Below are 71,361 nucleotides of genomic sequence, written 5' to 3'. Positions count from 1 at the left end.
AAAAATCTCTGGTTTAAGGTCTATGTGTTTTTGTATCATTTTCTCCAACCACGTGTGGATTTTAGTCCAGTATTGTTTTAGCTTCTATGCAAGTCCACCACATATGGTAATATGAGCCCGGTTTCTGATGACATTTCCAGCACTTTTCCAACTTGTTCTTGAACATTCTTGCTATTGTCATTGGGGTAGATGCCCCCTGTAAAACATCTTATACAAATTTTCCTTATATGCTGTTGACACTGTCATTTTATAATTTTGAGACCACAATTTCTGCCATTTCTCTAATTCAATCCCATGTCCAAATTGTTTCCCCAACCTATCATGGTTTCTTTGACTTGTTCTTCTTTTAACTTAACCTCTAGTAGATGTCCATATAATTTTTAAATTACTTTTTCATCAGTACCTGTCAAAATTCTATCTAATTGAGTCATTTTATCATAGAAACCCTCCATTTTACGATCTTTATCATATGCCTTATAGAATAACATAATAATAGAGTTGGAAGGGACCTTGGAGGTCTTCTAGTCCAATCCCCTACTCAAGCAGGAAACCCTATATACCATTTCAGACAAATGGCTGTCCAATCTGTTCTTAAAAACTTCCAGTATTGGAGCATTCACAATGTATGGAGGCAAGTTGTTCTACTGGTTAATTGTTCTCACTGTCAGGAAATTTCTCCTCATTTCTAAATTGCTTCTCTCCTTGATTAGTTTCCACCCATTGCTTCTTGTTCTACCCTCAGGTGCTTTGGAGAATAGCTTGACTCCCTCTTCTTTGCGGCAACCCCTGAGATATTCGAAGACTGCTATCATGTCTCCCCTTAATTCTTCTTTTAATTAAACTAGACATACCCAGTTCCTGCAACCGTTCCTCATATGTTTTAGCCCCTAATGTCCTGTTTGCTCTTCTCTCTGCACTTTTTCTAGTCTCAACATCTTTTTTATAGAGTGGTGATTTATACAATAGCAGAGTTGGAAGGGACCTTGGAGGTCTTCTAGTCCAACCCCCTGCCTAGGCAGAAACCCTGTACCATTTCAGACAAATGGCTATCCAACATCTTCTTAAAGACTTCCAGTGTTGGGGCATTCACAACTTCTGGAGGCAATTTTTGTTCCACTGATTAATTGTTCTGTCAGGAAATTTCTCCTCAGTTCTAAGTTGCTTCTCTCCTTGATTAGTTTCCACCCATTGCTTCTTGTTCTTCCCTCAGATGCCTTGGAGAATAGCTTGACTCCCTCTTCTTTGTAGGATATTCGAAGACTGCTATCATGTCTCCCCTGGTCCTTCTTTTCATTAAACTAGACATACCTAGTTCCTGCAACCGTTCTTCCTATGTTTTAGCCTCCAGTCCCCTAATCCTCTTTCTTGCTCTTCTCTGCACTCTTTCTCCACATCTTTTCTACATCGTGGTGACCAAAACTGGATGCCATATTCTAAGTGTGGCCTCACCAAGGCCTTATAAAGTGGTATTAACCCTTCACGTGATCTTGATTCTATCCCTCTGTTTATGGAGCCTAGAACTGTGTTGGCTTTTTTGGCAGCTGCTGCACACGGCTGGCTCCTATTTAAATGGTTGTCCACTAGGACTCCAAGATCCCTCTCACAGTTACTACTGTTGAGCAAGGTACCACTTATACTGTACCTGTGCATTTCGTTTTTCTTGCCTAAGTGTTACTGCTTTGAACAAGAGGGATTTAAAGCGATCAGTTTTGAACAATCCGGCAAAAGCAGGGGCATCTGGGGTGACCCCCTTGTCATCAGACAGGTCTGAGTCTCTGAGGGTGTCTTGATCCCCAAAAATAGAAGCCTGAGTAACAGAAGCAGGAGGATTTTGCTGGGTGTGCCTAGGTGATCTATGCCTGTGTCTGTGAGGTGGCCCAGAAGGTGGACGCTGCTGAAGCCCGGCAGCAATGCCTTGTTTTATGGCTTCTGAAATTATGGCTGCCATTTCTGTAGGGGAGGAAATTGAGGCCTGAGGCGCCGCTGTGCTCTGAGCCGGAGGAGACTGGCCTGTTCAAAGGTACGATCCCCATTGAGAGGGACATCAAAGAAATTTCCTCTGGCATCAAGTCCTATGGAGGAAGATGAGGAGGAGGAGGAGGAGGACAACTCCCCATCTGAATCATCTAAGGATGGAGAAGGCCCAATGGGTGGTAACTCAGGGGGGCAGGAGAGGCAGTGTGAGGCCCCCATGGGAGTGGGGGGAGAAGCCTGGATGTTCTGGTTTGCCTGTTTTTGGACCCGCTGAAATTCCTTTTCCAGAGCCTTTTGTCTTCATTCATCAGCTCTAGTAGAGGATTTAGAAGTTTTGGGAGCTTCAGGAGACTCTTTAGCCGTCCTTTTGCGGCTGCTCCTTACTCCCGATGGTCCTGCCCCCTCCAGCTCCTTGTCGGGAACAGCCCCCATCATGGAGGGTTCAGCCATGCCTGCCAGAAACCAGTCCCCGAACTGAGAAGTGGAACTGTCTCAATGTTACAGTCCGGAGGGTCCCTGCTGCAGCCTGGAGCGTCTTTTGGCCTCTCTGCAAGGATGAGTGCCCAAGATGGCAGTTACTATTTCTTCGCGTGCTTTTTCCAAGCTGCAAGATGGCGGCCTCTGTCTTCGCGTGCTTTTCTTCCTCCGGCCGAGTCCCAAAATGGCAGCCGTTTCTCCCGGGCTACAGGGCTGTACGCGAGGCTTCTGAGGCAGAAGTTCCTTCCAAAGGGCCAGAGGATAGCAGTAGCAATAGCAGTTAGACTTATATACCGCTTCATAGGGCTTTCAGCCCTCTCTAAGCGGTTTACAGAGTCAGCATATTGCCCCCAATAACAATCCGGGTCCTCATTTTACCCACCTCGGAAGGATGGAAGGCTGAGTCAACCCTGAGCCGGTGAGATTTGAACAGCCGAACTGCTGAACTGCAGTCAGCCTGCAGTGCTACATTTAACCACTGCGCCACCTCGGCGCCACCTCGGATGCAGAGCGCTTCGTTAAATCAGCCCCAGAGCCGCAGCTTGTGAGCTGTAGAGTCAGCGCCGCGCTGACTAAGGCCTAAATGCGTCCGGAGCGAGCTCGTGGTCGCAAGGCAGACCGGGAGACTGAGGTGAAGCCCGAAGGCAAATTTAAAACTCCCACTCAAACCAGAGAAGGAGAAAAAAAAGGAAAAAAAAATATTCCAATCATAAAAATTTAATTTTGAAAAATGCCAATATAGAGGGGGAAAAAGCAATTTAGAGTAAAATCAAGGAGGAGAGACCAATTCTCACAGCTAGTCCAGGTTGGACTGAGTCTAAACTGGGAGGAGTCTCCAGGGCTCGATGACATCACAAGTGTAGACTCAGCCCAATTGGTTACTGGACAGAGCAATGCAGTGTGGCTGCTATCTCCACGATCAAAGGAGAACAGAACAGAACAATACGTTACCATGATATGTCTAAAATAATCAAAGTGCTAAATCAAAGCCATCAAAGCAAGAAAGCCACATGAAGGGAGCTTCAAAATAAAATCAAAATGAAAGTAAAGTTGCAAGCAAAAATAAAAGATGAGGAAGGAATTTAACAGAAAGGATTCCTCAATAACTTTGAAACATTCTCCTGAACACCATTAAGAAGATCAGTTTGATTTCAGGAGATTCTTCCAAGCATCTGTGGTATCTCACCTCCTGGAGGTGTAGGACTCCTTCCTCTCTTTCTTTCTCTGTCTCTTACTCTCTCCACCCTACTCCTTTCTCTCCCTCTCTCCCTCTTCCTCCCTCTTACTTACTGCCTCTCTTTCTCTCTCTTTGACAATCTGCCAAGTTTCCAGTAGCTGTCAACTTACCAATTAGTCCAAGAAGGATGGACTTGAGATAAGATGAAATGAGATATAGAAGGAAGAGGGAATAGATAAGTAACTGAGTGTCAAGAGAAAAAAATGTCTTGAGTGGGTAGAAGAGGATTGATTGGGTCAGACCTAGAAGCAATAGAGCAATGGAAGATAATACATAGAAGATAAAAGGAGTGAAGCAAACTGCCCAGCTTAGCCAAAATTTAGGTTTATGTAAGGGTGGCACACAATAAGTTCCAGGAAGAGAGAACAACAGGTAGAAGAAGATTCAGACTCTTGGAAGATAATGTTTGTTGTTCTGGGTTGAACTATGGGAAGGGTTGATGGCCAAATATGGCTTTTTTAGGCTCGTGCCTCAGTGTGCATATTTTCCAATGAGACAAACGGAGACAGGAAGATCATTTTATTACAATTTATCAGAATATTCAGAAAAAAGGGATTCCTCATTCGAAGAGCGAACCCCGATCTTTAGCTTACATCCTTTTTTTATAGCTAACATAACAAAGAAATCTGAAAGATGTCTGTCGTCCCCTTCTCCTTTCACCTTCTTTCCCAACCTCAGGGTCTTCTCCAAGGAATCCTCTCTTCTCGTTTGATGGCCAAATTATTTGAGCTTCAGTATCTGTCCTTCCAAAGATCAAAAATCAGAGCTGATTTTCTTCAGGATTGACTGATATCATGTCCTTGGAGTCCAAGGGACTCCCAACACCACAATTTGAAAGCACAATTTCCCCCCCTATCTAAGCAGCTGTTTTTCCCACTTGCAATGGATGGCTGTGAAGGTTGAACTATAAGGAAGGCTGAGCGCCAAATAATGAAGGCCTTTGAACTCTGGTGCTGGAGAAGACGCCTGCGAGTCCCTTGGATTGCAAGGCCATCCAACCGGTCAGTCTTGGAGAAGATTAACCCTGACTACTCTTTAGAAGGCCAGATCCCAAAGGGGAAACTCAAATACTTTGGCCACCTAATGATTTGATTTGATTTTTGATTTTATTGAAAATTTATATGCCGCCCTTTTCCCTGAGGGGACTCAGGGCGGCTTACAACAATGAAGGGAAGGGAGTGCAAGACAAGACTTAAAAGAAAAGAATCGTGGTTTAAAGAAAAATTAGTCATAAAACACAACATTCACTCAACATTCGGGCGGGGTGAGAGTAATCCTATCCCCAGGCCTGACGGGATAGCCAGTTCTTAAGTGCTATGCGGAAGGCCTGGACTGTGGTGAGGGTACGGATCTCCACGGGGAGGTTGTTCCATAATGTCGGAGCGGCAACTGAGAAGGCTCTCCTCCGCGTAGTCGCCAGTCGGCACTGACTGGCGGATGGAATTCGGAGGAGGCCTACTCTGTGCGATCTGATGGGACGCAGGGAGGTGATTGGCAGGAGGCGGTCTCTCAAATAGTCAGATCCACTACCATGGAGCGCTTTATAGGTGGTAAGTAAGACCTTGAAGTGCACCCGACGATCAACAGGTAGCCAGCGCAGCTCACGGAGGATTGGTGTTATATGGGCGAACCGAGGTGCGCCCATGATCACTCGCGCGGCCGCGTTCTGGACTAGCTGAAGTCGCCGAATGCTCTTCAAGGGCAGCCCCATGTAGAGCACATTGCAGTATTCCAGCCTAGAGATCACAAGGGCTCGAGTGACTGTTGTGAGAGCCTCCCGGTTCAGGTAGGGCCGCAACTGGCGCACCAGGCGAACCTGGGCAAATGCCCCCCTGGTCACAGCCGACAAATGGTGGTCAAAACTCAGCTGTGGATCCAGGAGGACTCCCAAGTTGCGGACCCTGTCTGAGGGGAATAAATTTTGCCCCCCCAGCCTGATTGGTGGAACATTAACCAAATTTTTGGGAGGGAAACACAACAGCCACTCGGTCTTTTCCGGGTTGAGTACCAGTTTGTTAGCTCTCATCCAGTCTTTAACAGCCTCAAGGCCCCGGTTCATCACGTCCACCGCTTCATTGAGTTGGCACGGGGCGGACAGATACAACTGAGTATCGTCCGCATACTGGTGGTATTTTATCCCGTGCCTTCGAATGATCTCACCCAGCGGTTTCATGTATATGTTAAATAGCAGGGGGGACAGAACCGAACCCTGCGGCACCCCATAGGTTAGGGGCCTCGGGGACGATCTCTCCCTCCCCACCAACACCGACTGCGACCTGTCCGAGAGGTAGGAGGAGAACCACTGTAAAACAGTGCCGCCCACCCCCACCTCCCGCAGTCGTCGCAGAAGGATACCATGGTCGATGGTATCGAAAGCCGCTGAGAGGTCAAGGAGAACCAGGATGGACGCATAGCCTCCATCTCTGGCTCTCCAGAGATCATCGGTCAATGCGACCAAAGCGGTTTCAGTGCTGTAACCGGGCCTGAAGCCAGACTGGAAGGGGTCAAGGTAGTTAGCTTCCTCCAAGGTACGCTGAAGCTGTAAGGCCACCACCTTCTCAACAACCTTCCCCAGAAAGGGGAGGTTGGAGACTGGACGATAGTTGTTAAGAACTGCTGGATCCAAAGACGGTTTCTTCAGGAGGGGCCTCACCACCGCCGCCTTAAGCGCGGTGGGGAGGTGTCCCTCCCGAAGAGAGGCGGTAACAACCGCCTGGATCCAGCCTCGTGTCACCTCTCTGCTGTTGGCAGTCAGCCAAGAGGGACACGGGTCCAGTATACAGGTGGAGGAACTCACAGCTCGCATAGCCTTGTCCACATCCCCGGAGGCAACATCCTGAAACTCAACCCAGAGATGGTCTACCAAGTTATTCCCCTGTGTCCCGGCTGGATCTGCAGGGGTGGAGTCCAGTTCCGATCGAAACCGAGCAATTTTGTCCGCCAAGAACTGACTATATTCCTCAGCCTTACCCTGCAGGGGGTTCCCCGTCTCCCTCCTATTTAGGAGGGAGCGGGTTATCCTGAACAGGGCGGCTGGGCGAGACTCGGCGGACGCTACCAAGGAGGTAATATGTGATCTTTTGGCGGTTCTCAATGCCCAAATATACTCCTTGGTGCAAGCTGTCAACAGTGCTCGGTTCGATGCGGACCTATCGGATCTCCACCGGTGCTCTAGGCGTCTCCTCCGGCGCTTTATCTCGCGGAGCTCCTCGGTGAACCAAGGGGGTCTCCGCGAGCCGCTGACCCGGAGGGGCCGTAGTGGCGCAATTCGGTCTAGAGACTCCGATGCCGCCGAGTGCCAGGCCGCAGCAATAGTCTCCGCCGAACTGTGGGCGAGAGCATCTGGAATAACCCCAAGCTCCGTCTGGAACCTAACAGGGTCCATCAGTCGCCTGGGGCGGAACCACCTGGTCGGTTCCTCCTCCCTACGGTGGGGGTTTGGCCTCCGGAAGTCTAGCCTCAGCTAATGAGAAGGAAGAAGGACTCCCTGGAGAAGAGCCTCATGCTGGGAACGATGGAGGGCAGAAGAAGAAGGGGACGGCAGAGAAGGAGGTGGCTGGATGGAGTCATGGAAGCAGTCAGTGTGAGCTTAAGTGGATTCCAGAGGATGGTAGAGGACAGGAAGGCCTGGAGGAACTTTGTCCATGGGGGTCACGATAGGTCAGACATGACTTCGCAACTAACAAACACAACAAAGCATCTGCCATAGTGTAGAGTGGGGTCCACCTATTCTCCAAAGCACCTGAAGGCAGGACAAGCAACGGATAAAAACTAACCAAGGAGAGAAGCAACCTAGAATTAAGGATAAACCTCCTGACAGTGAGAACAATTACAGGCAGTCCTCGACTGACGGCCATGATTGAGCCCAAAATTTCTGTTTCTAAGCAAACTTGCTTAGAAACAGAAATTTTGCTTAGCAAACTTGTGAAGTGAGTTTTGGCATGTTTTATGACCTTCCTTGCCACAGTTGTTAAGCGATTCTCTGCAGTTGTTCTGTTAGCAACGCGGTTGTTAAGTAAAATCGGTTTTTCGATTAAATTTGCTTGTCGGAATGTTGCAAAAGGGGACCATGTGTCCCCGGGACACTGAAACCATCATAAACATGAGTCAGTTGTCAAGCACCTGAATTTTGACCACGTGACATGACCATGGGCTGCTGCAACGGTCGTAAGCGTGAAAAATTGTCATGTCACTTTTTTCAGTGCTGCTGTATCTTTGAATGGTCACTAAATGAACTGTTGGAAGTTGAGGACTACCTGTAATCAGTGGAACAACTTGCCTCCAGAAGCTGTGGGTGCTCCGTCACTCGATATTTTAAAGAAGAGATTGGACAATCATCTGTCTGAAATCATAAGGTCTCCTGCTTGAGCAGGGGGTTGGACTAGAAGACCTCCAGGGTCCCTTCCAACTCTGTTGTTTGGTACTCAGCCTTCTTTAGGGTCCAACTCTCACAGCCATACATTACTCCTGGCAAAGCTATCTTTAATTGAGTAATAAACTAGATGGTTTAAGGGCTTGCATGCTTCCAGCCATAATTATGCAGAACTAACGAACGTTCAAAACACCCTTAAACACTTTTAAGTACCGCTTAGTGGAAACCAGTTCGGTCTTGCTAATCCCAACAGAACTGGAACCAAATTTTCTGACCTTGGTCCAGCGAAAATGGTATGAAATCTTACAGCGCGGTGTGGATCCCAGAACGGTGTTTCTCAACCGTACTCATTTTTAGACGATAGGATCTTAATGCTGCTGAGGTTGAGAAACTTTGCCCTGGAGCTGGAATTCTCCGAATCCCCAGATTTGAATTTTGATGATCTGAGATGATTCGGGGAGAACTTGCCCGGTGAAGACCTCCAGGGTTCTTTTCCATTCTAGAATTTCTAGGACATCCTTTTTCTGCTTCTCCACTTGACGCTGAGATTTCAAGGACAGCAAAACACCTCGGCTAGAAGCAACTGAAGGAGTCTGGAATGCTGCTCACTACTTCAGTAACAGGAAAACCACAACGCTTGGATTACCTCACAGATGGAATTAGGCAGTCCCATGCTGAGCTGCCTTATGACTGGATGATTTATAAATGCCAGTTTCCCCGTGCACCAGATCAGATCTATCCTCGCACACCAGAGATGAAGCTCTGGGAGACAGTTGTTTGTGCTCTCCTCTCCACCTTCATTGCCCTCATCTTTGGTGGACTCTACAGAATCGGAGTGTTTCGCCGGAAGAGACCGAAGGAACCACCCTTGGACAAAGGTTTGATTCCATGGTTAGGTCATGGGTTGAGTTTTGGCAAAAAACCCGCCCTGCTTTTGGAACGGCTGAAGAAGAAACATGGAGACATCTTCACCATGTTGGTTGCAGGCCGATATATCCATGTTTTGATGGATCCTCACATGTATGGATTTATCTTCAAGAAATCGAGAAGCAAGCTGGATTTTGGGGTCTTCGCGGCCAACGTTGTCTCGAACGTGTTTAATTTCCACCCGACCACCACTCATCATAAGATTGGGGAAGATGGCAGCAAGAAGTATCTTCGAGGGAAGAATCTACTTGCGCTCAACCAAGCTTTGATGCAGAATCTGAAGGAAATCTTGCTTGAATCGGCTGAGGAGGAGAAGTGGCGTCAGGAGGGACTCTGGCACTTCAGCTACAAAAGCATCTTCCAAGCTGCCTTCCTGTGCTTGTTTGGTGCTATGCCGGAGTTAGAGGACAACAGCAACGACAAGGAAAGGAGGTGTAAGCCCTACGAGAAGCTATTTAAGGACTTCCAGCAATTTGACGAATTCTTTCCGCAAATGATCTTCAGCAGCATGGATTCCAAAACTAAGAAGGAGATCCAGAGGCTGAAGAACTACTTCTGGGATCTCCTGTCTGTCGAAAAGATAGACAAGAGGGAAGACGTTAGCATCTGGCTGGCAGATCAGGATCAACAACTGGCTGACTGTGGAATGAATGAGAAGATGAGGACTCAAGTACAGCTCCTTTTCCTATGGGCTTCTCAAGCTAACACGGGTCCAGTGACCTTCTGGCTGCTTGCCTATCTTTTGAAACACCCGGAAGCCATGAAGGCAATAAGGGCAGAGATAGATCAAGTCCTAAAGGAGACAGGCCAAGAAGATAACCCAGTGGACTTCTCGTTGCAGGCCTTCAAGACTCCCTTGCTGGACAGTGCGGTGGAAGAAGTTCTCCGCCTGAAAGCAGGCTCTTTCGTATTTAGGAGCGTGATGGAGGATTTCAACCTCCAGATGGACGACGGAAAAGAATACGCCCTTCGTAAAGGTGACCATCTTCTTCTCTTCCCTTTCATGGGTCTCCACATGGATCCGGAAATCTACCCTGAGCCTAAAACCTTCAAGTACGACCGCTTCATGAGCCCCGAGGGCAAGAAAAAAGAATTCTTCAAAAATGGCAAAAAGTTGAGAACTTGTGTCATGCCTTTCGGAGGTGGATCTTCGATGTGTCCCGGACGCTTTTTTGCAGTCAGCGAAATGAAAATATTGACCATCCTGATGCTCACCTTCTTCGACATGGAGCTGGTCAACCCAGAAGAGGAACTGCCTTCCTCGATTGAACACCGCATCGTGATTGCGACGGCGCACCCGACACGCGACATCGATTTCAAATTTCGGCGGCGACTCCAAAGTAGCAAACCCGGGGTGCAAACCTAGACTTTATAGCAGGCAGGGACAAAAATTAAGGTCGCCTCTACATTCGCCTTTCTATCCTGTGCAAGTAGCCTTGACAAACGACTGTAAGGGAGTCCGTCCGTTGCAGTCGTCTGTCATAGCAGTCACGAAATGCATCAATCATGTAAATGATCCGACTTTATGACCTTTTTGGCGATGGTGGTTGTGGGTTTGCTGTGGGCGTGGTTTTGCCGAAAACCAGAAATAAGTTATGGTTTTCGGTAAAAATGGTAAATGGGGTCAGAATGCTGAAAGGGCTCCTAAATGCGGTAGTATTGGCTGGCACCCAAAATTTGCCCACATGGCCAGGTAGGGGTCCCCACCATTGACACCTGGTTATAAATTCTCCTTTTGGGGGTTATATATGTTGCTAAGTGATCGGTTGTAAGTTGAAGACCACCTGTAGATGTGAACTTCCATAGAGAGTAATTTTAGAAGGTCGGTCAGAAGACAGGTAAGGATAGGAACCAAAGTAGATGCCTGAAGCTTAAAAGATCAGCTGAAGCGGGGGAAGAGGTTTCCTGGGAAAGAGGTCAAAAAAGTCAAGATGTCTGTCCCAAATATGCAAAAAAAAAAAGGTTTCAGGGTTTCAGCTGCATAACTGAGACCACTAACTTGAATTTTATACCCCTTCCTACAGACACCTCCAAACTAAAAGTATAGTTTCCCAACAACAAGGTGGCGCCTTTTATATGTCAGGTGAAAATGAATGCCAAAATGATATCAAAGGACACTTATATTTATAACCAAGTTCAGAAAACGAAAACTTAAAGCAAAGCTTGCAACTAACAAAAGTTTGCCCCCTGCTTTTTCCCATCTGCTTGCTTACCTAAAATGTCAGTTTTCGTGGCTTTCCTTCAATACAACTTTTCCTTGAAGCCTTGAATGAAAGAGAAAAGGAGAGGGAAAAACAATACCCTTTAATCTGAACACGTCCAATTCAAGAAAAATTGGGTTCTTGATGGGGCAATCCACTTGTTTAAAAAAAAAAAAAATAGAGGATTCCTCGTATGGAGGTTTTAGCTTTCTGGTCTGATCACTTCATGAATATCAAGGAACAGCCCAACTCTTATGAAAAAGCTCTTTTACTGCTTAATGTCATTTTAATAAGAGTGCAGCTAGAAAGGGAGTTCATTTGAGGCCCCTTAACTGCTAATAAACCAGGTTGTTTCTGTATCAGACGGCATGGGAAGCTGTCAGAATGTATACAAGTCTGCGGAGAGTTTAGGAAATCTTTCAGAGAAAATTTACGTAAGGTGATGTAGCCTTCAACAAGGGAGGTACTTCAAAACCCAGAAAGACAATTGCCAGCTGTGATCTTTGGTGGTGGTGGTGGTGGTGGTGGTGGTGATCTGGTTTAAGGTAGGATTTTTCCATTGGAATTTTTACAAGAAACTGTTTGTGGATCGCAATTTAGAGAACAGAAGTTTTGTAGCTCAGGGCTGAATGATGGGGTCCTTGGTGCTCTCTGAGCTTGACTGTTTTCTTACAGGTGTTTCATGACCCAATTAGGAAATATGAGTGCTAGAAGAATTTGTGGAGAGGAGGAGGAAGATAACGACTGTGGGGTCCTTGGTGTTCTCTGAGTTTGGTGGTTTTCTTGCAGACGTTTCATGATCCAACTATCCCAAAGGTGCTTTTTTCAAGAGGCACCTGGACTTTCTGGCTGTTCTTTGAAGACATTTCGCTTCTCATCCAGGACGTTTCTTCAGCTCTGACTAGGTAGCCAACTAGGTAACATCATCAGTACTAGAAGCTGCTAGAACCTCACTCCCCTTCTTGAACTGGTGATGTTACTTGGTTGGGTTATGAAACGTCTGCAAGAAAACCACCAAGCCCAGAGAGCACCAAGGGCCCCAACACCCTTATTTCGGTATCGCAACCAAGGGAAAACTGGGACAAACAGAGAAGAACGTTCAATACCACCTTGTGACCCTCATGGCACCAGCAATATTCAAACAGTGGCTTCAGGATTATAATTCAGGTTCTTAGTTCATTTTTATCTCTGTCTGTTTCTCTAAAAACTTGGTTGTCTAACTCAGGAATGTTCACCAAGGATTTTGTTGTTAGTTGTGAATCATGTCTGACCCATTGCAAGCCCATGGACAAAGTTCCTCCAGGCCTTCCTGTTCTCTACCATCCTCTGGAGCCCATTTAAGCTCATGCTGGCTGCTTCAGTGACTCCATCCAGCCACCTCCTTCTCTCCTGTCCCCTTCTTCTTTTGTCCTCTGTCGTTCCCAGCATGAGGCTCTTCTCCAGGGAGTCCTTCTTCCTTCTCATTAGGTGGCCAAAGTATTTGAGTTTCCTCTTCGGGATCTGGCCTTCTAAAGAGCAGCCAGTGTTGATCTCCTCTAGGACTGACCGGTTGGATGGCCTTGCAGTCCAAGGGACTCAATGCAGGAGTCTTCTTCTCCAGCACCAGAGTTCAAAGGCAATAGCAATAGCAGATTTTTATATACCGCTTCATAGGGCTTTCAGCCCTCTCTAAGCGGTTTACAGAGTCAGCATATTGCCCCCAACAACAATCTGGGTCCTCATTTTACCCACCTCGGAAGGATGGAAGGCTGAGTCAACCCTGAGCCTGGTGAGATTTGAACCGCTGAGCTGCTGATCTAGCAGTCAGCTGAAGTAGCCTACAGTGCTGCATTTAACCACTGCGCCACCACAGCTCTAAAGGCCTCCGTTCTTTGGCCCTCATCCTTCCTTATGGTTCAACCTTCACAGCCATCCATTGCAACTGGGAAAACAGCCCCTTAGAGAGCAAAATATATATATATGATACTTTCAAATTGTGGTGTTGGTGAAGACTCTTGGGAGTCCCTTGGATTCCAAGGATATCACATCAGTCAATCCTGTAGAAAATTAACCCTGATTTTGATTGTTGGAAGGACAGATAATAAAGCTCAAATACTTTGGCCACCAAATGAGAAGAGAGGATTCCTTGGAGAAGACCCTAAGGTTGGGAAAGAAGGTGAAAGGAGAAGGGGATGACAGAGGATGAGATCCAAGGGACTCGCAGGAGTCTTCTCCAGCACCAGAGTTCAAAGGCCTCCATTCTTTCCCCTATTTCTAGACCTTTCTTGCCATAGTTGTTATGTTAATTATTGCAGCTGAGTAAGTAACCCAATTATTAAATGAATCTGGCTTCCTACCATTGACTTTCCTTGTCAGAAGGTCACAAAAGGGCTCACACAACCTCAGGACACAGCAACGATCATAAATATGAAACATGAATTTTGATCACATGATCAAAAGGATTCTGCAAAGGTTGTAACTGTGGAAAAACTATCATAAATCATTTTTTCAGTGCAACTTAGTAACTTAGAATGTTCACTAAATGAACTGTTGTAAGTGAAGGACTACATGTATTTTCTACCCTCTTGTTAAGAGGGTCATATATCCTGTCAGCCCAAGCAAATATTATTTTAGTTTCAAAATGAATGCCATGCTCACCTATACATCACTATATATTTTAATAAATCAGAATAATATTCCTGTGTATTATATAAAAAAACCATAGCTGGAATGCATTTGGGTCAATATTAAAGGTTGTGAGGGGGAATGACATTGCCATAGACCACCCAATTAAGCAGAGGAAGTAGATGAACTTTTTGCTAGTCAGCTAACTAAGGTATGTAGGAAGCACACCACAATAGTAGTGGGGGATTTCAACTACCCTGACATCAACTGGGAAACAAACTCTGCACCAAGTGGAAGATCCAACAGGTTCCTAACAAACCTAGCAGACAACTTTGTTTCCCAAAAAGTAGAGAAGGGAACAAGGGGATCGGCCATATTGGACTTAATTCTCACTAACAGAGAGGAAATGATAGAAGGTGTTGAAGCCACAGAAACCCTGGGGGCAAGTGACCATTCAATATTAGAATTCAACATTATGCAAACACAAGTAGTAGAACAAAGTGAAACTAGAGTCTTGGACTTTAAGAGAGCTAATTTCAATAAACCTAGAGAGAGCTTGGGAAAAATTCCATGGATGAGAATCCTCAAGGGGAAAACAACTCAAGAAGCTTGGGAAATTTTGAAAAATGAGATTACAAAAGCCCAGTCTAGCACAATACCAATGAAGAAGAAAAATAACAGCTCCCAAAAGAAACCAGCATGGCTGCATAAAGAACTCTCTGACAAATTGAAAGACAAAAAAGATAAGTATAAAAAGTGGAAAGTGGGGACATAACTAAGGCAGAATATCAGCAAATAACCCGAGCATGTAAAGATGAAGTGAGGAAAGCTAAGGCTCACAATGAAGAAAGGCTTGCCACAAAAGTAAAAAATAACAAAAAAAAGCTAGGAAACAATTGGTCCATTGCCGGGAGAAAGTGGCAAGAAGGTGACAAGCAACAGGGAGAAAGCAGAACTATTTAACTCATGTTTTGCATCTGTCTTTACACAAAGGGATAAAACAGTCCAACCTATCAAAAACAGCACCAAAAATATCAGATTAGGAACACAAATGGAAATAGGGAAGAAAATGGTAAGTGAGCACCTGTCTACCCGGTATAGGGTTTCCTGCCTAGGCTGGGGGTTGGACTAAAAGACCTCCAAGGTCCTTCGAACTCTGCTATTGTATTGTATTGTATTGTATTATTGGATGATTGATGATCTGTAAATGCTTTTTCATTTCTGCAGACACTTTTTTATATTTTATGTGATTTTCCTTGTATCATTCAGAATTTACATTTGTATTATTCTTTTTCCTTCCTTCCTTCCTTCCTTCCTTCCTTCCTTCCTTCCTTCCTTCCTTCCTTCCTTCCTTCCTTTCTACCTTACACTGCTTTGGAAATGTCATCTCAGTTGATAAAAAGATTAGCCTTCGTCATATCATTCCCTTCAAACAGAAGACCTGAAATATAAACTTTTGGCATTTTGCATCTTGTTTTGCTCAAGCAAATCTAATGATGATAAAGCACACCGAAAATGTAATTATTATTTAATTGTCTTAAACATAACAACGAGGAATAGGTGATGTGATCTCAATTTCTGACAATTGAACCCAAGCTTCTGTTTACTAAGCAAACCAGTTAATTGAGTTTTTCTCCATTTACAACTTTTGTTGCCACTGTTGCTAAGCAAATCACTGCAGTTGTTAAGTGAATCATGTGGTCGTTAAGCAAACCTGGCTCCCCCCCCATTGTCTGAAACAGCTGGTGAGGATAGAAATGAGGATAGCAATAGCACTTAGCGCTTAAACTTATATACCACTTCACACTGCTTTACAGCCTTCTCTAAGAGGTTTACAGAGTCAGCATATGGTCTCCCTCCAACAATCTGGGTCCTCATTTTATTGACTTCGGAAAGTGGATGGAAGGCCGAGTCAACTTTGAGTGCAGTACTGCACTCTAACCACTGCACCACCTCGGCTTGTGTGTGTGGGGGGGGGGGGTTGGGGTTATATACATTCATTTATCATTTTACAGGGCTTGTAACACTCCAAATATTGTGAAACTTGTGTGTTAATATTGTACTGGTTAGGATGTTATCTACGGCATACCCTTTGTAACTCTTGTAAAATAAACTAGATTAAAAGAAACAGAGATACTTGTCATACTTACTGTACAAAGGTGATTTTGAATATCATTACAAAAAAAATGTTGAGATGTTGGGGAAAAAGTGCAGAAGAGCAGCAAAGAGGATTGGGGACAGGAGGCCAAAACATATGAAGAACGGTTGCAGGAACTGGGTATGTATAAATCTAATGAAAAGAAGGACTAGGGGAGACATGATAGCAGTCTTCCAATGTCTCAGGTGTTGCCACAAAGAAGATATGGGGGTCAAGCTATTCTCCAAAGCACCCAAAGGGGGGACAAGAAGCAATGGATGGAAACTAATTAGGGAGAGAAGAAACTCAGAACTAAAGATAAATATCCTGACAGTGGAGGCAATTAACCAGCAGAACAGTTTGCCTTCAGAACTTTGCTCCATCACTGGAGGTTTTTAAGAAGAGGTTGGACAACCATTTGTCTGAAATGGTCTCCTGCTTGAGCACCTCCAAGATCTCTTCCAGCTCTATTCTGATTTATTTATTGATTGATTGATTGATTCTTGCAAAGTTCCGGATTATAGGTCATTTTGCTCTTATATTATTCTGGCTCTTTAAGAGTTTAATTTTTCTAATTTCAGAGCATCTGTTTGATCTCTCTATATTCATGCACTGAGATCGTCTGTTATGACCCAGCTAGGTAACAGCATCAATGCTAGGAGAGAGTGAGGTTTGTGAAGGTTTGAGAGAGTGAGGTTTGGGGAGGAGGAGGAGGAGGATTATGGGGTCCTTGGTGCTCTCTGAGCTTGGTTGCCTTCTTGCAGATGTTTCATGACCCAGCTAGGTAATGGCATTAGTGCTAGGAAGAAGTGGGGGGTTGTAGAAAGGAAGACAAGGAGAGAAGTCAACACAAGTTTATTTTGATTTTCCCAAAGTTTCATTTAACAGAATAATGGAAGGGACCTTGGAGGTCTTCTAATCCAACCCCCTGCTCAAGCAGGAGGCCTTACACCGGGGATCCCCAACACCCGGGTTGTGGCTGACAACTGGGCCTTGAGCAATTCAGAACTGGACCGCGTAATGCACACATACACACACTCTGTTTGCACAACTGGGTGCAGGTGCCCGCTACTCGTGCAAAAGGAGCTGAACCATCCCTTCTTCCCTTACCCCGCCAGTTTCCCAAAGCTGGAAAGGTTGGAGACCCCCTGCTCTACACCATTTCGGAAAAATCTTTTCTCGAAATCCTCCAGGGATGGAGAATGGGATGCAAGCCCTCACTTGCACAACTTTTCTTATACACCACACATGCATAGACAAACATACCCGGCGTTCACCTAGTCCTGGTTCCTTGCATGGAGGCATCCTAGGAATAATTTAGCTATCAGAATAGAGGCAAGAAACAAGCAAGGCAAGCGTTGGTGAGAAACAGCCTGAGAGAACAAACTGACACAATTCTTGATTGTAGAGTGTGATGAAAGAAGCAAAACCCAGAGTTGCCAACAATTAAGGTGCAGAGAAGAAAGGTACCCTCCTGCATGGCAATAAATCTTCCTGTATGCATAGATGAAGGAAAACCCTGATTATATCAAAATCTAATCATGAGGCTGCCTTTCCACGAATTAATTAATTTAGAATACAGGCAGTCCTCAACTTACAATCAAAATCGAACCCAACATTTAAGTTGTTAAGTGAGATATTTGTTAAGTAAACTTTGCCCCATTTGAGGGCCTTCTTTCCACAGTTGTTAAGTGAATCTGGCTTCCCCATTGACTTTGCTATACAAGTAGTCCTTAACAAATGACCGTACTGGAATCTGCCCATTACGGTCGTGAACTGCGATGGATGTAAAACAGATGAGTCACGTGACTGACCTGATTCTACAGTTTTCAGGATAGTCATTAAGCAAACATGGCATTCGTCAAGCCAATCCACTGTTCAATATGGCATGTTTTTGCCCAAAATCAGACATTAAGTGTGTTTTCTACGAAACTATCATAAAATCCGGTCACGTGACCACAGATTGCTATTAAAGCTGTACATGCCAAGCCCCCAAATTCCCATCACATATTCACACATTCAAGGCTAAGCAGCAGGCCTGGTCATAAGTCGAGGACTCCCTATCCAAAACTTGAATTCCCGATTGTCTGGTCAGGACAATCTCTTAATGATCTCTTAAAAAGACATTGGACAACCATTTCTCTGAAGTGGTGTAGGGTTTCCTGCTTGACCAGGGGGTTGGACTAGAAGACCTCCAAGGTCCCTTCCAGCTCTGTTACAGATAGTCCTTGACTTTCAACCGTTCATTTAGTGACTGTTCGAAGCAATAACGGTACTGTAAAAAGTGGCTTATGACGGTTTTCTACATTATGACTGTTGCAACATCCCTTTGGTCATGTGATCAAAATTCAGCCGCTTGGCAACTGGCATGTCTTTATGATAGTTTCAGTGTCCCAGGGTCATGTGATCCCCTTTTGCGAACTTCTGACATGCAAAGCCAGATTCACTTAACAACCATGTGACTAACTTAACAATTGGAGTGATTCACTTAACAACTGTGGCAAGAAAGGGCATCCAACGGGACAAAACTCACTTAACAACAGTCTTGCTTAGCAACTGAAATTTTGGGATCCATTGGGGTTATAAATTGAGGAGTTACCTGTCTTCTGCAATTTATTCTGGTCCCAAACAGGAGCCCTAAACAACTCCTTTGATTTTGGGGTGCGACAGGGTAGGAGAGAGGGTTTAGGATCTCATGTCTGACCTTCTTTTCCACCTGGCACACGTCTTGTGACGGATGCTGGAATGATGTAACACGGAAGGCTGGTGAATAATAGTGCAACGTACTGCAGGATTCTGGATGTTGACGTCACTAAATGGAGGGAGGTGCAATAGCAATGGATGTGCCAGGTGCCCATTTGGTGAGAAGTGCTAGGACTGACATTCCTGGCTTATGACTGGCTCTGCCCATGATTTGGGATGATGATGATGATGATGATGATGATGATGATGATGATGATGATGATGATGATGATGATGATGATATGCCACGAATGATTCACCGCAGCGTGTGAAATGGTCCTCCGAGCATCTGAAGGACGTGTCCATTCTCACAACACGTAGCCATCCACGAGGCGTCGTGTGTCATGTTGAAGGCAAACGGGGGCTTTATCTTGTTTTCAGATCTTTAATTCACACTGGTAATGAAGCCGAAGTTTAAGCGTGGCTTAGCTGCCTTGTTTACATCCTTGATCATCTGTGCAGAAATTCTGGTTGGTATCCTCGGGGTTTGCTGTCCTTCACCAAGGAATATCAGAGTGTGAGAACACCCAGAGTCAGCTTGATGGGACTAAAAGATGCTGAATCTTGAAATGTGTTTATCCCACAATCTTTCTGGGGCAGCATCCACCCACAGGCTTCCTTCCTTCTTCTACTGCTGTGTTAGGCCTACCAAGAATGATTGACTTGCTCTGGCCTGCCATGAGGAGAGATTTACACTTTATCTACACTTCCCAGGAAGGGAAGGGAAGGAGGGAGGAATAAAGGAGAGCAAGGGGTAGGGAAGGTGGAAAGGTAAGAGAGGAAGGGGGAGGGAGGAAAAGGGGGGGAGGGAGGAAAAGGGAGGGAGGGAATAATGGAGGGATTAGGAGGGGAGGAATGGGAAGGATAGGAAGGGAGAAGAGGGGGAGAAAAAGGGAAGAAAAGGAGGGAGGAATAAAGGAAGGAAGGGGAAGGGAGGGTGGGAAGGGAAGGAGAAGGAGGGAGTGAGGGAAGGAAGAGGAAAGGAGGAAGGGGGGGATGAATGGGAAAGGAAGTGGAGGAAGGAATAATGGAGGAATGGGAGGGGAGGAATGAGAAGGAAAGGAAGGGAGAAGAGGGGGGAAAGGAAGGGAGGGAGAAATGAATAAAGGTGGGAAGAGGGGGAGGAAGGAAAGGAGTCAGTCATTGGTTTTACACATTGTTTAATACTCCTTCCTTGCCAAAGAAAAGGGGAAAACTGATAATATCTTGTTAGTTCTGCTCACTCCATTTACTAAGGCTGATACTGATTCCATGTTGTTATCTATTCTTGTGCACACACACGTACACGCACAATACAATACTATCCAATGAATCTTCCTCTTAAAAAACCCACTAAACAGCTGAAGTCCAGGGACTCTTGCTAGAGCTTGTTAGAGAGGGAGAAGGTATATAAATTTAATAAATAAATGTAAATAAATCAGTCTAGAGAAGAGTAAAGCATGTGCTAATGCGGAAACAGCCTGCACAGCTAGATTTAAAACAAGGTCCGAAAGAATTAGGTTGTCCTGGCATGACTCAAGAGCCAAACCCAACAGCAGCTTAAAAACAGTATATTGTTTGAGAATTGCTCCAAGTATGGTGCTAATTATTTATATATTATTTATTGATTTATAAAATTTATAGGCTGCTCATCATACCTGAAGATGGGCAGCCTATAATGCTCTTTTCCCTGGTCTGTTGCAGGTCATACCCAAACCAGATTAAGTTTTTCCTTCTTCAAAAGTTACTATTGACCTCCAGAAATAACCAGTGTATGATGTAAAAAGAAATGTTGATGTTCCCTTGAATCCTTACGAGTCCAGAGCTCCCTGTACAGGTAGTCCCCAACAGTTCCCTTAGTGACCATTTAAAGTTACAATGGCACCTAAAATGACTTATGACCGTTTTTCACACTTACGACTGTTGCAGCCGTCCCTTTGGTCTCATGATCAAAATTCAGACGCTTGGCAACTGGCTCGTATTTATGACGGTTGCAAAGTCACGTGATTCCTTTTTAACGACCGTCTGACAAGCAAAGTCAATTGGGAAGCCCAGATTCATTTAACAACTGTGTGACTGATTTAACAACTGCAGTGATTCACTTAACAACCGTGGCTAGAAAAGTCATACAATGGGGTAAAACTCATGAATGTCTTGTTTAAAAACAGAAAATTTGGGCTCAATTGCAGTCATAAGTCGAGGACTACTCTACTATCAAATATCACTGGGCTACTTTGCACTGATACAGGTTGTCTTTGGCCTACAACAGTTTGTTTAGTGACCATTCGAAGTTATAATGGCACTGAAAATAAAGTGACTTATGACTGGTTTTCACACTTATGACCATTGCAGCATCCCCATGGTGATCAAAATCCAGCCGCTTGGCAACTGACTCATATTTATGACAGTTGCAGCATCCTGGTGTCATGTGATCCTCTTTAGCGACTGTCTGACAAGCAAAGTCAATGGGGAAGCCAAATTCACTTAACAACCGTCTTAATAACTTAACCCCTGGAGCGCTTCACCTAACAGCTGCAGCAAGAAAGGACGTAAAATGAGGCAAAGCTCACTTAACCACTGTCTCACTTAGCAAAGGAAATGCTGGGCTCTGTTGGGGTCGTAAGTCAAGGACTAGCTATATATTTCTTCAAATCACAGAAAACCTGAAGGAAAACAATACTGGGCGTTGCTGATGCTCCCATTAGATATAGAACAATGCGTTTTATTACAGCACAATACAATAATTATCCGTGTGCCCATTGCAATGTGCTTCTAAACATGACAATTGAGATGTGAATGCTTGCTCAATGGTGGTATTTGCTGAGCAATTTTGAAATCATCAAGCTTCTTCTGTTAAGGAGAAGTTAAGATTGGAAATCCACTAATCACAGAGTTGGAAGTAGTTAACCTCTTGTTCACCGCAATTGCAGATGCCTGCCAAGTTGTATTACAGGTAGCCCTTCACTTAGGGCCACCACTGAGCCCAACATTTATGTGGATTAAGCGATTAAGCAAGTTTTGCCCCATTTTACGACCTTTCTTGCCACAGTTGTTAAGTGAGTCACTGCAATTAAGTTAGCCACACGGTCGCTAATCTGGCTTCCCCATTGACTTTGGTGGTCAGACGGTCACAAAAGGGGATCACCTGACCCCCCGGGAAACTGCAACCGTCATAAATATGAGAGTCAGTTGCCAAGCGTGTGAATTTTGATCATGTGACCACGGGGATGCTATGACGGTCATAAGCTTAAAAAATGGCCTTAAGTCACTTTTTTCAATGTCGTGCTAACTTCTAACGGTCACTAAATGAGTGGGCATAATTCAAGGACTGCCCGTACTACAGTTCTGTAAACTGGTCCGTGAGTAGTGTAAATAATGAGTTTTCCTGAGATTGCATAGCAAATTCATTTTTAATTTGGGGATCAGACCAAGCTACTTGAATAGTATCTGCATAAGGCAAAACATGCAGTTTGCATTTTTCCGACCAAACTAAGACAAGATAAAAAAAATTCACTGATGTATATCTCCCAAATGCTTTAAAACGAAGCATCTGCTCCGAACCAAACCAAACTTGTGGCTTGTATTTAGTTTCCCACAAAGCTATCGTGACTAAACTGCCTCACCAAAATTAGTAGTATTTTAATTTAGATCTGTACAGTTGACATTGTCAGTGTGAGTATAGGACTTAATAATGTTTTATTTAAAAGGTAAATCACCTTACTCTTTTGCAGAAAACTTGAGACAGAGTCAAGAGGTGCATTGTTATTATCTGAGCTTGTGATTAGCACCTGAGGTTTTCTGCACAATAGGCCACAAATTTATTGTGAACCACCAAAGCATAGGCAGTGAGAAATGTGTTTGTCATAAAATCCTTTGTAGGAAACCTGATATCATTATAGACAAATGGCTATCTAATCTCTTCTCCAATCAAAATCTCCAGTGTTGGCGCACCCACAACTTCTGGAGGCAAGTTGTTCCATCGATTAATTGTTCTAACTGTCAAGAAATTTCTCCTTAGTTGCAGGTTGCTTCTCTTCTTGGTTAGTTTCCATCCGTCGCTTCTTGTCCTGCCTTGGAGAAAAGATTGACGACCCCACCACCACCCTTTCTTCCTTTTGAGAAAGATAGAGTGATTGCAAACTATTGATTGTGTACTCAACAATGCTGGCCTGCATCAACAGAAGGACAAAATCTAGATCATGAGAAGATCACTAGTGAGGCCACACTTGGAATATTGCATCTATTTCTGCTCACCACAATTTAAAAAGGGGGTTGAGACTCTAGATAGAAAGAGTGCAGAGGAGAGCAACAAAGTAGAGTAGGGGGCTGCTGAAGGCTAAAACACGAAGAACAGTTGCAAGAATTAGGTATGGCAAGTCTAACAAAGAGAAGGATTAGGGGTGACATGATTTCAGTCTTCCAATATGAGGGGCTGCCACAAAGGTCAAATCAATTCTGTTCTACATTTAGGCAAGAAAAACGAAATGCACAGGTACAGTATAGGAGGTACCTTCCTCAATAGTAGTAATTGTGAGAGGGATCTTGGAGTCCTAGTGGACAACCATATAAATAGGAGCCAGCCGTGTGCAGCAGCTGCCAAAAAAGCCAACACAGTTCTAGGCTGCATCAACAGAGGGATAGAATCAAGATCACGTGAAGTGTTAATACCACTTTATAAGGCCTTGGTAAGGCCACAATTGGAATCCTGCATTCAGTTTTGGTCACCATTTTGTAGAAAAGATGTGGAGACTCTGGAAAGAGTGCAGAGAAGAGCAACGAAGAGGATTAGGAGACTGGAGGCTAAAACATAGGAAGAACGGTTGCAGGAACTGGGTATGTCTAGTTTAATGAAAAGAAGGACTAGGGGAGACATGATAGCAGTCTTCCAATATCTCAGGTGTTGCCCCAAAGAAGAGGGAGTCAAACTATTCTCCAAAGCACCTGAGGGTAGAATAAGAAGCAATGGGTGGAAACTAATCAAGGAGAGAAGCAACTTAGAACTGAGAGATATTTCCTGACAGTTAGAACAATTAATCAGTGGAACAGAAGTTGCCTCCAGAAGCTGTGAACGCCCCAACACTGCAAGTCTTTAAGAAGATGTTGGATAGCCATTTGTCTGAAGTGGTGCAGGGTTTCCTGCCTAGGCAGGGGGTTGGTCTAGAAGACCTCCCAGGTCCCTTCCAACTCTGCTATTGGATTGTATAGATCTATTATCCAAAGCACCTGAAGGCAGGACAAGAAGCAACGGATGGAAACTAATCAGGGAGGGAAGCAACCTGGAACCAAGGAGAAATTTCCTGATAGAACAATTAACCAGTGGAATGGCTTCCCTTTAGAAGTTGTGGGGGTTCCATCACCAGAGGCTTTTAAGAAAACCTCCTGTCAGAAATGCTTGAGCAGGGGGTTGGACTAGAAGACCTCCAGGGAGTTGTGACCCACCACATTTGGACGATGAGGAGGTTGGGGAGGAACTTGGGCCAGTGCTGGAGCCTGGGGAAGGCTCTAATGGAAGCTCTGCATCAGACGCAGAGATAGAATTAGGGCCGCCTGACATTTCCCAGCCACCAGAGAGGCAGCTGCCTTTGGAGGCTGAGATGAGTGAGGAGGAAGAACAGTTGGGGCCTGTTCCAGATGCACGTATGCACAGAGCTGTTAGGAGAGGAGGACAATGGAGACAAGGATCTGAGTACTTGAGAGACCGCCTCCTGCCAATTACCTCCCTACGACCTATTAGATCACACAGATTAGGCCTCTTCCGAGTTCCATCTGCCAGTCAGTGTCGACTGGCAACTACGCGGAGGAGAGCCTTTTCAGTAGTAGCTCCGACCCTTTGGAACGACCTCCCCGTGGAGATTCGTACCCTCACCACCGTCCAGACCTTCCGCACAGCCCTCAAGGCCTGGCTATCCCGTCAGGCCTGGGGATAAAGATTCTAATCCGTCCCCACCCGAATGATGAATGAATGATGTGTTCTATTTTTACTTATGTATTGTCTCATGTCTTGTCTTGTATTCCCCTCCCCACAAATTGTAAGCCGCCCTGAGTCCCCTCAGGGAAAAGGGCGGCCTATAAATAATAAACAAATCTAAAAAAATCTAAAAAAGGAGTCGACTCGGGAAGCAAAACGAATGTGGACGCTGAATGGCTTGGCTGGGGAATAAATAGAAGGAAAGGGGAGTGATTGTCGTCAGGGGTGGGTTCTGGCAGTCCCTACTGCTGGTTCGCACGTGGGCGCGCCCTGCACATATCCCCCCTTTGCACGCATGCTTGATGCGCTCTGCGTGCAAATGTGCAGTGCCATAAAAATTCTTCTGCGCGTGTGCAAAAGCAAAAAACCAAGATGGTGGCACCTACAGTGCCACCCGAAGAACCGGTTCGGGGGCGTGGCAGGCCTAGGTCGCTACCAGTTTGGTTGAAACGGTCCGAACCAGTAGGAACCCACCACTGTCATTGGAGACAACAGTTTGTATTCCTGAAGATTTGGCTCCTGGTGTTTCGTACCACTGCTTGCCAGAACTTAATTTGCTGCCTTTCGGCAGTGAGCCCACGGCCTGGCAATTATGGCAAGGAACTGATAAGGTCTGTTACTGCAGCTAACTCTTTGAAGGACTCTTCCCTGGACATTTCGGTGGGTGAATGCCATTAATTCACAAGAAGTGAATAAAGAGGGAGGTTTTGTGACCAGGAGTCTGTTTCTTGCTTGCGCTAAGACTGTGTCAGAACGCAGGGTCCCTTCCAGCTCTATTCTGGCTGAGAACAATTAATCAGTAGAATAGTTGTGGGATACACCATCACTGGGAAGTTTTCAATAATAGTTTTCAATCAGAGGTGGGTTCCTATATAGAGCCGAGGTGGCGCAGTGGTTAAATGCAGCACTGCAGGCTACTTCAGCTGACTGCAGTTCTGCAGTTCGGCTGTTCAAATCTCACCGGCTCAAGGTTGACTCAGCCTTCCATCCTTCCGAGGTGGGTAAAATGAGGACCCGGATTGTTGTTGGGGGCGATATGCTGACTCTGTAAACCGCTTAGAGAGGGCTGAAAGCCCAATGAAGCGGTATATAAGTCTAACTGCTATTGCTTTTGCTACTTCGCACCGGTTCAGTGGAACCGGTAGTGGAAATGGCGACTGGGTCACCAACCGGGTGGGGACGGCATGCTCGCCATGTCCCTGAACCGCTTCCCCTGCCGCCACATCATCTTTTTTTTTTTTACCTTTTTCAATGTTCTGTGCATGCATTGACCTATTTATAGGCAACTGCGCATGCGCGCAGGCAAAATCATGCACACACCGAACCAGCAGTTATGCCAGCAGAAACCCACCCCTGACCAGGATGGTATATATAAGGTCTCCTGCTTTGACAGAGGGTTGGACTAGAATATCTCTGAGATCCCTTCCAGCCCTAGGTTCTAAAGTTCCACTTCAAAGCCGGGGTGTGAAACCACAACCCCACGCTGATTTCCAAGAACAAAAGACTCACCTTTCTGGGTTTGGCGTGGCTTGTGGTTTCTCCAGGCAGCTGCTGCAACACCAATCATGTAGGTCAACGTCCTAGGGTTAATATCGGGCAAAGATTTCCACCTTGGATATTTATCTTACATTGCATGGAATTGTGGAGCCTTCGTAATGCTTCCAATACAGGGGGTCCTCGACTTGCGACTACCATTGAGCCCAAAGTTTCAGTTGCTAAGTGAAATAGTTGGTTAAGTGAATTTTGCCCCATTGTTAAGCGGATCATTGCGGTAAGTTACTAAGACGGTTCTTAAGTGAGTCAGGCTTCCCCCTGAACTTTGCTTGTCAGGTAATCGCCAAAGGGATCCCTTCACCCCAGGACACTGCAGCCGTCATAAATACAAGTCAGTTGCCAAGCATTTGAATTTTGACCACGTGACCATGGGGATACCGCAATGATTGTAAGCGGGAAAAATGTTTCCATTGAAACTTTGAACAGCCATTACACAAACTGATGAAATCAAGGACTACCTGCAATCATGGGTGCAGCACAGGAGGGAGAAATCTTCAGAAAGCCAGGTAGGAACGCTGAGTGCCTGGACAAGGTGACCTGTTGCCTGAGGGCTACTCAACTGAACTTGAGTGGCAATGCCACCTAGAACATTAGGGAGGGAGGGGAAAAGAGGAAAGAAAGAAGGAAGCAGGGAGAGAGGGAGGGAGGGAAAGAGAAAGGGAGGACTGGAGGAAGGGAAGAAGAAAGGAAGGAAGGAGGGGAAAAGGGGGAGAGAGGAAGGGAAGGAAGCAGGGAGAAAATAAAGGAAGGGAGGAAGGGAGGCAGGCAGGGAGGGAAGGAGGGAGGGAGGGAAAGAGAAAGCGAGGGCTAGAGGGAAGGAAGAAGGTGGGAAGAAGAGGGGAAAAGAGGGGGGGAGAGGAAGGGAAGGAAGCAGGGAGAAAATAAAGGAAGGGAGGAAGGGAGGCAGGCAGGCAGGGAGGGAGGAAAAGAGAAAGCGAGGGCTAGAGGGAAGGAAGAAGGTGGGAAGAAGAGGAGAAAAGAGGGGGGGAGGAAGGGAAGGAAGCAGGGAGAAAATAAAGGAAGGGAGGAAGGGAGGCTGGGAGGGAGGGAAGGAGGGAGGGAGGGAAAGAGAAAGTGAGGGCTAGAGGGAAGGAAGAAGGTGGGAAGAAGAGGGGAAAAGAGTGGGGGAGAGGAAGGGAAGAAAGCAGGGAGAAAATAAAGGAAGGGAGGAAGGGAGGCAGGCAGAGAGGAAAGGAGGGAGGGAGGGAAAGAGAAAGCGAGGGCTAGAGGGAAGGAAGAAGGTGGGAAGAAGAGGAGAAAAGGGGGGGAGAGGAAGGGAAGGGAGTAGGGAGAGAGGGAGGAAGAAAGAAAAAGGAAGGTGAGAAGGAGGGGGAAAAGGAAGGAGTGAGGGTGGGGAGGAGAGAGAGAGAGAGAAAGGAAGGAAGAATGACTGGATTTATCTGAAGTCATGGAGGTGACCTTAAAGTGTGGCATTTCTCAACTGATAGGAGATAGCAGTTTGTGCCAGGAGCCCAGGGATGTTTCTCTATCAGGGTTTAGAGAAGTTGCAAAGCTGGTTCTACCGCTCTTACTTTTTCTCTCCATTCTCAGCCCAAATCTCTTGCAACAGAAGAATTTCAGCCTGCTTACTGTTTTATTGCAAGGTTGGAAGTTGCAATATCAAAAGGCAACACCTATGAAGTGGACTTGCAAAAAGCATCGCCATTATTGGTTCACATTTAGGGTGTTGTTTTTTATTTGTTATTGTTTTGAAAATCATAGGTAGTCCTCGACTTACCACAAGTTACTTAACGGTTTGACATTCTGACAGGTTTACCTAATTGAGACTTCACTGCAATCCTCAAAAAGAATTGCAAAGAGAAGATTTTCCCATGGGCTGTTGCAACCGACAATCCTCAAAAATGCAGATTATTTTTTTTTTTAAATGTCCTGAAAGGTCCTGCTTTTAGATCTTTGCAGCTCTGCCTTTTTATAGTTTTTCCCAATCTGATAAACTAAGAACTAAGAACTGAAAACCGTTCTTCTGTATTTCATCTTTTTTTCCCTTGAGGAACAGATAAAGCAATATATTTTTTTTTGTCTTGATAATGATATGGAAAGATGGCACTGCTTTCTTGAGGAACATTTTTTTTTTTAATTTCCCCATTCTGAGACCCGTGTGGCCTCCCATCCGAGCCCTAACTAGGTTTTCGACACTTTATGATCTCCTCCAGTTGCTCTCTGTCCTTTATTAAAGAGATTAAGTAAATCTCTTTACTTTTAATGATTTGCTCTTGATTAACTTTAATCTCCTGCTTTTCCTTCAAGGAACTTGAGGCAGCGTAGCGTGAAGCGTTGATCTCCATTCCAGAGCGAGATTGGTGTTGAAAATGAAGAAATATTTTTAATGCCACGAAGATTCAGGCTTCCTATATTTAATATTTCCATTTCGGGTAATGGTTTGCCTTTTTTCCCCCTCAAAAGGGGCCGCTTGGCTGTCTTTAGGTCCGCCATCTTGTTTTGTCAGCCTGGGAAATAACCTTCTTAGAGAATTGACTTCAGTTTCATTAATTTTACTTTTCGCTGAGGAGAAATAAAAGCTTAAAATGGGGCTAAGTCACCTGGTGGGGAAAAGACCACCATTTTCTTAGCTGCTCTCAAACCAAGCCGATGCCATTTTTACCTCAGCCATGTAAGGCCACAAACCATCTCTTCAGCTTCGCCATTTTGTCTATTCCTGAAGGGGAAACATAGGCAAAATGGCGTCCCTGCGGTATCTTTTAATCCATGTGAGGAGAAATCATATTTAGTGGTAGTTTTTCTCCCCTCTGAGGCACCAAAATAATTTAAAAAAACACCTGCAATGATTTACTTAACAACTGTGGCAAGAAAGTTTGCAAAATGGAGCTAAACCTAACAAAGAAGCCTGAACTGATTTCGCAACATGTTAATTACTTTGTTGAAATTCAAAGGAACTTCATTAAAAGATTAACTGTTCCAACCACTAGTTAGCAATCATAACCCCAAGGAAGTTTTCTTATGTATTGATGGATCCTATCCAACGGATAGTGCTCCAGGCAGTTTTTTTTAAGTGATAAAATTAAATCCGCCTTTATGTAGAACGTATTGTGCAGAGCGCAATCATCATAGTGAATTATAGTCAGCAGAATTTAATTCACACAAAACTGAAGTTTCTTTCAGTGTTATCCTGATTTAATAACATGTTGAACAGTTGGACCAGTTATTTTTTTGGTGTTTTAGCTTTGGATAGCAGAGGATAGTATGGGGTGGGGTGGGGTAGAATAGAATAGAATGGAACAGAACGGAACAGAACGGGACAGAACGGAACAGAACGGAACAGAACGGAACAGAATGGAACAGAACAGAATAGGATGGGGCAGGGCGGGATAAGTTTGAAAGGGACCTTGGAGCTATTCTAGTCCTCTTCTAGCAAGTCTAGTCTTGCTCAAGCATGAATTTTAACTCTATTAGTGGCAGTGCTGCTGATTGTATCATTGCATCATCGTCGTCTCAATGTTTTTATTTTTGTTTCTTAAATCCACTAAGGATTTTTTTTTTTTAAATGGCTAGCCGTAGATTAAATATGGATCTCTCGTCATTTTGCTTTGTAATGTAAGGACATGCCTTAAGACTCATTTTCTAGCCTGAATTTAATGTACCGTAATTGCAAAAAGTACATTTAATTTTATTTCCCAAGTCAGTTTTGAGTTTTGGCAACTGCACGAATTCCTGCAATTTTAAGGGCGGCAGCATTTTGATTAAAAACAAACAAACCAGAGAAATCCCAGCAATATTTCCAGTATCCCCAATAAATCTCCACAAACTCCATAATGTTTACAGGTAATTTAGATTTGCAACTATTCATTTAGTGACTGTTTCAAGTTACAATGGTAGTGAAAAAAGTGACGCGCCCCTTTTTCACCTTGCAGCATCCCTATAGTGATGTGATCAAAATTCAGAGTGTTGGCTACTGGCATGTATTTATGACAGTTGCAGTATCCCGGGGGGGGGGGGTGATTCCCCTTTTGTGACCTCCTGGGGAGCAAAGTCAATGGGGCAGCCCAATTCCCTTTACAACCATGTTACTAATTTAACGACTGCAGGAATTCATTTAACAAATGTGGCAAGAAAAATGGGGCCAAACTCACTTAAGCACTATCTTGCTTCTCAACGGAAACATTGGGTCGTAAGTTGAGGACTTCCTGTTCTTAACCATTCCAAACCATCAAATTTGACCCTAAAAGCTAGGAGTGAAACCAGAAGTTTCTGTCTTTTCAATCATATAATAATCTGGTCCCAAGTGAGAAAGCATCCTGTAAATTAAGCTAATAATATGGATAGATGGCCATCATGTATCTATCTATTTATCTGTACTTACGTCTCTGTCTATTCTTTCTTTTTTTCTCTTTCTTTCCTTTCTTTCTCCTATTTCTTCTCCTTCACTTCTATCTCCTCCCTCCTTCTTACACTTCCTTCTCCCTTCCCTCCCTCCCACCTCCCTTCCTTCTTTCCTCCCCCTCCCTCCTCCCTCCCTTCTTTCCTCCCTTCTCCCTCCCTCCCTCCCACCTTCCTTCCTTCCTTCTTCCCTCCCTCCTTCCTTTCATCCCTCCTTCCTTCCCTCTTCCCTTCCTCCTTTCCTCCCACTCCCTCCCTCCTTCCTCCCACCTTCCTTTCATCCCTCCCTCCTTCCTTTTCTCCTTCCCTCCTTCCCTTCCTCCTCCCTTCCTTCTTTTCTCCCCCTCCTCCTCCCTTCCTTCTTTCCTCCCTTCCTCCTTCCTTTCCTCCCTCCCTCCTTTCCTCCCCCTCCCCTTCCTCCCTCCTTCCTTTTTTCCTCCCTCTTTCCTTCCTTCCCTCCTCCCTCTTTCTGTCCATCCTTCCCTCCCCCTCCTTCCTCCCTTCTTCCTTCCCTCCCTCCTCCCTCCCCATTCTTTCTTCCTTCCTTCCCTCCTCCTCCCTCCTTCCTTCCATCCCTCCCTCCCTCCCTCCTCTCTCCCTCCTAACCACCCTTCCTTCCTTCCTTCCTTCCTTCCAATTTCTGTAGCCACACATCTCAGAAAATGTCTCTGGGTGGCTCACAATTGAAAGCATATATTACAATTAAAATTTGAAAATATTTTTTTAAAAATAAAAAAAAAGTTTACAAAAACAGTAAAATAGTTTTTTTTAAAAATCATTGTTTAGTGGCCTTCCATCTAATCTAACCTAAGCTTAGCTTTGCAACGTCAAAGATGATTAGTTGATGATGATGAGATTATGAGCCCCCCTGGAGTGGCATTCCAACTGGAAGAAAGCAGATCTAGAGATCCCTGATCCAGATTTGGAGAAATTTTGCCTTTCTTGCTCCCTGCCCAGCCCCAGCGCAGCACCCGCGACGACACCCCAGTCTTTGAACAGCGGCATCATCTTTCTTGGAGGCGTGCCCGGGCTTCTCCCTGGCGACGGTTGCCGCGGCGACCGCGTCCATAGCAACGCGCCCTGCCTCCGCAGCGCCTTTGCCGGGGAGCTGCTCCGCCCCGGGGCTGTCCGGCCATAGGAGGAGGGCGCCGGACCCGGAGGCGGCGGTGAGTGAGTGGGGCTGCTGGAAGGGGGGCAGACTGGGGGGGGGGAGTCTTAGGGGGGTTCTGGCGGGGGGAGCAGATCCAAAGTCCTCCCCCCTCCCCCCCCTTTGGATCCTCTCTGAGCCTCCCCAAGTTGCAAAGATCTCCATAGATCCCACCCCCGATTTAACGGAGTTTCAACTCCGTTTTCTAAACTTCCCCCTCCCTCCCCCCCCAGGTCTGTTCTAAGCTCTCCCCAAGTATCGAAGGTCTGAAGATCTCGGAATGTCGAAGCGAAGTTGGAGCCAGGCGGAAGAGGAGCCAATTAACCAACTTTCGGTTTCAGGGTGCCTTGAGTAGATCTGAGAAAGGTAAGCCCACAATAGTGGGGTGGCCCCAGCTGGCCTTGGGAATCTAGATAGAAAGTGGGGAGGAAGACAGACAGACAGAGAGACTCAGAGAGACAGAGAAGGATGGATGGATGGATGGATGACATTAGAAGGATAGATAAATTGATTGCAGATAATAGAGAGAGAGAAAGAAAGAGACAGATGACCAGGAGGGATAGATATAAGTAGGTAGGCAAATGAAATAATGATAGAGATAGAGAGAAATAACAAAGATAGATTTAATTGAGAATGAGAGAGAGAGAGAGAAGACAGAAGGAGAGATTAAGGTAGAAATAGAGAGAGAGAATGATAGATGGGAGAGAGTACAGAAATAGATGATGCCTGTAGAGAGGAGAGAGAGAGAAAGAGATAGGGAAGCATGAATGTATGGATGGATGACATAGATAATAGATAAATTGATTGTAGATAAAAGAGAGAGACAAAGGCAGATGACACAGAAGGATATAGAAAGATAGATAGAGAGATAGATGATAGATAGATAGATAGATAGATAGATAGATAGATAGATAGATAGATAGATAGATACTGTATAAAATAATGATAGAGATAGAGACAAATAACAAAGATAAATTGAGATAGACAATAGAGAGAGAGAGAGAAGACAGGAGGATGGATAGATAGATGAAGAGAAATAGAGAGAGAGAATGAAAGATGAGAGAGAGAGAGGGAGGGAGGGAGAGATGGGGAATGGATGGATAGATAAATAGATGAGAAAGAGAATAGTTAAAAGGATGGATGGATAGGGGGATGAATGCTATAACAGAGACAGAAGAATGGATGGATGGATGAATTCAAGAAAACAACCAAGCTCAGAGAGATTCTGGCTGGGGAATTCTGGGAGCTGAAGTCTGTCTGAAAGTCCTTTAGGTGGAAAACCACTGCTGTTGCTTCGCCCTATAAATTTGGAGATATTTTTTTTTTTCTGAAAGAGAAACTGGTGGAAGATCTTTGGGCATCTTAATGTGATTTCCCTTTTCAAAGGGCGCAATGGAGGCTGATGAAGCGGTCAACGAAAACCTAAAAATGCAGTTCAAGGCTCTGCAGGAGCAGCAGCAGAAAAGGATGAAAAATCTGTTGGAGAAGAAAAAGGAAACCCAGCACAGCCTAAAACAGGACAACAAGGAGAACCAAGACAAGGCCTTTGGGATACCAGACACGCTGAGCTTTTCGCTCTTGGCACCCGAGATGTCCGATTCAGACATTGGATCAAAGTAAGAGGGAAATCTGGTTAAATTCCACATGACTGGGATTTGTTTTGGAGGGAAACTAGAATTTCATTCCAACAAAATCCCCCGCAAACCCCATTGCAATCACTTAACGACTGCTGCAAAAATGTTGTAAAATCAAGTGGGTGACATGGGTTGCCTCGACTTACAACCTTCCTAGTGGAAATTCCTGACTCAGTTATGGTCATAAGTCAAAGACAACAGTTATTCCTGAACTTGAAACAGTTTGTTCTAGTGACCTATTGAGCCGAGGTGGCGCAGTGGTTAAATGCAGCACTGCAGGCTACTTCAGCTGACTGCAGTTCAGCAGTTCGGCTGTTCAAATCTCACCGGCTCAGGGTTGACTCAGCCTTCCGTCCTTCCGAGGTGGGTAAAATGAGGACCCGGATTGTTGGGGGCAATATGCTGACTCTGTAAACCGCTTAGAGAGGGCTGAAAGCCCTATGAAGCGGTATATAAGTCTAACTGCTATTGCTATTGCTATTACCTTTCAAAATTGCAACGGTACTGACCAAAGTGACTTAGGACTGTCGTTCACACTTATGACAGTTGCACCATCCCTGTGGTCACCTGATCAGAAGTCGGATGCTTGGCAACTGGCATGGTTTTATGACGGTTGCGTTGTCCTGGGGTCACGTGATCCCCTTTTGGCAGGGAAAATCAATGGAGAAGCCAGATTCACTTAACAACCACGTGACTGCAATGATTTACTTAACAACGGTGGCACAAAAGGTCATAAAATGGGGCACGACTCATTTAACAACTTGTTTCACTTAGCAATGGATGTTTTGGGCTCAGTCATGGTCATAAGTGGAGGACTAACTGTAATTAAAGGGGAAGAAGTGCAGATTTCATTGCTGCCCAATGCTTCCTTCGTTTCTTTTTTTCCGACCCTCGGCCCTTCCACTCTGAGGATGGATTGCAGCCACAGACTAGATCAAGCTGCCTGTTTCTCTTCTAGATTGCTGGAAACTGAAAATGAGCAGCTGCAGCACCAACTCCGGGAGCTGGTGGATGAGAATGGCCGGCTGTACAAACTCTTGAAGGAAAGAGATTTGGAAATAAAGCAGCTCCATAGGAAGATTGAGGAGGAACGGCTGGCTCTACTTGGTGAGCAAAAGGCCAGATTAAATTAACAACCCCCCCCCCCAATCACTTATGTAATTCCCTTTTCCTGGAGATAATGGTACATGCCACCAAGTCTCCCAGAATGCTTTCTTGCTTTCCTTCCTTCCTTCCTTCCTTCCTTCCTTCCTTCCTTCCTTCCTTCCTTCCTTCCTTCCTTCTTTCTTTCTCTTTCCTTCCCTTCCTTCCTTCTTTCCCTTTCCTTCTTTCCTTCCTTCTTTCCTTCCTTCCATCCTTCCTTCATTTTTCTCTTAGCTTCCTCCCTCTCTCTCTCCTTCCCTCCTTTTTCTTTCCTTCCTTCCTCCCTCCTTCCTTCTTTCTTTCTCTTTCTTTTTTTCTTTTCTTCTTTCCTTTGGTCTTTCTTTCTCTTTCCTTCCTTCCTTCCTTCCTTCTTCCCTTCCTTCCTTTCTTCTTTTTTCTCTTTCCCTCCTCCCTTCCTCCTTCCTTCCTTTCTTTTTCTTTAATTCTTCCTTATTTCCTTTTTGTCTTAGCTTCCTCCCTCCCTCTCTCCTTCATTCCTTCTTTCTTTTTCCTTCCTTCCTTCTTTCTTTCCTTCTTCCTTGCTCCTTCCTTTCTTCCTCTTTCTTTCTTTTTCTTTATTTCAAGGATCTTAGTAAGGAAGGTTTTAGAAACTCCATCCAAGTTTAGATTGGTCCAGCCAAATGCTAGATTTGGTTTTTTTTTTCCTGGTGTGAAGGAGAACAATTATCACACAAGGTGGGAAATTGAGCCAATTTAGTATAGAAGATCTGGCCTGGAAACCAGGTGATAGTGAGTTCTAGTTTTGCCTTAAACCATAAAAGCTGGCTGCTTGACTTTGGGCCAATCACCAGAAGACGATGAGTTTTAGTCCCACCTTAGGCATGAAAGCTGGCTGGGTGATTTTGGCCAATCACTCTCTCTCAGCCCAGCCACTTCACAGGGTTGTTGTTATAGGAAAAACAGGAGGAACAAGGAGTATTAGGTACGTTTGGGGCCATGAATAACTTAAAAAAGTAATACAGGTGGAATTAAACTAATAAATAAATAATAGATATATAAATTTCAATCTCCTCCTCCTCTTCTTCCTCTTCCTCCTCTTCTTCCTCCTCTTTCTCCTCCTCCCTCCTCTTCTTTCTCCTCCTCCTCTACCACCTCCTCTCCTCCTCCTCCTCCTCCTCTGCAAATCCCACTCCCTTCTGGCACTGATGATGTTCCCTAGTTGGGCCATGAAATGTCTGTGAGAAAATAAAGCTGAAAAGAGCACCGAGGACATCTCGTCCAACCCTGAACTATAAATATATCTCCAAAGACACCCTTCCTTTTTTCCAGCTACCATTTCCTTTTTATTTTTTATTTTAGGGACCACTGGTTTATCGGGGGATGTCGCAGCTTCTAAAATTGTGGAGCTGGCCAAGCACAACCGGCACATGACAGCTGAGATGGAGAGGGAGAAAACCAGAACGAAGCAGCTGAACAATCGGGTCAAACAGCTGGAAAAAGATGTGAGGCTTCACTCTGTTAGCACAGGACTCTGATGATGTCCTGGCTTAAGGCTGGGTGGCTTTAGGCCAGTCACCAGGGGACTGGGAATTCCAGTTCCACCTTAGGCATGAAAACCAGTTTGGGTGACTTTGGGCCAATTACTAGGAGACTGGGAGTTCTAGTCTGTGGTAAGGCACAAAAGCCAGCTGGGTTGGGACCAACACACCTCACAGGGTTGTTGTTTCAGGGGAAATAATAGGAGGAAGGGTGTTAAGTATGTTCACCACCTTGAGTTAACATCCATCTATCCATCCATCCACCCACCCACTCACCCACCCACCCACCCATCCATCAAAAAATGTGTAATAAAAAATAATAATAATAATAATATCAATTACTGAGCAAATTACCCCAACCCTTTAAAAATACCTTTATTAAGTTTCAGAAAAACAATAAAACAAATTTACTTAAAGGCGGAGGAAATAAAAGGGAAAAGTTAAAAAGTGATAAAAATACACTTTATTGATTTGTTCATCTATTTATTTAATCAAATTTATTCAGCATTCATCTCATATTTCAGGCTCTAAATATGTATGTTTTATTTATCTCTAAAAAGGTTTTATCTATCTATCTATCTATCCATCCAGCCATCCAGCCATCCTATCTATCTATCCATCCATCCATCCATCCATCCATCCATCCATCCATCCATCCATCCATCCATCCATCTATCTATCTGTCATCTCTCTCTCTTTCTTTCCCACCCACCCACCCACTGATCTCTCTCTCATATCTATCTATCTATCTATCTATCTATCTATCTATCTATCTATCTATCTATCTATCTATCTATCTATCTATCTATCTATCTATCTACCTACCTACCTACCTACCTACCTACCTACCTACCTACCTACCTATCTAGCCATCCATCCATCCATCCATCCATCCAATCTATCTATCTATCTATCTATCTATCTATCTATCTATCTATCTATCTATCTATCTATCTATCTATCTATCTATCATCTCTCTCTCTCTCTCTCTCCCATCCACCCACACACCCACAGATCTCTCTCTCATATCTATCTATCTATCTATCTATCTAATCTATCTATCTATCTATCTATCTATCTATCTATCTATCTATCTATCTATCTATCTATCTATCTATCTATCTACCTACCTACCTACCTACCTACCTACCTACCTATCTAGCCATCCATCCATCCATCCATCCAATCTATCTATCTATCTATCTATCTATCATCTATCTATCTATCATCTATCTATCTATCATCTCTCTCTCTCTCTCTCTCCCATCCACCCACACACCCACAGATCTCTCTCTCATATCTATCTATCTATCTATCTATCTAATCTATCTATCTATCTATCTATCTATCTATCTACCTACCTACCTACCTACCTACCTACCTATCTAGCCATCCATCCATCCATCCATCCAATCTATCTATCTATCTATCTATCTATCTATCTATCTATCTATCTATCTATCTATCTATCATCTATCTATCTATCATCTCTCTCTCTCTCTCTCTCCCATCCACCCACACACCCACAGATCTCTCTCTCATATCTATCTATCTATCTATCTATCTATCTATCTATCTATCTATCTATCTATCTATCTATCTATCTATCTATCTATCTATCTACCTACCTACCTACCTACCTACCTACCTACCTACCTACCTATCTAGCCATCCATCCATCCATCCATCCTATCTATCTATCTATCTATCTATCTATCATCTATCTATCTATCATCTCTCTCTCTCTCTCTCTCCCATCCACCCACACACCCACAGATCTCTCTCTCATATCTATCTATCTATCTATCTATCTATCTATCTATCTATCTATCTATCTATCTATCTATCTATCATCTATCTATCTATCTATCATCTATCTATCTACAATCTGTCTGTCTGACTATCTATCTCCTATCTATCATTTTTATAAATAATTCAAGGTGGCAAACATACACTTTCTCCTCCTATTTTCCCCACAACAATAACCTTGTAAGGTTGGTTGGTCTAAGAGAGAGTGACTGATTCACTGAGACTAGAACTCACTGTCTCCTGTTTTCTAGCCTGGATTAGATTAAATTAAGGAAATAATATCAATACCTTAAAAACCTCTAAAATATTAGCAACCAATACTGGGGAAAAATATCTTAATATATTCTTAGTTTCATTTTAATCTAACCAATAAAAGTTTATTAACTAGAAGCAAATTTTAACCATATTATTGTAGTTGACAATCCACAATGTGTTGCTTTATCACCACAATGGATCCCAAAATTTCCATTGCCAAGCAAGACAGTTGTTAAGTGAATTGCTCTATTTTTCAGTACAGCTATTAAGTGAATCACTGCAGTTGTTAAGTTAGTAAAGGGAGCGTTAAGTGAATCTGGCTTCCCCATTGACTTTGCTTGCTCGAAGGTCGCAAAAGGGGATCACGTGAGCCTGGGAACATTGCAACCGTCATAAACAAGAATCAGTTTCCCAGCATTTGAATTTGATCACATGACCAAGGGGATGCTGCAATGGTCGTAAGTGTGAAAAACGACCATAAGCTCCTTTTTTTATGCTGTTTTGACTTTGAACAACCACTAAACAAATGGTTATAAGTCGAGGACTACATGTAGTGGTGTCCAAATAGCAAGAAATCAAATTACCCCAATCTTTTTGCTTTGCAATTGTCAGCTCAATCAACAATGGTTTCTAAAACAGATTCCCACCTCTGTTTTAAGAATTTATAATACAATACAATACAATACAATACAATACAATACAATACAATACAATACAATACAATACAATACAATACAATACAATAGCAGAGTTGGAAGGAACCTTCTAGTCCAACCCCCTGCCTAGGCAGGAAATCCTATACCGTTCCAGACAAATGGCTATCCAACATCTTCTTAAACATTTCCAGTGTTGGGGCATTCACAACTTCTGGAGGCAACTTCTGTTCCACTGGTTGATTGTTCTAACTGTCAGGAAATTTCTCCTCGGTTCTAAGTTGTTTCTCTCCTTGATTAGTTTCCATCCATTGCTTCTTGTCCTACCTTCAGGTGCCTTGGAGAATAGCTTGACTGCCTCTTCTTTGTGGCAACTTTGAGATATTTGAACACTGCTATCATGTCTCCCCTAGTCCTTCTTTTCATTAAACTAGACATACCCAGTTCCTGCAACCGTTCTTCATATGGTTTAGCCTCCAGTCCCTTAATCCTCTTTGTTGCTCTTCTCTGCACTCTTTCCAGAGTCTCCACATCTTTTCTACATCGTGGAGACCAGAACTGAATGCCGTATTCCAAGTGTGGCCTTACCAAGGCCTTATAAAGTGGTATTAACCCTTCACGTGCTCTTGATTCTCTCCCTCTGTTTATGTAGCCTAGAACTGTGTTGGCTTTTTTGGCAGCTGCTGCACACGGCTGGATCCTATTTAAATGTTGTCCACTAGGACTCCAAGATCCCTCTCCCAGTTACTACTATTGAGCAAACCACCTATACTGGACCTGTGCATTTCATTTTTCTTGCCTAAATGTAGAACCTTACTCTTTTCACCATTGAATTTCATTTTATTAGATCGTGCCCAACGTTCAAGTTTAGCTTTGTGACAATTGCTTAATTTCAGTTCTGTTGAGGGGCTTAGTTGCTTGAGAGGCTAACATAACCAAACCGTTGGTGTGTGCCACATTTTTGTTTTCACTTGTCCTTAGAAGTTATGCTCACTCCATCACCTGAAGATTTTAAAGAAGAGATTGAATAGTCATTTTACTGGAATGGCATTTAATCACAGTTAGCACACAGAGCCCTCTCCATGGGCGTGCCAGCCGTCGCCTCAGCCCAGCTCCACCGCGCATCCGTGCGCACCTCCCTCCGGCCAGCTGGTCTTCGGGTCTCTGCCACACATGTGCAGGATCAGGGAGCATTCAGTGGACGCATATGCCCATGCGCAAGGAGGGCGCACTCAGGGGGCACATGCACATGTCCCCCCACACCTGATTTTGGACCTGGAAGGCCTCCTGCATCAACCTGCAATCCAAAAATAGGCAAGGGGGGCTGCGGGGTGCCTATGTGGGAGGGTGCACTCATGTGCGGGGGGGGAGGACATGCACGGTGAGGTGGTGTGCATGCACCCAGTGCACTTGCATTTCATTTTGTGGTTTCGTGCGCACGCGCTTTGGGCTCTCGGCACCAAAAAGGTCAGCCATCCCTGGCATAAGGTTTCCTATTTTAGCAGGGGGTTGAGCTAAATGACCTCCAAGGTCCCTCCCAACTCTGTTATTCGGTAGCCTGTCTCTCTTCATTTAGCAGTTTATACACATAACTATATCTGCCTGATTTTTTTCCCCAGCTACAAATGTCAACCGTTAAGTTGCAGTCCCACGGTGACAGCCCAGCTCTCCGTAAAAAGTCAGACGGCACGATGGTAAGGGTTAAACTCTATAAAATTGTTCTTTTGGGATACATTTTTCTCAATTTAGCTTCGCTGGTTACCTTTACCTGTTTACCTTACATGGAATGACTGTGTTTTATTGATTCGGATTGTTAGGTTCTTTCATCGGTGTTAAAAGCCGAGAGGAGCTCGGGAAGACAAACCGTTGTTTTCAATATAAATTTTATTAAAAGTTTCAGAAAGAACAAAGGAGGAAGGGGAGGAGAAAGACGGGGGTCCTTGGTGCTTTCTGAGCTTGGTTGATTTATTGCAGGTTTCATGACCCAACTAGGTAACATCCTCAGTGCTAGAAGGGAATGGGGTTTACAGAGGAAAGGAGGAAGGAAAAAAAGATAGGAGGAGAAAGAAGAAGAAGAGGAGGAGGAGGAAGTGGAGGAGGAGGAGGAGGAGGAGGAGCACGAGGACGAGGACGACTGTGGGGTCCCTGCCTACTCTCTGAGTTTGGTGGTTTTCTTACAGACCTTTCATTACCCAACTAGGTAACGCCATCAATGTTGAAATGGCTGGCAAAGTGCAGAGTTGGATTTCTTTAGCTTTTTGGGTGACGCGATGCCGCTCTTTAGGCCCCCTTGGTTTCCTTGTAAATTGTGCCGGTAACTCCAAGTTGTGTCTTTTGCTTTCCCCCCCGGGGTCTTTGGTCTTCTCCGACAATACGACAATTGCCTAAAAGAGCCCCGAAGTGAAAGCATTGCACGAAAAATTGTCTGCTGTGAATCTCAAAGCATCCGAATATCGCAACCAGCTCCAGTCCACAAAGCAGGAACTCAAGATGACGCAAAAGGTAGTGTGTGTGTGTGTGTGTGCGTGCGCGCGTGCACGTTTGTGTGTGTATGTGTGCATGTGGGAGATGTAAGCAAGAGTGGCCAAGGAAGCAGGATAATTTTCATACCCCATTAATATTATGTTAATTTCCAATTTGCTTGGCCACAAGGAGATTAAATACATCTCGCCCTCAACTTGCAACCATAATTGTGACCAGGACTTACGTTGCTAAGCAAGATGGTTGTGAAGCGAGTTGCACCCAATTTTATGTATTTGTTGATTTTTTTTTGGGGGGGGGGGGTACAGTTGTTAAGCAAATCCATGCAGTTGTTAAACGAATCTTGAAATCGTAAAACGAATCAAGCTTTTCCCCCTATTGACTTTGCTTGCCAGAAGCTATCAGCGACGGTCACACATCGGGTACACGGGACTCTGCAAATGTCATAAGTGCAGGTCGACCATAATTGAGGCCAGAATTAAGATTGTCAGTCACTCCGGTTAAACAAGTGACCATGCCTGGTTTTATGATATTTGGGGGGGGGGGGGGTGTGTCATTAAGCGAACATGGCATCTGTTCAGTGAACACATCAAGTGGATTCTTTTTACCCAAAGGGTGATTTTTGTGTGTGTGCGGGAAATACAGATAGTCCTCGACTTACAACAGTTCATTTAATGACCATTCTAAATTACAACGGCACTGAAAAAAGTGACTTATAACCGTTTTGCACACTTGTGACCTCTGCAGCACACTCCCCCGGTCACATGATCTACATTGAGGTGCTTGCGACCACGATTAAGCCCAAAAACTATGTTGCTAAGTGAGAAATTTGTTAAGTGAGTTTTGCCGCATTTTATGACCTTCCTTGCCACAGTTCTTTAGTGAATTCCTAAATTAGTTAAATTAGTCACACAATTGTTAAGTGAACCTGAGATACAGGCAGTTCTCAACTTAAGGACCATAATTGAGTCTGGAATTCTACTTGTAAAGTGTACCGGTCGTTAAACCAGTCACCCCACAAGCCTGCCCGATTTCACAACCTATTTTGTTTTTTTGCCATGGGCGTAAAGTGAACATGACGTAAATTGAACATGTGGTCGTTAAGCGAATCCATTGTCTGCAGTGGGAAGTAAATCCTCAACTGACAATCACAAACTGAGCCGAACAATTTTGGCTAAGGGAGGCAGTTGTTAAGTGAATCACATCCCATTTTGCAATCTTTCTTACCACAGTTGTTAAGCCAATCTCTGCAGTTGTTAAATGACTAACACGGTCGTTAAGTGAATCTGTGTTTCCCCACTGACTTTGCTTGTCAGAAGGTGGAAAAATAGTATCACATGACCTTGGGACACTGCAACAGTCATAAGTTCATGCCAGTTCCAAGCATCATATTTATAACAATTACACCATCCCGGGGTGTGTGTGTCATATGATCCCCCTTTGCAACCTCTGATAAGCAAAATTAGCAACTGTGACAAGGAAGGTCACAAATGGTAATCGCATGACCCCTGGACATTGCAACCGTCATAAGTACAAGCCAGTGGCCAAGCGTCTGAATCTATCACATGACCACAAGGGACCCTGCAATGCTTGTGCGGAAAATGGTCATTTTTTTCCCAGTGCTGTTGTAACTTTGAACAGTCACTAAAGGAATAGTTGCAAGCTGAGGACTACCTGTAAATAATTACACTTAACAAATACATTGATAAATAAAAACTATTTTTTTTAAAAAAAATAATAAATTTTGTTCACCATGACTACGGGATGTTGCTGATACAAAAAATGTGATCAGGTGACCCTGAGGGGAGGAGTGCAGGGGGGGGGCAAACATCAGAAAACTGGGTCATAAATACCATATTTTTTGGAGTATAAGACGCATCTTTGTTTTTGGATAGGAAAATTGGGGGGGAAATTCTGCCTACTAAGTATTCATCTTTATTCCCGTAACAGCAGAAAAGCAAGCAAACACAATAGTATAATAAAACAACACTTTTTGCCACTTTTTATCTTTCCCCAGGCAGCTGGGGAAACTTTTAATAAACTTAACTAGATGTCTGGGCATTCAGCCAAAAGCACTTTACATCTAGTAAAAATGTAACAAAGCTGAATCAACAAACCAGCCCAGCACTTGCCTGAAGGAAACCAGTGAGAAAACTCAGATAGGAGATAGGAAAAAACCCATGCCTAGCCCAAGGGATTATCCCCAAAAGAATAGAAACTGGACAAAAGAAATACCTCTTAAGGCAGCCTTCAAATCTTTCCTCCTTGGCTTCTCCCAGCTGGAATGAACTGGGGAATTTTTCCAACAGTATGCTGCAGTAAAAATATTTGAAGCCTTTTTTCAGCCCTAATGAAAACCACTTCACTTGTTAGCACCTCATTAGGGCTTTGGGGTGGGGGTGGGGAAGTGCATCTTACACTCCAAAAAATACGGTAGCCCTGGAGAGGTGCATTGTAATTTTGCATGACGTCCGTAAGTCAAGGACTTCCTGTTTTCTCGCTTGGCTAATGGACTTTGATGCAAAGCGTTTTCAGCACTGATTTTTGTCCTGTTTTGTTTTTGCTTCCAGCTTCTCAGCCACGAAGTGGGCGAAGACGTCAGTGTGCAAAACCTTTTGTCCAACCCGGGCAGCTGGCGAGGACGGGCTCAGCAGATCCTTGTCCTGCAAGGCAAAGTGAGTCCAAGCGTATTTCGCTTCACGGGTTCCGTGAACAGCTGGTTGGCTTAAACCAGGGTTCCTCAACCTCATCGGCTTCAAGCTCCCTCGCCTTCAACTCCCAGAATTTCTCAGGCCAGCCTAGCTGGAACTGCAGCTGATTGACATGTGGTGCTCAGCCATGGATGGGCTTTGTAGACTGCAGTGGCTGGCTTTGCTCGCGACACCACACAAAACCACAACATAAGAGGATGTGCGAACCATGCTGAAATTAAAATATCTAATACCTATTAGATATTTTAACCCGCCTTTATTGATTTCTAATTAATTCAAGGCAGCAAGAATATATCTAATAGTCCTTCCTTCTCCTATTTTTCCCACAACAAAGAAACAACAACCCTGTGAGGTTGGATTAGGAGAGAGGGACTGTCACCCAGTGGCTTTCATGCCTAAGGTAGGACTAGAACTCACCGTCTCCTAGTGATTGGCCCAAAGTCACCCAGCCAGCTTTCATACCTAATGCAGGACTATAACTCTCTCTCTCCTGGCAATTGGCCTAAAGTTACCCAGCCGACATTCATGCCTAGACAGGACTAGAACTCCCTGTCACCTGGTAATTGTCTTTAAGGCACCCAACCAACTTTCATGCCTAAAGTGGAACTAGCACTCCCTGTCGCCTGGCGATTGGCCGAAAATTACCTAGTCGGCTTTCATGCTAAGGTGGGGCTAGAACTCAAGGCCTTCTGGTGATTGGCCTGTCACCAGCCAGCTTTCGTGCCTAAGGCAGGACTAGAACTCCCTGCCTCCTGGCGATGGCCAGGAAGGAATTTTTGCAAACCTTAGTAACTAGGATTGATGCATATCCCAATGCAGGTTGCCGTATCCTTTCACTTCCTCCTCCTGAAAAGGAATTTGTAGCCTGTCAATCAGTTTTAGGCCTTCTGTATCCCATTTACGTAGGTACGGGAATTGGAAACCCAGCTGAATTGTCACAAAAGCAAATTATCCGAGAATGATGCCAACGAAGACCCGCTAAGCTTCACCGACTCCAGGAAGTCCTCAGCCCAAGTCAAGAACCAGCTGCGGATTCGAACCTTGGAAAGGGAGAAGAAAGAAGCTTTGGATGTAAGGAATTCTTTCTGCATGAACCTAGCAAAGCTAATAATTCCAAAGCACCCAACAAGTTCCCTGAGCTGTTGGTAGGTGCTCACCCATCCCTAGTGGGTAGAGAGAGTGGGTTCAGGTTTCCTAACCCTAACCCTAAATTTAGCCATAACTTTAACCCTAACTGTAGCCCTTATACCTTAAGCTTTAACACTAACACTAACCATAATTCTAATCTAGGCCTAACCCCAATATCAACCATAACCCTTAACCCTAAACTTTAACCCTAACCTTTAACTAACCATAGCCTTAATCTTTAACCTTAGCCATAACCTTAACTCTAACATTTAACTCTAACCCCAACCTAGTCTAATCCTAACTCTAACATACTCCTAACCTTTTGACTCTAACTCTTACCCCACCCCAACACTAACCATGATTCAAACTGAGCCCTAACCCTAATCCTAACCCTTAACCCTAATCTTTAACCCTAACCCTAACTTTAACCTCAACCTAGCTGTAACTCTAACCCCAACACTAACACTAAACTTTAATGCTAACCCTAACCATATCCATAACCCTAATCCAACCCCAACCCTAACATTTATCCCTAATCTTTAACCCTAAGCCTAATTCTAACGTAACCCTAACCCAGAGGTAGGTTCCTACTGGTTCAGACCAGTTCAGCCGAGTAGGTAGTAACTCAGCCTGCCATGCCCCCGAACCGGTTCTATTGTCGGCGCTGCCATCTTTATTTTTGGTTTCTGCGTAATGCAAAAAGTTTTGCGTGCCAAACCAGCAGTAATGCCGCTAGCCACCCAACTCTGCCTTAACCTATGTGAAGGTGATTATTTCCTGGGATTTACATTCCCACGACGCAACCTTGAGACTCCTCTCTTCAACCATCTTTTGCGATGAAAACTGTTAGCAACTGATGGAAACTAGACAGGCAAAGGACTTGTGAGGATAAACTCCTTAGAATCTCTTCCTCCCAGGTGAATTGCCCCCCCCCCCCCACTGAGTAGGATGGATGTTCCAACAAGGGTGGCTTTGTCCAAAGAGAAGTGCAGAGTTGAGAATCAGAGAGTCTTAAGAAAGTGGAATCAATCTTTCATCTAAGTTTGGATGGCGCTGCAGGCTATCACAAAAAAATAATTTTGATGTCCTTTGATCCGCAGTCTTAAAGTCCCTCCTCCTCCCCCTCCCCCTCCTCCCCCTCCTCCTCCTCCTCCTCCTCCTCCTCCTTTTTAAACATATTTTTATTGTTTACATATAAATATATTGAATAATTGTCCTGGCATTCCACGTGCCATGAAACAAAGGTAAAAACAAATAACATGTATCCTATTTTAAACAGTACTAGTACTGTTCATTTATTTTTGACCATCATGTGGTCAAAAGAGCTGAGGTGGCTCAGTGGTTAGAGTTCAGTACTGCAGGCTACTTCAGCAGGCTGCTAGCTTCATTTCTCACCGGCTCGAGGTTGACTCAGCTTTCCATCCTTCCGAGATGGGTAAAATGAGGACCCAGCTTGTTGGGGGCAATGTGTTGATTCTGTAAACCACTTAAATAGGGTTGTAAAGCTCTGTGAAGTGGTATATAAGTCTAAGGACCATTGCTATTGCTATCATATTCTAGAATGTCAACTTATCTACCATTCTAATACCTACATTCTAATACATACATAATGTCTCTTTCCATGTCCACCTTACCTGATTCTTTCACATTCCAAATTCTACCTCGTGTTTGTAACCATTGATAGAATCTATCCCATGTAGAATCGTATTCTGTATCTCCTTTATCTTTTATTCTTAGCGTTAGCCTGTCCATTTCCGCACAGACTAATATCTTCCTTATTGCCTCCTTCACTCTTCCATTGCTGCACATACACAATTCTTATTGCAGTCAAGATGTGTAATATTAGGTACATTGTCCCTTTATCATAGCCATCTGATACAATGTGTCAGGGTTTCAAATAGCATCCAAAATTAAATCAGAGTCCAAGGCAAAGTATTGCTCAAAGTTCCAATTTATTAAGAGAGCCATGTTGGCGCAATTGGGAAAACCCAAATCTGAAAGCGTTCTGGTTTTTCCACCCAGTTGAAAGTTCAAGATCTTGCCCCCACACCCACAAGCCCATCCCATGGTCCAATCCCCCACTACCATGCTGGCAGTTCCACCCATCCAGTTCCCGTCAGGTGCAGAGGTGCAAAGACAAAGGATGACCTTGTCTTTCTAGAAAGAATGTGTTGTGACGCAGCAGGAGCCGTTGGAGCTGCCACCAGACTCCGACAGCGAGGGGCCCTATGAGTCAGCTCTGGAGGATGTGGAGGACTCTAGACAGAGTTCCGACTCCGAGCAGGGCGCAGAGAGGCTGGTTGGCCACCAGGAGGCGCCTGAGCCTTGGAGTAGTGGGGAGGAGACAAGGGAGTGTGATCCTGACGTCATGCATTGGAGCAGTGGGGAGGAGACAAGGGAGTGTGATCCTGGATGCCCGGCAACAGAGGGCTAATAGGCGTAAAGAACAGTTACGCAGTTACAGGAGATAATTGAACTCAGCTGGTGGTAATTAGGCTCCTCTCAAGACTATAAAAGGAATGGCTTTCTACACGCTCATTGCAGGAGTCAATGTATTTACTAGAGCTGGAGAAGCTATCGTGGCTAGCTTGGCAGGCTGGATTGCTGCCAAGGTCTAGTCTGTGTGTTAATAAATCCTTGAAGTATCTTTGTCTCAGCGTACTTTGGTGTAGGAAGAGGGGGGTCAGAACAGAACGTTATGGCTACATATCATCTCACTCCGTACAATCACCCCTCTCCCATTTTCCCACAACAGAAAATGCATAGTAGACTAATAGAAAATGTAGCAGGTCAAAGATCCAAAAGAAAAATGGCCGCAGGCCTGACATAATGCCTAATAAAAATAATTCTAGCTTAAACCCTATATGTTGCCTAATCGTTTTCTTCCCATATGAATTTGTATCCAAAATTGCCTTGCCTTCATGCAGGTCCACCACATGTGGAGGTAGGTGCCAGGTATTTGTTTACATTCCCAACAGCTCTTCTCTCTCTTGATGGCAGAAGCTCATGAACCAGTACCAAGTCCTTCAGAAGGACCACGAAGACGTGAAGAAGAAGCTGGAGGGGTCGAAAGCCAGGAACAAGGTCTTGTCCAACGAGGTGAAGACCCTGAAGGAGCAAATTTCCACTCTGATGGAGAAGGGGAAGCACGACAACGAGCTCGTGGACGCTCTCATGGTACGTGTCAGATCTTCTGGTAATCGTCCAGTCGTCTGTCGAAGTTTCCCTGGCAACCCCCTCTTCTTCCAGCAGGCATTCCTTAGAAGTCATAAATCTTGAAGCCTCCTCACGGAACTCCTTTCGTCGGGGCCCCAATTCCCTAATCTCTGCAGCTTCTATTAATTCCTTAAGAGGCACCTCTTGAGCCTCGGCCAAATTAATTGAGCCGTCAAAATTAGCTTTCTCGGCAGCATGTTTTTCTTCCTCCATCTTCACTGAATTTTCGTACTGCCCAGGGTTGGGTCAGAACCGGGATTCCGTACCCCCTGACAGCTCCCCAGCTTGGGATGCTGATAACTTATCTTAGTGGAGAGTTGGAATTACGTTAGCGTTCCAAATACCATGTAGAATTAAATCAGAGTCGAAGGCAAAACTATGCTTAAAGTTCCAATTTAATAAGAGAGGCATGTTGGCATCATTCTGTGGGATTCCAACTCTGGAAGTTACATCAGAATCCCACCCAGTTAAAAGTTCATGATCTTGTCCCCACACTCACACAGTCCATCACAGGGTCCAATCTTCTTCCACGCTGGCATCTACGCCTAACTTCTTCCGGTTAGGTGTGAAAGTGTGGAGACTAAGGATGACCTTGGCTTCTAGCAAAGAATGAAAAGCAATACATTTCACAATCCTACTCCTTCTAATCTCCCCTCCCATTGACTACACTTAAAGAAACAGCATAATGAAATAAGAGAAGGTGTGGCAGGCCAAAATTCTAAAAGGAATATAAATGCAGGCCTTGACGATCTGGTCGAGAGGCTCAGACCTGGCTGGTACAGGTAGTCCTGGACTTTACAACCGCAAATTGAGCCCCAAATCTAAATGAGAAGCTTGTTAAGTGAGCTTTTCCCATTTTACGACCTTTCTTGCCACAGTTGTTAAGCGAATCACTGCAGTTGTTAGGTTAGTAGCCCGGTTGTTAAGTGAATCTGACTTCCCCATTGATTTTGTTTGTCAGAAGGTTAAAAATTGTGGAGAATGGGATGGCTTCCCCTAGAGCAGGGGTTTCCAACCTTGGCAACTTTAAACCTGGTGGACTTCAACTCCCAGAATTTCCTAGTCAGCTGGAATTCTGGGAGTTGAAGTTCTCCAGGCTTAAAGTTGCCAAGATTGGAGACCCCCGTTCTAGACAGCTGTTTGTCAACTTTAGCAATTTGGGATTTGTGGATTTCCAATACTCCGAATTCCCCACCGGCAGCCATGGACACCGACTCCCAGAATTCCCCAGCCAGTAGGCGTGGACTTCAACTCCCAGAATTCCCCAGCCAGTAGGCGTGGACTTCAACTCCCAGAATTCCCCAGCCAGTAGGCATGGACTTCAACTCCCAGAATTCCCCAGCCAGTAGGCGTGGACTTCAACTCCCAGAATTCCACAGCCAGTAGGCGTGGACTTCAACTCCCAGAATTCCACAGCTGGTAGCTATGGACTCCAACTCCCAGAATTCCCCAGTTGGCAGCCATGGAATCCAACTCGCAGAATTCCCCAGCCAGTAGGTGTGGCTTCAACTCGCAGAATTCCCCAGCTTGCCTTCAGAATTTGGGAGCTTCATCACTGGAAGCTTTCAATAAGAGGCTGGAATGCCATCTGTCAGAAACAATGTAGGACTCCTGTTTGGGCGGTAGGGTTGACTAGATGACCTACAAGCCCCTTCCAGCTCTGTTGTTCTGTCTGTCTGACTTCACCTCCCAGAATTCCTCAGCCGCCATGCACATACTTCATATCTCAGAGTCATTGAATAAATAAATAAAATTAATAAATAAAATTCCCAGAACTCCTTGGCTGGTATGTGTGAACTTCAACTCCCAGAAAATTCCAACCAGCATACTGGCTGTGCAACTCTGGGACTTAAAAGTCCACGCATGCTGGATGTGAAACTGGGAGTTGAAGCCCATTCGTGTTGGGTGAGGAATTCTGGGAGTTGAAGCCCATTCATGTTGGGTGAGGAATTCTGGGAGTCGAAGCCCATTCATGTTGGTGGAGGAATTCTGGGAGCTGAAATCCATTCATGTTGGTTGAGGAATTCTGGGAGTTGAAGTCCATTCATGTTGGGTGAGGAATTCTGGGAGTCGAAGTCCATTCATGTTGGGTGAGGAATTCTGGGAGTTGAAGCCCATTCATGTTGGGTGAGGAATTCTGGGAGTTGAAGCCCATTCATGTTGGGTGAGGAATTCTGGGAGTTGAAGCCCATTCATGTTGGGTGAGGAATTCTGGGAGTCGAAGTCCATTCATGTTGGGTGAGGAATTCTGGGAGTTGAAGCCCATTCATGTTGGGTGAGGAATTCTGGGAGTTGAAGTCCATTCATGTTGGGTGAGGAATTCTGGGAGTTGAAGCCCATTCATGTTGGGTGAGGAATTCTGGGAGTTGAAGCCCATTCATGTTGGGTGAGGAATTCTGGGAGTTGAAGCCCATTCATGTTGGGTGAGGAATTCTGGGAGTTGAAGCCCATTCATGTTGGGTGAGGAATTCTGGGAGTTGAAGCCCATTCATGTTGGGTGAGGAATTCTGGGAGTTGAAGTCTATTCATGTTGGGTGAGGAATTCTGGGAGTTGAAGCCCATTCATGTTGGGTGAGGAATTCTGGGAGTTGAAGCCCATTCATGTTGGGTGAGGAATTCTGGGAGTTGAAGTCTATTCATGTTGGTGGAGGAATTCTGGGAGTCGAAGTCCATTCATGTTGGGTGAGGAATTCTGGGAGTTGAAGCCCATTCATGTTGGGTGAGGAATTCTGGGAGTTGAAGCCCATTCATGTTCGGTGAAGAATTCTGGGAGTTGAAGTCTATTCATGTTGGGTGAGGAATTCTGGGAGCTGAAATCCATTCATGTTGGTTGAGGAATTCTGGGAGTCGAAGTCCATTCATGTTGGGTGAGGAATTCTGGGAGTCGAAGTCCATTCATGTTGGGTGAGGAATTCTGGGAGTTGAAGCCCATTCATGTTGGGTGAGGAATTCTGGGAGTTGAAGTCCATTCATGTTGGGTGAGGAATTCTGGGAGTTGAAGCCCATTCATGTTGGGTGAGGAATTCTGGGAGTTGAAGCCCATTCATGTTGGGTGAGGAATTCTGGGAGTTGAAGCCCATTCATGTTGGGTGAGGAATTCTGGGAGTTGAAGCCCATTCATGTTGGGTGAGGAATTCTGGGAGTCGAAGTCCATTCATGTTGGGTGAGGAATTCTGGGAGTTGAAGCCCATTCATTTTGGGTGAGATATTCTGGGAGTTGAAGCCCATTCATGTTGGGTGAGGAATTCTGGGAGTTGAAGTCTATTCATGTTGGTGGAGGAATTCTGGGAGTTGAAGCCCATTCATGTTGGTGGAGGAATTCTGGGAGCTGAAATCCATCCATGTTGGTGGAGGAATTCTGGGAGTTGAAGCCCATTCATGTTGGATGAGGAATTCTGGGAGTTGAAGCCCATTCATGTTCGGTGAAGAATTCTGGGAGTTGAAGTCCATTCATGTTGGGTGAGGAATTCTGGGAGTTGAAGCCCATTCATGTTGGGTGAGGAATTCTGGGAGTTGAAGTCTATTCATGTTGGTGGAGGAATTCTGGGAGTCGAAGTCCATTCATGTTGGGTGAGGAATTCTGGGAGTTGAAGCCCATTCATGTTGGGTGAGGAATTCTGGGAGTTGAAGCCCATTCATGTTGGGTGAGGAATTCTGGGAGTTGAAGCCCATTCATGTTGGGTGAGGAATTCTGGGAGTTGAAGCCCATTCATGTTGGGTGAGGAATTCTGGGAGTTGAAGCCCATTCATGTTGGGTGAAGAATTCTGGGAGTTGAAGCCCATTCATGTTGGGTGAGGAATTCTGGGAGTTGAAGCCCATTCATGTTGGGTGAGGAATTCTGGGAGTTGAAGCCCATTCATGTTGGGTGAGGAATTCTGGGAGTCGAAGTCCATTCATGTTGGGTGAGGAATTCTGGGAGTTGAAGCCCATTCATGTTGGGTGAGGAATTCTGGGAGTTGAAGCCCATTCATGTTGGGTGAGGAATTCTGGGAGTTGAAGTCTATTCATGTTGGTGGAGGAATTCTGGGAGTTGAAGCCCATTCATGTTGGTGGAGGAATTCTGGGAGCTGAAATCCATCCATGTTGGTGGAGGAATTCTGGGAGTTGAAGCCCATTCATGTTGGGTGAGGAATTCTGGGAGTTGAAGCCCATTCATGTTCGGTGAAGAATTCTGGGAGTTGAAGTCCATTCATGTTGGTTGAGGAATTCTGGGAGTTGAAGCCCATTCATGTTGGGTGAGGAATTCTGGGAGTTGAAGTCTATTCATGTTGGTGGAGGAATTCTGGGAGTCGAAGTCCATTCATGTTGGGTGAGGAATTCTGGGAGTTGAAGCCCATTCATGTTGGGTGAGGAATTCTGGGAGTTGAAGCCCATTCATGTTGGGTGAGGAATTCTGGGAGTTGAAGCCCATTCATGTTGGGTGAGGAATTCTGGGAGTTGAAGCCCATTCATGTTGGGTGAAGAATTCTGGGAGTTGAAGCCCATTCATGTTGGGTGAGGAATTCTGGGAGTTGAAGCCCATTCATGTTGGGTGAGGAATTCTGGGAGTCGAAGCCCATTCATGTTGGGTGAGGAATTCTGGGAGTCGAAGTCCATTCATGTTGGGTGAGGAATTCTGGGAGTTGAAGCCCATTCATGTTGGGTGAGGAATTCTGGGAGTTGAAGCCCATTCATGTTGGGTGAGGAATTCTGGGAGTTGAAGTCTATTCATGTTGGTGGAGGAATTCTGGGAGTTGAAGTCTATTCATGTTGGTGGAGGAATTCTGGGAGCTGAAATCCATCCATGTTGGTGGAGGAATTCTGGGAGTTGAAGCCCATTCATGTTGGTGGAGGAATTCTGAATTCGGAGCTCGGGAGTCCATTTTCACTGGCAGAGCGCTTGGGCCGCCACAGCTGCCCCCAACATGAGTGACGTCGAGCTGGCCACCCCCACACCGCCCCCTCGAGGTCAAACACAATCTTGATGCGGCCCTCAACAAAATCAAGTTCGACACCCCTGTTCTAATCCAAGCTCCTACTCATGGCAGGAGACTTTCTATCATCCTGGTCAAATGTTGTCCAACTTTTCATGAGATGCGGGGGAAAAAATAAAGCTCTCTCTGTCCCTCCCTTTCTCATCAGTGCCAGCAGAAAGAAATGCAAGGCATTTTAAAAAATCTGAGTCAGCAAGAAGACAGGAACTTGGAAGGCGAGAGGGCCCTGGCGAAGAAGCTGAACGTCGAGATCCAGAAGCAAAACTGCCTCATCGAGCAGCTCAAGCAGATGGTGGCCGAGCGAGAAGCTCAGGTGAAAGAGCTGGAAGAAGAAGTGAGGCAGCTGAGGTTGCAGGTAAGGCATCAGAGGCGAGAAGCGAGGGTAGAGGCATGGAGAATGGCCTGGAAGGACACCAATCAGATAAGAGGGCTTTAAGAAAACAGCTTGAGAAAAGGTCTCCTTGAATTCATCAAACGCTAATCAGGGGAAGACTCACTTTGAGAGACAGTTTGGTGTGGTGGTTAAGAGGCTGGTCTAGAAACCAGGAGATGCTGAGTTCTAGTCCTGCCTTATGCATGACAGCCGGCTGGGTGATTTTGGACCAATCACCAAGAAACAATGAATTCTAGTCCCATTTAGGCATGCAAGCTAGCTTGGGCCAATCACCAGGAGACAGGGAGTTCTAATCTTGCCTTAGAAATGAAAGCCAGCTGGGTGACTTTGGGCCAATCACCAGGGGGGCAGTGAGTTCTAGTCCTGCCTTAGGCATGAAAGACGGTGTTTCAGGTCCAATTACCAGGAGATCGTGAATTCTAGCTCCACCTTAGACATAAAAGCTAGCTGGGTGACTTTGGGCCAATCACTCTCTCTCAGCCTAGCCCACCTCACAAGGTTGTTGTTGTGGAGAAAATAGGAGGAGGGAAGAATATCATGTATATTTTAGTTATTTGTTAAATAATAAAGTTGGGATGATAACGTCTAATAAATCAATAAATAAAACAAAACCAGGGCATTCAAAATCTGTTACCTGATTTTTCGTAGCAGCAAAACCTGCCCCTTCAAGAGGAAAGTGGATTAGATTCACGCTCTATCGTGTCTGCAGAGTCTTTAGAAGAGGAAAATCAGAATTTAGCATCCCAGAAGGAAGACTACAGCAGAAACGAAAGCTCCGCACGGTAGGGAAAGCGGCATTCTAAATCCCCAATTAAATTGAATTATTTTAAAAAGAGACTCCTTTAATTCTGATCCTCAATCATTATCTTGAGCCAGATTGGAAACCTTTGAATAGAGAAAAAAAATTCTCGACCGGATTGCTAAGCAAGATGGTTGCTGAATGAGTTTTGCCCCATTTTACGACCCTTCCTTGCCACCTTCGCTAAGTGAATCGCTGCAATTGTTAAGTTAGCAACACGGCTCTTAGGCAAATCTGGCTTCCTCATTGACTTTGCTGGCCAGAAAATCACAAGAGGGGATTGCGCGACCCCAGGACCGTCATAAATATGAGTCTGTTGCCGAGCATCCGAATTTTGATCACGTGACCACGGGGATGCAGAAACGGTTGTAAGTCTGAAAAACAGTCATAACTCCCTTTTTTCCCCAGAGACGTTGTAACTTCGAACGGTCACTAAATGAACTGCTGCAAGTCAATGACTATCTGTGTCTATAATCATCTCAAAACACCTCAAAGTGTTTGCTTAACGACTGCAGCATTCGCTTGTCAACTGCCGTGTTTGCTTTGTGACCCTGTGCTCATTTAACAACCGCAGCCAAAAAGGTAGCAAAACAGGACGCAGTCATATAACAATGCTCTTAACTTATGGCTGTAAATTGCAGGCTCAATTATGGTCATAAGTCGTGGAGAATCTGTATGTATAGTTTACTGCAGTGTTTCTCATCCTTAATAGCTTTAAGATGCATGGACTTCAACTCCCAGAATTCCTCAGGCAGGAAATCCAGGAAAGAGAAGGCAAGGCTGACTGAGAATTCTGGGAGTTGAAGTCCATACACCTTAAAGTTGTTAAGTTTGAGAAACAGTGCTTTACTCTGTTGGTTACAATCACCCAGGTGTGAAATGCTACGGGTTCGGACTGGTTCGCCTGAACCAGTAGTAAAAAATGCCACCGGTTTGCACGAACCAGTAGTAAAAAAAAATAAAAAATGCTACTGGTTCAGGTGAAACGGTAGCCAGCTGTGTGACAATCAACTGTGCCGCATGATTTAGAAATCACGCAGAAGAGCTGATTGTGGCACAGCTGATCATTGGAACATTTTAAAAAACTTTTTAAAGCATTTTTCCCCCCTACTACCAGTTTGGATGAATAGGTAGTAAAAAAAATGCTACAAAAAAGTTTTTTTTAAAGTTCCGATGATCCATGTGGCACAGCTGTTTGTTGCACAGCTGATCATCAGATCTTTTTTAAAACTTTTTTTTACCATTTTTTTATTACGGGTTCGGGCAAATAGGTAGTAAAAATGCTTTAAAAAGTTTAATAAAAGTTCCGACGATCAGCTGTGCGACAACCAGCTGTGCCACATGATGTATATTTTCTAGAAAGCAGGAAATTCTGCTTTCCAGCTATACTAAATCCAGTGGCACAGCTTTCCATCCCCCTTCTCACTGTTCGGCTTACCTACTGCATGTAAAGGCTTGAAGGAAAGGCTTCTTAGGCGAAGGGAACTGGTGGCAGACTTCAGAGCATTTCACCCCTGCAATCACCCCTTTTATTATGGGGTGCAAATAAACTGGATTAGAATTTGCAAACTACAATAGCTGGACCCACCCAGCCCAGTCACCCTACATCTGGGCCTGCTACAGCCACCTGGCCTTCACCTGGATTGCATTCACCCTGACTCTCTCAGGTAGAGCACATCAAATTCAGGTGACCCCTTGCATCTTTGACCAGGCGGAAGTTTGGAATTTTTCAGCCCCAGAAATAGGGAACGAAAGGACGAAGGGGAAGCTTAAAGGTCATCTAGTCCAGGGTGTGATGGACTCCGCTTTGCTGGAGGTGTTTAAACAAACGTTGAAATGGTGGGTTCCTCTGCTGAATAACAGAGCTGGAAGGGACCTTGGAGGTCTTCTAGTCCAACCCCCTGCCCTGGCAGGAAACCCTATTCCATTCCAGACAAGCGGCTGTCCAATCTCTTTTTAAAAACCTCCAGTGGTGGAGCACCTACAACCTCTGAAGGCAAACTGTTCTGCTGGTTATTTATCCTTAGTTCTAGGTTGCTTCTCTCCCTGATTGATTTGGGATTAGAGAATATCAGAATAACAAGAGCTGGAAAGGACCTTGGAGGTCTTCTAGTCCAACCCACTGCTCAAGCAGGAAGCCCTACAGCAGTGATGACTAGCCTTTTCCCCACCGTGTGTCAAAAGCCGGGGGAGCGCAGGGGTCATGCGTGCATGTGCCCACACTTATAATTCTATGCACCCGCCCCCCCACGCATGCATGTGCAAGCCCCTTCCCCTACGCTCCCCCTGATTTTGGCATGTGATGACACGGTGGGCCCATTTTTCACCTTTCCCAGGCTCCAGACCCTTTCTAGGAGCCTGGGGAGGGCGAAAAATGCCTTTCCCACCCCCAGAGGCCCTCTAGTCTAGTGGCTGAAAACAGCCCGTTTGCCGACTTCTGGTCGGACCAGAAGGCCTGTTTTTCGCTCTTCCCAGGCTCCAGAGCCTTTTCAGGAGCCTGGGGAGGGTGAAAACGGCCTTCCGCATCCCCACAGAGCCCAAAAAACAGCCTGTTTCCCGACTTTCTGGTGGGCCCAGAAAGCCTAAAAGTCACCTGGCCGGCACGCATATGTGCCCCGGAGCTGAGCTTCGGCATCATGGCCCTATAGCATTCCAGACAAACGACTGTCCAGTTTATTCTTAAAAACCTCCAGTGATGGAGCCACCAAAACTTCCAGGGGCATTCTACTGGTTAATTGTTGTCACTATCAAGAAATTTCTCCTTGGTTCGAAGCTGGATCTCTCCTGGATTAGTCTCCGTCCACTGCTGGCTCGGGTTGGGCTAGATGATCTCTAAGATTGCCCCCTTTCCCCCCCTTCCGTTCTTGGATGCTTCGAAAGGCTGCGTCCTTTGCAAACTAGGATTCTGCCGGGCGTGCTTCTGATCCTACCCTCGCCAGCAGGAGCCCCGACAGAGGTTGCAAGACGTTTAGATGCAGAAGTGAAAAATGTGACAGATGTTTTGTGTGTTCCAGGACAGTGTCGAACATGGGACACACCCTTGTGGACTCCGCAGCGACGTCATTTCCAGCAACTCCTGCGAGGTTGGTGCAAAATTTACTTCTTCGATGGCAACGCCCGGGATTTTTTTCCCTCCCTTCCAGGGAAGTCTGTGTGTGGCCTTAACTTATTTATTTATCCAATAAACTTTTTGAAGGGGTTAGGATGAAAGTCCAAAAGAGACCATCAGAAAACTAGGAAAGGAACAAAAAAAAAGCCTCATTTAGCCTCGCAATTAACCCCCAGAGAAGCAGCAGGGCAAGGTTTAACACCAGATCCACAGCTTCCAATCAGCAAAGTCAAAGGGTAAAATCTAGGTTCCCTTAACGACCGTGCGATTTTCATCGTAAGCCGAGGACTGCCTCTACGGATAAAACACTGGTTTGCCTTTTGATCTTCCTTGGGGTTCTTGAAAAGCTAAGCAAGGTCAGACCTGGTTCTTTCTTGGAGGGGAGATCTGGAAAGCCCAAGGCTGTGGTCACTCCGACAGAAGAATTGAAGAAATTCTGCCACACGTTAAAAGTGCACATTATTTCCATGCGCACACACCCAACCACCCACACACGTATGTGTGTTATATATGTGTTGTTGGACTCATTGGTAGTTGTAAGTCAAGGACTACACACATGCATGCAGATACACACACACACACGTTTTTCTGTCTGTATCTGTGTAGTTCTCGACTTACGACCACAACTTAACCCAACATTTTTGTTGCTAAGCAAGACAGTTAAGTGATCTTTGCCCAATTTCACAATTTTTCTTGCCATAACTGGTAAGTGAATCCCTGCAGTTGTTAAGTTAGTCACGTAGTTCGTGAAGTGAATCCGGCTTCCTCGTTAACTTTGCTCATCACTAGGTTGCAAAAGGGGATCATGTGACACCCCCCCAGGACACTGCAACTGTCATAAATACAAGTCAGTTGCCAAGCGTCTGAATTTTGATCACAGGATTCTTGATATACTGCAATGGACATTAAAAAAAATTTTTTAATGGTTCTGGGTCCCTTTTTTCAGTGCCGTTGAAACTTCAAATGGCCACTAAACGAATGGTTGTACGTCGAGGACTACCTGTGGATGTCCTTCCTCTTAATACATATAGTCCTCAATTTACAACAGTCCATTTAGCGATGGTTCGAAGTTACAACGGCACTGAAAGGAGTGACCTATGACCGTTTTTTCACATTTATATTTGATTTAGATTCTGATACTTGGCAACTGACTCACATTTATGACGGTTGCAATGTCCCGGGGTCACATGATCCCCTTTTGCGACCTTCCAACCAGAAAAGTCAACGGAGGAGGCCAGATTCGCTTAACAACCGTGTTACTAGCTTAACAACTGCAGTGATTCAGTTAACAAATGTGCCAAGAAAAGTCGTAAAATGCGACAAAACTCACTTAACAAATTTCTTACTTAGCAACATAAATGTTTAGCTCCACTGCGATCATAAGTTGAGGACTAACTGTATCATCTGGAAAACTGTCGTCAGAAGGTGGTCTGGGGCATCCCATAAATATCTGGCTGGACTTTGCTGCATATGGATCACCAATGCCATAAAATGGGCTTTCGGCCTTAATTATTTCGGCCAAAATCCGTTTTATTTCCGGACAGCCAAACCGAGCCAATCTTCTCTCCCTTTTAGGGCATCAGAGCAGGACGAGGTTGGTTTCAGGACCCTTCAGTCGCAGATCACCAAATACAAAACTCTGTGTCAAGCATCAGAAGTGGAGCGTGACCGTTTGATAGAGCTGGTCAGCATCCTACAGAAAAGGTAGGATGTTCGCCAGTGTTGTTGCCCACCAGATTCGGACCGTGAGGAAGTTGGGGAGGAAGATGGGCCAGTCCTGGAGTCTGGGGAAGGCTCTGATGAGGGCTCTGTGTCAGAGGCAGAGAGGGGGGCCAGGGCCGTCCGACCGTTATCAGCTGCCTTCAGAGTCAGACATCAGGGAGGCAGAAGAACAGCTGGAGCCTGTTCCCAGTGTGCCCATGCGCAGAGTGGCCAGGCGAAGGGAACAGCTAAGGAACAGGGGCCGACTTGGGATTAAGGCCACAGGTGGACGGTGAATGGCCCCTCCCAGAGGGAATAAAAGAGGAGCGAAAGGCAAGTGGAGTTTGCAGGAAACAATTAGTTCACTTTAATTGGTTCGTGACTCTCTGAGACTCATTGCCAAGTTTTGCAGAGATCGGCCTGGCAGCTCTCCAAGCCAAGTAAGCTCTGTGACTGTAAATCCTCCTTTGAAAGACGTTGCTGGATGTGAAGGAGCAGAATTCGCAGTCAATTAATAAAAGGGGTTTTTATCGGGACAAGGAGTTTGCTTCAGGCTCTCGGGAATCCTCAGTCAGAACAGCCAGGCGCAAAATTGCCTGGATTTCTTTTTTTTGGGGGGGGGGGGGGGACTCAGAGTCCCTTTGTCCCAGGCCACTCAGATGTTGAGATTCTGGAAAGAGTGCAGAGAAGAGCAACAAAAACGATTAGGGGACGGGAGGATAAAACATACAATGAACAGTTGCTGGAATTGGGTATGTCTAGTTGGATGAAAAGGTCCAGGGGTGACATGATAGCATAGCTGAGGGGCTTCCACAAAGAAGAGCGGAGGGGGGGGGGGCAACCTATTCTCCAAAGCACCTGAGGCAGGAGAAGAAGAAGGAGAATGGAAAACCTATCAGAAAGAGATCACCAATAATCACAAAATAGGAGCCAGCCGTGTGCTGCAGCAGCCAAAAAAGCCAACACAATCCTAGGCTGCATTAACAGAGGGATAGAATCAAGATCATGTGAAGTGTTGAAGCCACCTTATAATGCTTTGGGTAAGACCACATTTGAAATATTGCACCCAGTTTTGGTTGCCGTGATATAAAAAAAATATCCCAGTGTCAACCCAACCCTACCTCTTGGATTTCTTAGTGGTCTCCCATTCACCTACGCCCAGAGCCAGATTCTGCATCTTCGGGGAAACATTGGCAATTCAGGATTTAGGATTTTAGGATTTTATTGTCATTTATAGGCCACCCTTTTCCCTGAGGGGACTCAGGGCGGCTTACAATTCGTGGGAAGGGAGTGCAAGACAGAACATGAAATAATATGTGAATAAAAATAAAACAATAAAACACAACATTCATTCAGCATTCGGGTGGGGCGGATGAAATCTTATCCCCAGGCCTGCCGGGATAGCCAGATCTTAAGGGCTGTGCGGAAGGTCTGGACGGTGGTGAGGGTGCGAATCTCTACGGGGAGATCGTTCCAAAGGGTCGGAGCTGCAACTGAGAAGGCTCTCCTCCGTGTAGTCGCCAGTCGGCACTGACTGGCGGATGGAACTCGGAGGAGGCCCACTCTGTGCGATCTGATGGGGCGAAGGGAGGTAATCGGCAGAAGGCGGTCTCTCAAGTACTCAAGTACTCAATACAACTGTTGAGTTGTGACCATTCATGGGGCTACTGGGATGTTCGCCTTTCTGACAATGTGCACGTATGATGTTTGTGTCTCCAGGGTGGACGACAGCATCACGAAAGTTTGGGAAACGGAGAAGAAATTTCAGGAACAACAATACAAGTACGTCGCTCTTGAGCAGCAGTTCGCAAAGTTGAAGATGGAATCCGGGAAGGCGGCGGCGGCCCCCAAGGCTCACCCCAAAACCAAAGCAGGTAAAGTTGTTGAAAGCATGTTGAAAAGTGACACTTCATAACAGCCCTGCGCAAACTTGACTGGTGAAACTTCCACGCAGCCAGGCAGAATTTCTGCCCCCCCAGTGGCTGACAAGGGGAGGCTGTGGGAGAGAGTCCCAAAATAAGGCAAGAGGGTGGTCACAACTGCACAAAACCCCACCCTTTTGAATGAAAATGTAGTGCTTGACTTATGACCTACCCAGGGGTGGGTTTCTCGCCCCGTTCCAACCGGTTCGGTTGGAACGGGGCCGGCGGCGTCCTCGTGCACGCGCGCAGTGCACGCATGCGTACTAGGGTCTGTGCGATGCTCCAGCTGCTCCTGGAGGATCGCGCAGGCGCTGTATGCGTCCTGCGCATGCGTGGAAGCGCAGAACTCGTCAAAACCGGGTAAGGAGCGCGGGCGGGCGGGTCCTTCGCCGTTCCCGGAAGTTACTTACTTCCGGGTTCGCCGACCAACCGGTTCGCGGGGACCGCCACGAACCGGTTGAAACCCACCCCTGGACCTACCACTTAACAACTGTTCAAAGTTGCTGTTGTGGCATGGCGGCGGCCAGCAGAGCTGGTAGTGGAGTCAGAGAGTGAGGAGGTTTGGGAGGAACATGGAAAACTCAGACGAGGGTTCTGCGTCGGAGGCACAGAGAGGGAGCTAGACAGCAGTGAGGCAGAGGAACAGCTGGAGCCTGTTCCCAGTGTGCGCATGCACAGAGCTGCCAGGAGACAGAACAACTCAGAAAGCAGGGTCGACTTGGGAGCAAAGCCACACCTTGGAGGTGATTTGGCCCTTCCCTTGGGAAACAAAAGAGGAGCGAATGGGGAGGGAGGGGGCTTTTGCAGGAAACAATTAGTTCCTTCGGTCGTTTCAAGAGTGGAAAGTTCTGTTTGTGACTACAAGAGACTCCGTGCCAAGTGTTGCTTTGCCTTTGGAAACTAGTTATCGCAAAGCAGCTCGCCAAGTGAGATAAGGTTCGTGTTGATAAATACTCCTCTGAAAGACTGTTTGCCAAGCCTTGCTGACTGTGAATGAAAGGAATCCATAGTCGTGTAAATAAAAGGGGTTTTGCCAGGACCAAGACTCTGCTTCCTGCTTTTTAAGGAAGACTGGGTCAGAACAGTTACAATGAACTTCTCCAGAAGAGCTTGTGAATCAGTTTCAAAGTTCCCGTGCTCCCTCCCCTCCCGCCACCACCTTTCATTGACCACCATTTTCAGTGTCCTGCGACTGCGATTTTGGGCCGTTTTCCCTCCCAAAATTGGTTTTGGTTTCCAAGCAAAAACCTCCATTGGGTGTAATGGGTTCACTTAATGACCATTGCGAAAACTGCCTTCCCCGGGCTCCAGAAGCCCTTCCAGAAGTTCCAAGAGGCCCATTTTTCCCCCTCCCTGAATCTCCGCACGGGCCCTGCATTTAATTCGCATCCAAAACGGGCTGGGTAGAGACTCCTGGAAGAGGCGAGGGACCCCCAAGGGTGGGATTTGGAGGTTCTCTGAACCAGCCATAACATTAGCTACGGATTCTCCCGAACGCAGGAAAACCCGTAGCAGCCCACCCCTGGTCAAGGGCTACGTGTACACCGGTATTTTTCAATCTTGGCGACTTTAGGATGCGTGGATTTCAACGCCCATAATTCCCCAACCAGCCATGCCATCTCTTCCTGCTTCTCAACTGAAAATACAAATTGTGATATTTTTCAGGAAACTTTAGAATTTGGTGGGTGGGTGGCCAGCCTTCAGAATCTCTGTTTAACGACACGTCTTCTCTCAACAGCTCCGCCACTCAGCAGCGCCAAAATGAGCTGGAACGCTGGGGATAAGAAAGATCTGCCATCCGTCCAATTTTCCGAAGTGCCTTTGGAGTCTCAGTTAGAGGAACTCTCCACACAGTGAGATGTTTAACATATTTTTTTTACCATTTTATTTTTAAAACCTCAAAGCTTTAAGTTAGATTTAAGAAGGAATACAGGAAAGTGAAGGAACAATTTCTGCTAATGCAGATAGTCCTCAACTCACTACCACAATTGAGCCCAAAATTTCTGTTGCTATGCAAGACAATGAGTTTTGTCCCATTTTACAATCTTTCTTGCCATGGTTGTTAAGTGAATCACTACAGTTGTTCAGTTAGTGACACAGCTGTTAAGTGAATCTGGCTTCTCTGTTGAGTTTGCTTGGCAGAAGACCTCAGGACGCCGCAACCGTCATAAATATGAGTCAGTTCCCAAGCATCCAAGTTCTGATCACATGACTATAAAGAAGTTGCAATGGTCATAAGTGTGAAAATTTGTATTGTCACTTTTTCAGTGCCATTGTAATTTTGAATGGTCACTAAACGAATGGTTGTAACTCGAGGACTGCCTGCACATGTGATCCTCAACTTATGACTGTGATTATAAGCCTTAATTATAATTATGAGCCCAGAATTATAATCATATGTCCTGAGGGTCATTAACCAAGATAAGATGTGACTGCTCATGATTTTACAACCTTCTTTGTGGCAGGAATTGCACTGTTCAAATGGAGTTAGAGACGCTGACAAAACTGGTAGTTTTATATAAATAAATATATTTTATAACTGTATATATGGCCTAGATTGTCAGGCAAAGAGGACCGTACTCAGGTAAATCAATACAGGATACAGGAACATCCTGAGGTAAATCAACACATGAGCATCATGAGCAGGGGTGGGATTCAGCCAGTTTGGACTGGTTCGGGCGAATCAGTAGCTCCGATGATCAGGTAGGCCCACCTGCCTGCCTTTTACTTATCTATATCCTCTCAGCTGATTCATGCACCTCAGCTAAGTTACTGCCCAGAAGTAAAGTGGAAGGTAAGTTTTGTTAAAACTGTGCATGCACAATCTCCGAACTGGTTGTTAAAATAGCAGGATCCCACCACTGATCATGAGGTAAATCAACACAGCAGGAACATCCTGAGGTAAATTACAGTCTACATAGAGCACACAGATGAAAAAAGGCGGGAAACAAGGACACTCCTACTTTTCACTCATAGCAACCAATCACACCTCAGTTTTCCTCATGCCGTGGCCAGCTCTCTTCAGCTAATCAACACAACTCTGTGTTCAGGCTCACTGCTCAACCCTTCACTGCTCTAGCTATTAAATATCTTTAACCCATAACTTCGAACAGTCTCTAAGTGAGGACCACCTGCATTTTCGGTCAGCTATCAAAATCCATTTATTTCTTCTAGTTATTTGTTTATAACTTTTATTGGCTGCCCATCTTAACCTTGAGGTAACTCTGAGCAGCTTAAAATCATAAAAATGTGCCGACCGTTTTTTTCTGCGCAGGCTGGCGATCCAGATGGACGAGATCGAAGGCCTGAAGAGCGCTTTGCAAGAATCCATCCGGACCAAAGAGGAAGATTTCCGGGTGTACCAGGACACCGTGGGGCAGGTGAAGGAGATCTTCCTGCACGCTCTGAAGCAGCACACGCAGGAGAAGAACTGAGCCGATCCCAGTGGTGGGAGGGGGTTATTCCCGTTGTCCAGAAATGGTCCCTCCGAGGTGACTCTCGTTTAAATACTTGCAGGAGGGCGCAGAAGATACAGTAGACGCTGGTCCTGTAGAAGATGCGGGTGGTGCCCAGCTAGAGGGACCCAGGGGCCAGCTCCTCTCGTCCATAATGATGTATTCATAGCCATATACACCGGATCGGTAATCTGGCACTCGTTCTGAACGAGTCCAGAATCCGTAAGTGGGAAGGATTTGCTTGAGTAGAAACCAACTTTGGATCAACTTTGACATCCCTTGCCAAACAAAAACCTGTTTAAAAACTTTTCCAGTGTAAATACAGACCCCGGCAAGACCCGGATTAAGGATAATGTCTTGTTTATTTTCTCGAAAGACACAATGCGCTTCTGCTTTGCTCACACACTTGTGAATTGCAGGGAAGGCGGTTTTTCCTGGTTCGTGCATTTACATCTGTGTCTGTATACTTCCCGCGCCTGCTTTCATCTCTGCCCAAACTTGCTTCGCCATCAGTTAATTCCCTTACGGTCTTCGGATGTTTTCTCCTTGTTGAGTTGCTGAGGGAGGGCTCAGATTAAATTAGATAATATATTGATCCGAAAGGAATTCAGCTTGAGTTGAAGAAGATGTGGCACCCTGTAGCCATGAAAAGAAAAGTAGGCAAAAAAGATAGATAGATGAGACATACAGAGAGCGAGTTGGATGGATAAAGGCAGAGGGATACCAGAGATGATAGATAGGTGATAGATGATAGATGATAGATAGATAGATAGATAGATAGATAGATAGATAGATGATAGATAGATAGATAGATAGATAGATAGATAGATAGATAGATAGATGATAGATAGATAGATAGATGATAGATAGATAGATAGATAGATAGATAGATAGATGATAGATAGATAGATAGATGATAGATAGATAGATAGACAGACAGACAGACAGACAGACAGACAGACCAGACAGACAATAAATAGATAGACAGACAGACAGATAGATAGAAAGACAGATGATAAAGAGAGAGAGAGACAGACAGACAGACAGACAGACAATAGATAGATAATAGATGGATGGATAGGTAGATAGATGGATGGATGGATAGACAGACAGATGATAGAGAGAGACAGACAGACTGACAGACAATAGATAGATAATAGATGGATAGATAGGTAGTTAGATCGATGGAGGGATGGAGGGATGGATAAATAGATAGATAGATAGATAGATAGATAGATAGATAGATAGATAGATAGATAGATAGATAGATAGATAGACAGACAGATGATAGAGAGAAAGACAGACAGACAGACAATAGAAAATAGATGGGTGGATAGGTAGATGGATGGATAGATAGACAGATAGATAAAGACAGATGATAGAGAAGAGGACAGACAGACAGACAATAGATAGATAATAGATGGATGGATAGGTAGATGGATGGATAGATAGACGTATAGAAAGACAGATGAGATAGAGAGAGACAGGCAGGCAGGCAGGCAGAACAGACAATAGACAGACAGATAATGGATGGATGAACAGATGGATGGACAGACAGACAGACAATAGACACAGACTGATAGATAAGACAGATAGATAACAGATGGATGGATGGATGGATGGATATAGGCTGGCAGATAGGCTGGCAGTTAGATATAGGAATATTTGTGAGTAAGTACTATAATTAGTGCCATGGTGGTGCAGTGGTTAGAATGCAGTATTGTATTCCCATTGCCAGGAGTTCGATCCTTATGGGTTCAAGGTTGACTCAGCCTTCCATCCTTCCAGGGTCAGTAAAATGAGGACCCAGATGGGTGGGAATATGCTGCCTCTGTAAATCCCTTAGAGAGGAATGTAAAGCACTGTGAAGTGGTATATAAGTCTATTGCTGTTGCTGGGAGCCAGCAGTGTGCTGCAGCAACCCCCCCCCCAAAAGCCAACAATGCCACTATATTTCTTTGCTCGCTTTGAAGTGGAGACATCAGAGACAGCTAAAATACAGCCCCCAGCCCATTGTAGCCCCCACCTCATTGTGGAGGGAAAGGGGGTGAGGGGCGTTCCGAGGGCTGCCGGCCCTGGAGGTACCTCTGGCTGAGTGCTTAGAGACTGTGCTGATCAGTTGGCTGGAGTCTTTGCCAAAATCTTCAACCGGCCTTTATCCCAGCCCACTATTCCACCTCGTTTGAAGGCTTCCACCATGGTTCCACTGCCAAAGATGTTCCTTATCAATAACCCCAACGATTACAGAGCAATACCACCCGCTCCTACCCTCATGAAGCGCTTTGAGAAATTCATTTCTGCTCTTCCACATACATAACCCCAGTTTGCATACAGAAAGAATAGATCTACAGATGATGCTACAGCCATCACTCTTCACACCGCTCTGGCACATCTGGAATAGCGAGCACGCTTTTTGTAGATTTTAGCTCTGCCTTCAGCACAATTCTTCCACATATAATGTCTAAATTTATGAATCTTGGGCTTTCTTATTCAATCTGGATTATGGGTTTCCTGTCTGGCTGCTCCCAGAGGGTCAGATTAGGTCAGTGGTGGGTTTCAAAATTTGTTTAGAACCTCTTCTGTAGGTGTGGTCTGCTTTGTGGGAGTGGCTTGCTGGCCATGTGACCAAGTAGGAGTGGCTTGCTGGCCATGTGTCCGACTGGGAGTGGTTTGTCAGCCATGTGACCAGCTGGGTGGGAGTGGCCAACTTGTAAAATGTGGTGAAACTCACAACACTTAGCAACCAAAATGTTGTCTCAGGAACTCTGGCATTGAAGTGTGCAAGTCTTAAAGCTGTCAAGTTACAAGACCCTTGCACCCCTAACCCTTTAGAAACACCCCCCTCCCAGGGGTGTTCAAATTTGACAGCTTTAAGACTTGTGGACTTCAACTCCCAGAATTCCTCCTCCAGTCATGTTGGCTCAGGAACTCTGGCATTGAAGCGCGCAAGTCTTAAAGCTGTCAAGTTACAAGACCCTTGCACTCTAACCCTTTAGAAGAAAAAAAACCCAGGGGTGTTCAAACTTGGCAGCTTTAAGACTTGTGGACTTCAACTCCCAGAATTCCTCCTCTCGCTCCTCATCTTGATGATGTGCTGACGGGCGGGGGGAGGGAGCTGGAACCGGTTCTAAATGGCACGGTAGATTTGTGGAACCTCTTCTATAGAGAGCAATAGCAATAGCAATAGCAGTAGACTTATATACCGCTTCATAGGCCTTTCAGGCCTCTCTAAGCGGTTTACAGAGAGTCAGCATATTGCCCCCAACAATCTGGGTCCTCATTTTACCCACCTCGGAAGGATGGAAGGCTGAGTCAACCCTGAGCCGGTGAGATTTGAACCGCTGACCTGCTGATCTAGCAGTAGCCTGCAGTGCTGCATTTAACCACTGCGCCACCTTGGAGAGAACAGGCAGAAACCCTGGATTAGGTAGTCATATCTCCTTGGCCCCTTATTAACACCGATACACTCAAAGCTATGTTGCCTGGTATGTGTGGCCTTGCCTGTTTGTCTTCCGGGTTTCTGGTGAGCATGCGTGCGCAATGATCAGCTGTCCTTCATGCGTGCAGCAGTGCCGAAAACCGGTGTGAGCATGCCAGCTGATTGTCAGATGCGCATGTGCGCCAGAACTCAGAAGTTCAGCTTTTCCAGAGTGTGATCCTTTCGGGTGCGTGGTGGTGCCGAAAACCGCCCTGTGCATGTGCGCCAGCCAGCTGATCATCAGGCAGCATGCGGGCTAGAACCCGCAAGTTCGGCTTTTCTGGAGCATGGCCCCGATGAGTGGACGCGCGACATTTCCGCGCAAACTTTTTGGCACTCAGTACCGAAAAGGCTTCGCCATCACTGCCCTATACTCTTCATGTACATGACTTCCTTCCCACTCACGCCAGTAATACTATTACTGAATTTGCAGGTGATACAACTGTGGTGGGACTAATTTCCAAGTGTGTGTGTGTGTTTGTCTGCCTGTCGAGATGAGGTGGAACGGTTGGTGTGGAGACAAAAACTTCAGCACTTCGAATGGTCATTCATGCCCTCGTCACCTCAAGGCTTGACTACTGCAACGCGCTCTACATGGGGCTGCCCCTGAAGAGTGTTCGGAGACAACAGTTGATCCAGAATGCAGCCGCGCGAGCGATATCGGGTGTACCTAGATACACCCATGTTACACCTATCCTCCGTGATCTGCACTGGCTTCCTATCGGTCTCCGGACGCGCTTCAAGGTGCTGGTTATCACCTTTAAAGCCCTACATGGCCTAGGACCTGGATATCTGCGAGACCGCCTCCTGCCACATACTTCCCAACGGCCGATAATATCTCACAGGCTGGGCCTCCTCCGGGTGCCGTCGACCGGACAATGCCGGCTGACGACCCCTCGGGGGAGGGCCTTCTCTGTAGCTGCTCCAGCCCTGTGGAACGATCTACCCGTAGAGATCTGGACCCTTCCCACTCTCTCGGCCTTCCGAAAAGCCACTAAAACCTGGCTGTTCCGGCAGGCCTGGGGCTGTTGACCCATGAATGAGGTCCAGCCCCATCTAGGTTTGAGTGTATGGTGTGTTGCTTTTAAATCTGTTTTCGTTTTTCCCTATATTTTATTTTTTATTTTACTCTTGTATTTGTAAGCCGCCCGGAGTTCTGTGGGATTGGGTGGCATATAAATTTATTAAATTACAATTACAATTACACAAATAAGGCCAAGGGGGCTCTAGTGGACTACGGAAGGAATAGATCAGACATCCAGGCCTTGCTTATCAATGGAGACCGAGTGGAGCAAGTGGGCAGTTTTAAGTTTCTGGGTGTTGTCATAAAAAGAGGACCTGACATGGGGCAACTCACATTGCAGCCCTGGTCAAAAGAGCCCAGCAGATATGATAATACCTGAGACTTCTCAGGAAACAACAACTGAATGGAAAACTGCTGGTGGCCTTCTATGCTGCACCATAGAGAGCATTTTAACTTACTACACCTGTGTCTGGTTTGCCAATTGCACAGGGGCAGATAGGACTCCAGAGGGTCAACGTCATTGGCCAGAGGATCATGGGTTGCCCTCTCCCCTCTTTGGGAGAGCTTTATGGCTCCCGCTGCCTTAAGGAAGTTCAAAACATCCTTAAAGATCCATCTCATCCTGGACACCCTTTTTTTTTTTAACTATTACCATCTGGCAGACGGTACAGGACAATAAAAACGAGGACAAATAGGCTGAAAAACAGCTTCTATCCCAGGGCAGTGACTATATTGAAGTCTACTGTATAGTGCAAAGCTAGTGCAATATTAATTCAATTGTGTAGAAGGCGAAGGATGTGTGTTTGTGATTTATTTTTATAGTTATAATGTACACTGAAGACGGCATTTCGTTTCGTTGTACGAGTTGCAATGACAATAAAGTATACTAAACCCTAGAGGATTATGGGGGCTGGAGACTAAAACATGAAGAACCGTTGTAGGAATTGGGTATGTCTAGTTTCATGAAAGGAAGGACTAGGGCAGACATGGGAGCAGTCTTCCAATATTTGAAGGGCTGCCCCAAAGAAGAGGGGAGGGGGGTGTCAACCTATTCTCCAAAGCAGAACAATAGATGGAAATTAACCAAGGAGAGACGCAACCTGGAACTTAGGAGAAATTTAGGAGAACAATTAACCGGTGGAACGACTTGCCTTCAGAAGCTGTGGATGCTGCATCACTGGAAGCTTTAAACTGGACAGCCACTTGTCTGAAATGGTACAGGGCCCCCTGCTTGAGCAGGGGGTTGGACTAGATGACCTCCAAGGTGCCTTCCAGCATTGGATTCTACTATTTCCAGAGGACGCATTTTCAGAGATTGGCTCAAAAGCACCTCACGGCCTTCATATTCTCTTCTTCTCCGTTACTTCCCTGTGGAGTGTGCAGTGATATTAAATCCTTTTCATTCAATTCTTATTCCATCTACAGCCTCCGTGGCACCCAGCAGGTGGAGTCTTGGCCTTTATCGGCTGATCTCTCAGCAGCTCAAGAGCGTCAAATTTCCTCAGTTAGTGCAAAATCTTCCCAATCAAACCTGGCTTGTTTTGAACAGGTTTTCAAATCCTCCCTTTTTTTTCATCCATTTTACCAAGAAATCCACATCAAAAAACAGTGTGTGTGTCTGGGGGGGGGGGGGTTAGCATCACGAATGGCCAGCAAGAATGTACCAGCGTTAATTCATTAATTCAAGAATCCCCCCCCCTTTTCGGTTTTATTTTACTCAGGAGATTAAAATACAGGTAGACCTCGACTTACAACCACAACGGAGTCCAACATTTCTGTTGCTAAGCGACTTTGCCCCATTTTACGACCTTTGTTGCCACAGTTGTTAAGTGAACCATTGCAGTTGTTAAATGGGTAAGACAGTTGTTAAGTGGATCTGGCTTCCCCATTGATTTTGCTCGTCAGGAGGTCGCAAAGGGGGGGGGGGTCACACGATACCGGGACACTGCGATTGTCATAAATGGGAATGTGCAAATTTTAATCACGTGACCCTGGGAGATGCTGCAATGGTCATGTCAGATTTGGGTTAATGTCAGGGTTCCAAATAGCATCCAAAAGTAAATCAGAGTCCGAGGCAAAATATTGCTCAAAGTTCCAAGTTATTAAGAAAGCCATGTTGGCACATCTGGAAAGCTTCCTGGTTTTCCCCACCCATTGAAAGTTCAAGATCTTGCCCCCACACGCACAAGCCCGTCACACGGTCCAATCTCCCACTGCCACGCTGGCAGCTTCCCCCCATCCAATTCCAGACAGGTGCAGAGGTGCAGAGACACAGGATGACCTTGGCTTTCTAGAAAGGAT

The 71,361-nt window shown here is 45.4% G+C and overlaps 2 protein-coding genes across 3 annotated transcripts; both read left to right on the top strand.

The window, feature by feature from the left end:
- Positions 1 to 8,814: 8,814 nt before the first annotated feature.
- LOC106538485 (7-alpha-hydroxycholest-4-en-3-one 12-alpha-hydroxylase-like) lies at positions 8,815 to 10,487 on the top strand. Its single transcript, XM_014052980.2, has one exon. The coding sequence runs from the start codon at positions 8,815 to 8,817 to the stop codon at positions 10,351 to 10,353; it is 1,539 nt and encodes a 512-aa protein (XP_013908455.2). The 3' UTR covers positions 10,354 to 10,487.
- A 21,422-nt stretch (positions 10,488 to 31,909) lies between these two features.
- Positions 31,910 to 64,911, top strand: CCDC13 (coiled-coil domain containing 13). 2 transcript variants are annotated; one of them, XM_087712396.1, is made up of 17 exons: positions 31,910 to 32,041; positions 33,062 to 33,291; positions 34,268 to 34,416; positions 35,773 to 35,915; positions 40,288 to 40,362; positions 41,060 to 41,170; positions 43,720 to 43,824; positions 44,767 to 44,931; positions 47,989 to 48,165; positions 53,327 to 53,533; positions 54,221 to 54,354; positions 57,386 to 57,454; positions 59,056 to 59,184; positions 60,901 to 61,055; positions 62,842 to 62,956; positions 64,378 to 64,483; positions 64,620 to 64,911. In XM_087712396.1, exons 2-17 carry the CDS (start codon positions 33,068 to 33,070, stop codon positions 64,725 to 64,727), a joined length of 2,172 nt encoding a protein of 723 aa, XP_087568522.1. In that variant the 5' UTR covers positions 31,910 to 32,041; positions 33,062 to 33,067; the 3' UTR covers positions 64,728 to 64,911. The 2 variants fall into 2 exon arrangements, with proteins under 2 accessions (XP_087568522.1, XP_087568523.1); XM_087712397.1 differs by having other exon boundaries at positions 64,378 to 64,911.
- The last annotated feature ends 6,450 nt before the right edge of the window (positions 64,912 to 71,361 follow it).

This window comes from Thamnophis sirtalis, unplaced genomic scaffold, assembly GCF_051295495.1.
Source record: "Thamnophis sirtalis isolate CommonGarterSnake01/CBP01778 unplaced genomic scaffold, rThaSir2_p1.2 scaffold_4, whole genome shotgun sequence".
NCBI lineage: Eukaryota > Metazoa > Chordata > Lepidosauria > Squamata > Natricidae > Thamnophis > Thamnophis sirtalis.
The sequence above is the reverse complement of the archived record's forward strand: the minus strand, read 5'-3'. Positions and strand labels throughout refer to the sequence as shown.

What these genes read in the sequence shown, in the direction of transcription:
- CCDC13 (XM_087712396.1), top strand. Translation starts at nt 33,068, where the DNA reads ATGGAGGCTGATGAAGCGGTCAACGAAAACCTAAAAATGCAGTTCAAG. An exon ending in TGAGGCAGCTGAGGTTGCAG is followed by an intron (nt 53,534 to 54,220) that starts GTAAGGCATCAG and finishes GATTTTTCGTAG; the next exon opens with CAGCAAAACCTGCCCCTTCA. An exon ending in TCACCCCAAAACCAAAGCAG is followed by an intron (nt 61,056 to 62,841) that starts GTAAAGTTGTTG and finishes TTCTCTCAACAG; the next exon opens with CTCCGCCACTCAGCAGCGCC.
- LOC106538485 (XM_014052980.2), top strand. Translation starts at nt 8,815, where the DNA reads ATGAAGCTCTGGGAGACAGTTGTTTGTGCTCTCCTCTCCACCTTCATT.